Raw genomic sequence first — 69,868 nt, forward strand, 5'->3', positions numbered from 1 at the left:
TGGTGTTCTTGGGGTCATAGGCAGCATTCCTCCTCCTCCAAACACGGCGAGTTGAGTTGATGCCAAAGAGCTGGATTTTGGTCTCCTCTGACCACAACACTTCCCACCAGTCCTCCTCGGCCTCATTCAGATGTTCAGTGGCAGACTTCAGACGGGCTGGACATGGGCTTTCTTGAGCAGAGGGACCGTGCGGGCACTGCAGGATTTCAGTCCTTGTCGGCGTAGTGTGTTACCAATTGTTTTCTTGGTGACTGTGGTCCCAGCTGCCTGGAGATCATTGACAAGATCCTCACGTGTAGTTCTGGGATGATTCCTCACTGTTCTCATGATCATTGACACTCCACGAGGTGAGATCTTGCATGGTGCACCAGACCTAGGGAGACTGACACTTGTTTTGTGTTTCTTCCATTTGTGAATGATTGCACCAACTGTTGTCACCTTCTCACCAAGCTGCTTGGCCATAGTTTGGTAGCCCAGTCCAGCCTTGTGTAGGTCTACCATCTTGTCCCTGACATCCTTGGACAGCTCTTTGGTCTTTGCCATGGTGGAGAGTTTGGAATCTGATTGTTTGATGGCTCCTGTGGACAGGTGTCTGTTATACAGGTAACACAATGAGATTAGCAGCACTCCCTTTAAGAGACTGCTTCTAATCTCAGCTTGTTACCTGTATGAGAGACACCTGGGAGCCAGAAATCCTGCTGAATGATAGGGGATCAAATCCTTCTTTCCCTCATGAACATGCAGATCCGTCATCATTTGTTAGACGCATTTCTGCTGAATTTGTTGTTGTATTCTGTCTCTCAGTGTTACACCGAACATTCCATTGTTAGACCGATCATTTCTGTGTGAGGGGCGAACATTCCATTGTTAGACCGATCATTTCTGTGTGAGGGGCGAACATTCCATTGTTAGACCGATCATTTCTGTGTGAGGGGCGAACATTCCATTGTTAGACCGATCGTTTCTGTGTGAGGGGCGAACATTCCATTGTTAGACCGATCGTTTCTGTGTGAGGGGCGAACATTCCATTGTTAGACCGATCATTTCTGTGTGAGGGGCGAACATTCCATTGTTAGACCGATCGTTTCTGTGTGAGGGGCGAACATTCCATTGTTAGACCGATCGTTTCTGTGTGAGGGGCGAACATTCCATTGTTAGACCGATCATTTCTGTGTGAGGGGCGAACATTCCATTGTTAGACCGATCATTTCTGTGTGAGGGGCGAACATTCCATTGTTAGACCGATCATTTCTGTGTGAGGGGCGAACATTCCATTGTTAGACCGATCATTTCTGTGTGAGGGGCGAACATTCCATTGTTAGACCGATCATTTCTGTGTGAGGGGCGAACATTCCATTGTTAGACCGATCATTTCTGTGTGAGGGGCGAACATTCCATTGTTAGACCGATCATTTCTGTGTGAGGGGCGAACATTCCATTGTTAGACCGATCATTTCTGTGTGAGGGGCGAACATTCCATTGTTAGACCGATCGTTTCTGTGTGAGGGGCGAACATTCCATTGTTAGACCGATCGTTTCTGTGTGAGGGGCGAACATTCCATTGTTAGACCGATCGTTTCTGTGTGAGGGGCGAACATTCCATTGTTAGACCGATCGTTTCTGTGTGAGGGGCAAACATTCCATTGTTAGACCAATCATTTCTGTGTGAGGGGCGAACATTCCATTGTTAGACCGATCATTTCTGTGTGAGGGGCGAACATTCCATTGTTAGACCAATCATTTCTGTGTGAGGGACGAACATGCCATTGTTAGACCGATCGTTTCTGTGTGGGGGGGGGGAACATTCCATTGTTAGACCGATCATTTCTGTGTGAGGGGCGAACATTCCATTGTTAGACCGATTGTTTCTGTGTGAGGGGCGAACATTCCATTGTTAGACCGATCATTTCTGTGTGAGGGGAAAACGTTCCATTGTTAGACCGATCATTTCTGTGTGAGGGGCGAACGTTCCATTGTTAGACCGATCATTTCTGTGTGAGGGGCGAACATTCCATTGTTAGACCGATCGTTTCCGTGTGAGGGGCGAACATTCCATTGTTAGACCAATCGTTTCTGTGTGAGGGGCGAACATTCCATTGTTAGACCGATCGTTTCTGTGTGAGGGGCGAACATTCCATTGTTAGACCGATCGTTTCTGTGTGAGGGGCGAACATTCTATTGTTAGACCGATCGTTTCTGTGTGAGGGGCGAACATTCCATTGTTAGACCGATCATTTCTGTGTGAGGGGCGAACATTCCATTGTTAGACCGATCGTTTCTGTGTGAGGGGCGAACATTCCATTGTTAGACCGATCGTTTCTGTGTGAGGGGCGAACATTCTATTGTTAGACCGATCGTTTCTGTGTGAGGGGCAAACATTCCATTGTTAGACCAATCATTTCTGTGTGAGGGGCGAACATTCCATTGTTAGACCGATCGTTTCTGTGTGAGGGGCGAACATTCTATTGTTAGACCGATCTTTTCTGTGTGAGGGGCGAACATTCTATTGTTAGACCGATCGTTTCTGTGTGAGGGGCGAACATTCCATTGTTAGACCGATCATTTCTGTGTGAGGGGCAAACATTCCATTGTTAGACCGATCATTTCTGTGTGAGGGGCGAACATTCCATTGTTAGACCAATCATTTCTGTGTGAGGGACGAACATGCCATTGTTAGACCGATCGTTTCTGTGTGGGGGGGAACATTCCATTGTTAGACCGATCATTTCTGTGTGAGGGGCGAACATTCCATTGTTAGACCGATTGTTTCTGTGTGAGGGGCGAACATTCCATTGTTAGACCGATCATTTCTGTGTGAGGGGAAAACGTTCCATTGTTAGACCGATCATTTCTGTGTGAGGGGCGAACGTTCCATTGTTAGACCGATCATTTATGTGTGAGGGGCGAACATTCCATTGTTAGACCGATCGTTTCCGTGTGAGGGGCGAACATTCCATTGTTAGACCAATCGTTTCTGTGTGAGGGGCGAACATTCCATTGTTAGACCGATCATTTCTGTGTGAGGGGCGAACATTCCATTGTTAGACCGATCGTTTCTGTGTGAGGGGCGAACATTCTATTGTTAGACCGATCGTTTCTGTGTGAGGGGCGAACATTCCATTGTTAGACCGATCATTTCTGTGTGAGGGGCGAACATTCCATTGTTAGACCGATCGTTTCTGTGTGAGGGGCGAACATTCTATTGTTAGACCGATCTTTTCTGTGTGAGGGGCGAACATTCTATTGTTAGACCGATCGTTTCTGTGTGAGGGGCGAACATTCCATTGTTAGACCGATCATTTCTGTGTGAGGGGCGAACATTCCATTGTTAGACCGATCGTTTCTGTGTGAGGGGCGAACATTCTATTGTTAGACCGATCGTTTCTGTGTGAGGGGCGAACATTCTATTGTTAGACCGATCGTTTCTGTGTGAGGGGCAAACATTCCATTGTTAGACCGATCATTTCTGTGTGAGGGGCGAACATTCCATTGTTAGACCAATCATTTCTGTGTGAGGGACGAACATTCTATTGTTAGACCGATCGTTTCTGTGTGAGGGGCGAACATTCTATTGTTAGACCGATCGTTTCTGTGTGAGGGGCAAACATTCCATTGTTAGACCGATCATTTCTGTGTGAGGGGCGAACATTCCATTGTTAGACCAATCATTTCTGTGTGAGGGACGAACATGCCATTGTTAGACCGATCGTTTCTGTGTGGGGGGGAACATTCCATTGTTAGACCGATCATTTCTGTGTGAGGGGCGAACATTCCATTGTTAGACCGATTGTTTCTGTGTGAGGGGCGAACATTCCATTGTTAGACCGATCATTTCTGTGTGAGGGGAAAACGTTCCATTGTTAGACCGATCATTTCTGTGTGAGGGGCGAACGTTCCATTGTTAGACCGATCATTTCTGTGTGAGGGGCGAACATTCCATTGTTAGACCGATCGTTTCCGTGTGAGGGGCGAACATTCCATTGTTAGACCAATCGTTTCTGTGTGAGGGGCGAACATTCCATTGTTAGACCGATCATTTCTGTGTGAGGGGCGAACATTCCATTGTTAGACCGATCGTTTCTGTGTGAGGGGCGAACATTCTATTGTTAGACCGATCGTTTCTGTGTGAGGGGCGAACATTCCATTGTTAGACCGATCATTTCTGTGTGAGGGGCGAACATTCCATTGTTAGACCGATCGTTTCTGTGTGAGGGGCGAACATTCTATTGTTAGACCGATCTTTTCTGTGTGAGGGGCGAACATTCTATTGTTAGACCGATCGTTTCTGTGTGAGGGGCGAACATTCCATTGTTAGACCGATCATTTCTGTGTGAGGGGCGAACATTCCATTGTTAGACCGATCGTTTCTGTGTGAGGGGCGAACATTCTATTGTTAGACCGATCGTTTCTGTGTGAGGGGCGAACATTCTATTGTTAGACCGATCGTTTCTGTGTGAGGGGCAAACATTCCATTGTTAGACCGATCATTTCTGTGTGAGGGGCGAACATTCCATTGTTAGACCAATCATTTCTGTGTGAGGGACGAACATGCCATTGTTAGACCGATCGTTTCTGTGTGGGGGGGGAACATTCCATTGTTAGACCGATCATTTCTGTGTGAGGGGCGAACATTCCATTGTTAGACCGATTGTTTCTGTGTGAGGGGCGAACATTCCATTGTTAGACCGATCATTTCTGTGTGAGGGGAAAACGTTCCATTGTTAGACCGATCATTTCTGTGTGAGGGGCGAACGTTCCATTGTTAGACCGATCATTTCTGTGTGAGGGGCGAACATTCCATTGTTAGACCGATCGTTTCCGTGTGAGGGGCGAACATTCCATTGTTAGACCAATCGTTTCTGTGTGAGGGGCGAACATTCCATTGTTAGACCGATCATTTCTGTGTGAGGGGCGAACATTCCATTGTTAGACCGATCGTTTCTGTGTGAGGGGGGGGGAACATTCCATTGTTAGACCGATCTTTTCTGTGTGAGGGGCGAACATTCTATTGTTAGACCGATCGTTTCTGTGTGAGGGGCGAACATTCCATTGTTAGACCGATCATTTCTGTGTGAGGGGCGAACATTCCATTGTTAGACCGATCGTTTCTGTGTGAGGGGCGAACATTCTATTGTTAGACCGATCTTTTCTGTGTGAGGGGCGAACATTCTATTGTTAGACCGATCGTTTCTGTGTGAGGGGCGAACATTCCATTGTTAGACCGATCATTTCTGTGTGAGGGGCGAACATTCCATTGTTAGACCGATCGTTTCTGTGTGAGGGGCGAACATTCTATTGTTAGACCGATCGTTTCTGTGTGAGGGGCAAACATTCCATTGTTAGACCGATCATTTCTGTGTGAGGGGCGAACATTCCATTGTTAGACCAATCATTTCTGTGTGAGGGACGAACATGCCATTGTTAGACCGATCGTTTCTGTGTGGGGGGGGAACATTCCATTGTTAGACCGATCATTTCTGTGTGAGGGGCGAACATTCCATTGTTAGACCGATTGTTTCTGTGTGAGGGGCGAACATTCCATTGTTAGACCGATCATTTCTGTGTGAGGGGAAAACGTTCCATTGTTAGACCGATCATTTCTGTGTGAGGGGCGAACGTTCCATTGTTAGACCGATCATTTCTGTGTGAGGGGCGAACATTCCATTGTTAGACCGATCGTTTCCGTGTGAGGGGCGAACATTCCATTGTTAGACCAATCGTTTCTGTGTGAGGGGCGAACATTCCATTGTTAGACCGATCATTTCTGTGTGAGGGGCGAACATTCCATTGTTAGACCGATCATTTCTGTGTGAGGGGCGAACATTCCATTGTTAGACCGATCATTTCTGTGTGAGGGGCGAACATTCCATTGTTAGACCGATCATTTCTGTGTGAGGGGCGAACATTCCATTGTTAGACCGATCGTTTCTGTGTGAGGGGCGAACATTCTATTGTTAGACCGATCGTTTCTGTGTGAGGGGCGAACATTCTATTGTTAGACCGATCGTTTCTGTGTGAGGGGCAAACATTCCATTGTTAGACCGATCATTTCTGTGTGAGGGGCGAACATTCCATTGTTAGACCAATCATTTCTGTGTGAGGGACGAACATGCCATTGTTAGACCGATCGTTTCTGTGTGGGGGGGGAACATTCCATTGTTAGACCGATCATTTCTGTGTGAGGGGCGAACATTCCATTGTTAGACCGATTGTTTCTGTGTGAGGGGCGAACATTCCATTGTTAGACCGATCATTTCTGTGTGAGGGGAAAACGTTCCATTGTTAGACCGATCATTTCTGTGTGAGGGGCGAACGTTCCATTGTTAGACCGATCATTTCTGTGTGAGGGGCGAACATTCCATTGTTAGACCGATCGTTTCCGTGTGAGGGGCGAACATTCCATTGTTAGACCAATCGTTTCTGTGTGAGGGGCGAACATTCCATTGTTAGACCGATCATTTCTGTGTGAGGGGCGAACATTCCATTGTTAGACCGATCGTTTCTGTGTGAGGGGGGGGGAACATTCCATTGTTAGACCGATCTTTTCTGTGTGAGGGGCGAACATTCTATTGTTAGACCGATCGTTTCTGTGTGAGGGGCGAACATTCCATTGTTAGACCGATCATTTCTGTGTGAGGGGCGAACATTCCATTGTTAGACCGATCGTTTCTGTGTGAGGGGCGAACATTCTATTGTTAGACCGATCTTTTCTGTGTGAGGGGCGAACATTCTATTGTTAGACCGATCGTTTCTGTGTGAGGGGCGAACATTCCATTGTTAGACCGATCATTTCTGTGTGAGGGGCGAACATTCCATTGTTAGACCGATCGTTTCTGTGTGAGGGGCGAACATTCTATTGTTAGACCGATCGTTTCTGTGTGAGGGGCAAACATTCCATTGTTAGACCGATCATTTCTGTGTGAGGGGCGAACATTCCATTGTTAGACCAATCATTTCTGTGTGAGGGACGAACATGCCATTGTTAGACCGATCGTTTCTGTGTGGGGGGGGAACATTCCATTGTTAGACCGATCATTTCTGTGTGAGGGGCGAACATTCCATTGTTAGACCGATTGTTTCTGTGTGAGGGGCGAACATTCCATTGTTAGACCGATCATTTCTGTGTGAGGGGAAAACGTTCCATTGTTAGACCGATCATTTCTGTGTGAGGGGCGAACGTTCCATTGTTAGACCGATCATTTCTGTGTGAGGGGCGAACATTCCATTGTTAGACCGATCGTTTCCGTGTGAGGGGCGAACATTCCATTGTTAGACCAATCGTTTCTGTGTGAGGGGCGAACATTCCATTGTTAGACCGATCATTTCTGTGTGAGGGGCGAACATTCCATTGTTAGACCGATCGTTTCTGTGTGAGGGGCGAACATTCTATTGTTAGACCGATCGTTTCTGTGTGAGGGGCGAACATTCCATTGTTAGACCGATCATTTCTGTGTGAGGGGCGAACATTCCATTGTTAGACCGATCGTTTCTGTGTGAGGGGCGAACATTCTATTGTTAGACCGATCTTTTCTGTGTGAGGGGCGAACATTCTATTGTTAGACCGATCGTTTCTGTGTGAGGGGCGAACATTCACCATCAGAGGGGAGCAATGAGACGACCCCCAAAACAGGAATGGTTACAGGTGGAGGTCACTGACATTTCTCTCTCCTCATCTTCCCTGACTGTCTCTCACTGGTTCTGCATTTGGCTCGGGTCGGTGTCACTACTGGTACCATGAGGCCATACCTGGACCCTACAGAGGTCACACAGGCAGTCCAACTCCTCCAGGATGGTCCATCAATACCTGCCATTGCCAGAAGGTGTGCTGTGTCTCCCAGCACAGTCTCAAGAGCATGGAGGAGGTTCCAGGAGACGAGAGCGCGGAGAAGATTGCGGGAGACGAGAACACGGAGGAGATTCCGGGAGACGAGAACACGGAGGAGATTCCGGGAGACGAGAACACGGAGGAGATTCCGGGAGACGAGAGCGCGGAGGAGATTCCAGGAGACAAGAGCATGGAGGAGATTCCAGGAGAGGAGAGCACGGAGGAGATTGCGGGAGACGAGAGCACGGAGGAGATTCCAGGAGACGAGAACATGGAGGAGATTCCAGGAGAGGAGAGCACGGAGGAGATTGCGGGAGACGAGAACATGGAGGAGATTCCAGGAGAGGAGAGCACAGAGGAGATTGCGGGAGACGAGAGCATGGAGGAGATTCCAGGAGACGAGAGGACGGAGGAGATTCCAGGAGACGAGAGCACGGAGGAGATTCCAGGAGACGAGAACACGGAGGAGATTCCGGGAGACGAGAACACGGAGGAGATTCCGGGAGACGAGAACACGGAGGAGATTCCGGGAGACGAGAGCGCGGAGGAGATTCCAGGAGACAAGAGCATGGAGGAGATTCCAGGAGAGGAGAGCACGGAGGAGATTGCGGGAGACGAGAGCACGGAGGAGATTCCAGGAGACGAGAACATGGAGGAGATTCCAGGAGAGGAGAGCACGGAGGAGATTGCGGGAGACGAGAGCACGGAGGAGATTGCGGGAGACGAGAGCGCGGAGGAGATTCCAGGAGACAAGAGCATGGAGGAGATTCCAGGAGAGGAGAGCACGGAGGAGATTGCGGGAGACGAGAGCACGGAGGAGATTCCAGGAGACGAGAACATGGAGGAGATTCCAGGAGAGGAGAGCACGGAGGAGATTGCGGGAGACGAGAGCACGGAGGAGATTGCGGGAGACGAGAACACGGAGGAGATTCCAGGAGACGAGAGCACGGAGGAGATTCCAGGAGACGAGAGCACGGAGGAGATTCCAGGAGACGAGAGCACGGAGGAGATTGCGGGAGACGAGAGCACGGAGGAGATTGCGGGAGACGAGAGCACGGAGGAGATTGCGGGAGACGAGAGCACGGAGGAGATTCCAGGAGACGAGAGCACGGAGGAGATTCCAGGAGACGAGAGCACGGAGGAGATTGCGGGAGACGAGAGCACGGAGGAGATTGCGGGAGACGAGAGCACGGAGGAGATTGCGGGAGACGAGAGCACGGAGGAGATTCCAGGAGACGAGAACATGGAGGAGATTCCAGGAGAGGAGAGCACGGAGGAGATTGCGGGAGACGAGAGCACGGAGGAGATTCCAGGAGACGAGAGCACGGAGGAGATTCCAGGAGACGAGAGCACGGAGGAGATTGCGGGAGACGAGAGCACGGAGGAGATTGCGGGAGACGAGAGCACGGAGGAGATTGCGGGAGACGAGAGCACGGAGGAGATTCCAGGAGACGAGAACATGGAGGAGATTCCAGGAGAGGAGAGCACGGAGGAGATTGCGGGAGACGAGAGCACGGAGGAGATTCCAGGAGACGAGAGCATGGAGGAGATTCCAGGAGACGAGAGCACGGAGGAGATTGCGGGAGACGAGAGCACGAAGGAGATTCCAGGAGACGAGAGCACGGAGGAGATTCCAGGAGACGAGAGCACGAAGGAGATTCCAGGAGACGAGAGCACGAAGGAGATTCCAGGAGACGAGAGCACGGAGGAGATTGCGGGAGACGAGAGCACGAAGGAGATTCCAGGACACGAGAGCACGGAGGAGATTGCGGGAGACGAGAGCACGGAGGAGATTGCGGGAGACGAGAGCATGGAGGAGATTCCAGGAGACAAGAGCATGGAGGAGATTCCAGGAGACAAGAGCGCGGAGGAGATTCCAGGAGACAAGAACACGGAGGAGATTCCAGGAGACAAGAGCACGGAGAAGGTTCCAGGAGACGAGCATGGAGGAGATTCCAGGAGAGAAGAGCACGGAGGAGGTGGTTCCGGGAGACGGGAGCATGGAGGAGGTTCCAGGAGACAGGCAGTTCCTCTAGGAGGGCTGGACAGGACTGTAGAAGGTCCTTAACCCATCAGCAGGACTGGTATCTGCTCCTTTGTACAAGGAGGAACAGGAGGAGCCCCGTCAGAGCCCTACAAAATGACCTCCAGCAGGCCACTGGTGGGAATGTCTCTGACCAAACAATCAGAAACAGACTTCATGAGGGTGGCCTGAGGGCCCGACGTCCTCTAGTGGCCCCTGTGCTCACTGCCCGGCACCATAGAGCTGGATTGGCCTTGGCCATTGAACCCCAGAATTGGCAGGTCCACCACTGGCACCCTGTGCTTCTCACAGATGAGAGCAGGTTCCCCCTGAGCACATGTGACAGACGTGAAACTGACATGTGACTGCTGGGATATTGGAGGAGTTGGGTCTCCTGATGGACGGGTTGCACCGGTGGGGGCCAATCCCCTCATAGACAGCGTGTCCTGGGTTCTGCGTCTTCCCATGTCGGCTCTGAGGACTCTGGCTGTATTCTGGTTATGAAGGTGTGATGTCATCGCTGTGCCCCCTCCCATGGACTCACCTGTTGTCTCTGTCTGTTGGCTGGTCCTCCTGGAGGTTCCCACATGATGGGGTAAGTCAGTGTCAGTCGGAGTTGGTGTCAGTCTGTGTCAGTTGATGTCAGTCAGTGTCAGTTGGTGTCAGTATCAGTCGGTGTCAGTCGGCGTCAGTCAGTGTCAGTTGATGTCAGTGTCAGTCAGTGTTGGTGTCAGTCAGTGTTGGTGTCAGTCAGTTTCAGTTGATGTCAGTGTCAGTTGATGTCAGTCGGTGTCAGTGTCAGTTGATGTCAGTCGGTGTCGGTGTCAGTTGGTGTCAGTGCAGTTGATGTCAGTTGGTGTCCGTTGATGTCAGTTGGTGTCAGTGTCAGTTGGTGTCAGTTGGTGTCGGTGTCAGTCAGTGTCGGTATCAGTTGGTGTCAGTGTCAGTTGATGTCAGTTGGTGTCAGTCTGTGTCAGTTGATGTTAGTGTCAGTTGGTGTCAGTCAGTGTCGGTGTCAGTTGGTGTCAGTGTCAGTTGGTGTCAGTTGATATCAGTCGGTGTCAGTCAGTGTCAGTTGGTGTCAGTTGGTGTCTGTTAGTTGATGTCAGTTGGTGTCAGTGTCAGTTGGTGTCAGTTGGTGTCAGTGTCAGTTGGTGTCTGTGTCAGTTGATGTCAGTCGGTGTCAGTGTCAGTTGATGTCAGTCGGTGTCGGTGTCAGTTGGTGTCAGTGCAGTTGATGTCAGTTGGTGTCCGTTGATGTCAGTTGGTGTCAGTGTCAGTTGGTGTCAGTTGGTGTCGGTGTCAGTCAGTGTCGGTGTCAGTTGGTGTCAGTGTCAGTTGATGTCAGTTGGTGTCAGTCTGTGTCAGTTGATGTTAGTGTCAGTTGGTGTCAGTCAGTGTCGGTGTCAGTTGGTGTCAGTGTCAGTTGGTGTCAGTTGATATCAGTCGGTGTCAGTCAGTGTCAGTTGGTGTCAGTTGGTGTCTGTTAGTTGATGTCAGTTGGTGTCAGTGTCAGTTGGTGTCAGTTGGTGTCAGTGTCAGTTGGTGTCTGTGTCAGTTGATGTCAGTTGGTGTCAGTGTCAGTTGATGTCAGTCGGTGTCAGTGTCAGTTGGTGTCAGTGTCAGTTGATGTCAGTCGTTGTCAGTGTCAGTTGGTGTCAGTTGGTGTCGGTGTCAGTTGGTGTCAGTGTCAGTTGGTGTCAGTTTATATCAGTCGGTGTCAGTGTCAGTTGGTGTCAGTGTCAGTTGATGTCAGTTGGTGTCTGTGTCAGTTGATGTCAGTCGGTGTCAGTGTCAGTTGATGTCAGTCGGTGTCGGTGTCAGTTGGTGTCAGTGTCAGTTGATGTTAGTTGGTGTCAGTTGATGTCAGTCGGTGTCGGTGTCAGTTGGTGTCAGTGTCAGTTGATGTTAGTTGGTGTCAGTTGATGTCAGTCGGTGTCGGTGTCAGTTGGTGTCAGTGTCAGTTGATGTTAGTTGGTGTCAGTTGATGTCAGTCGGTGTCAGTGTCAGTTGATGTCAGTCGGTGTTGGTGTCAGTGTCAGTTGATGTTAGTGTCAGTTGGTGTCAGTCAGTGTCGGTGTCAGTTGATATCAGTCGGTGTCAGTCAATGTCGGTGTCAGTGTCAGTTGATGTCAGTCAGTGTCAGTTGATGTCAGTGTCAGTTGATGTCAGTCAGTGTCAGTTGATGTCAGTGTCAGTTGATGTCAGTTGGTGTCAGTCAGTGTCGGTGTCAGTTGATATCAGTCAGTGTCAGTTGATATCAGTCAGTGTCAGTTGATGTCAGTCAGTGTCAGTTGGTGTCAGTTGGTGTCGGTGTGTTTATGTCGGATCCTGTCTGGGTACAGGTGACAGATATCGGTGGGACATGTCAGGAAATGTTGGGAATTTGTTGCCCCGATGAGGGCGATGAGCCCAGAAATGAGACGATTCGGTTTTCCTTCGGCCATGAAGAGTTAATGACAGAACTGTGTATAACAGGGCGGGGGAGGGGAGGAGGTAAGTAGTCTGTTATAGGGTGGAGTCCCCCCTCCCCCTCCTCTTCCTGGATTGCAGCTCAGACAGACGGACAGACAGGGCTACAGATTGTCATCAGGTACAAGGAGGTGACCCCACCGGGGACTTCTGGTAGAGGCGCACTGATGTGGTCACGTGGGGGGGAGGGGGTCCTGTCCTGGATATGAAGGGGGATGTTTCTGGTATTAGAGGAGGAAGGGCGGGTGGTATCCTGTGTTGCTGTTACTCATAGGTGGATAACTCCCATCATCCTCTATCCTGTACAACTTCTGCCATCCTTGGCTCACTACAACTCCCACAGTCCTCCACTCTTGCCTATGGTTCACTAGGACTCCCACCATTTATGGTTGACTACAACTCCCACCATTTCCATTCCCTCCTATGGCTCACTACAACTCCCACCATTTATGGTTGACTACAACTCCCACCATCCTCTCCCCTCACTACAACTCCCACCATTTATGGTTGACTACAACTCCCACCATCCTCTCCCCTCACTACAACCCCCGCCATCCTCTCCCCTGTCACTACAACCCCCGCCGTCCTCTCCTGTGTCACTACAACCCCCGCCATCCTCTCCTGTGTCACTACAACCCCCGCCATCCTCTCCCCTCACTACAACCCCCGCCATCCTCTCCCGCCATCCTCTCCCCTGTCACTACAACCCCCGCCGTCCTCTCCCCTGTCACTACAACCGCCGCTGTCCTCTCCCCTGTCACTACAACCGCCGCCGCCCTCTCCCCTGTCACTACAACCCCCGCCATCCTCCCCTGTCACTACAACCCCCACCATCCTCTCCTGTGTCACTACAACCCCCGCCATCCTCTCCCCTCACTACAACCCCCGCCATCCTCTCCCGCCATCCTCTCCCCTGTCACTACAACCGCCGCCGCCCTCTCCCCTGTCACTACAACCGCCGCCGCCCTCTCCCCTGTCACTACAACCCCCGCCGCCCTCTCCCCTGTCACTACAACCCCCGCCGCCCTCTCCCCTGTCACTACAACCCCCGCCGCCCTCTCCCCTGTCACTACAACCCCCGCCATCCTCATCCTGCATGGTACACACGGCCATCATCATTTCCCTTGCTGTCAGGATGGTGGCGCTATCCCCTCCCAGGTGATGACTGGCTGATCTGCCCCATTACCCAACAGCATTGTGTGGGAGGAGATGGTCCCCCCCGGGCGCCCCCCCCAGGATTTGCTGACTGGTCACTTTCCAGGAGGAGTTGTCACTGTTTAACCAGCAGACTCCCCGGAGAGATCCGATCCGTGTGCTGGGGGACCAGACTGACCACATTGTATCTGTGTGCGTCCGGACAGCCCCGGTGTGGTCAGAGGAATGTGGGGGATGGAGAGAGTGTCCATGGTGGACGGTCTGGCAGGTAGGTCGTGTCTCTTTGTGTGTAACATGTCCTCCTCTTGTCCCTCATGTCTGTCTGTCTCGGAGCAGTGGGCCGGAGACGTTTCTCGGAGAACATGGCGCAGCTGACCCAGGACCTCGGCACGGCCTTCTTCCAGAAGCAGCAACTCAACGCTTCCATGGCGGACACCTTCCTGGAGCACCTGTGCCTGCTGGACATCGACTCGGAACCCCTGACTGCCCGCAACACCAGCATCATCTGCACCATCGGTAACCACTCCCCCTCTTCCCAGAAGACCCTGTGAGCCCCTCCCTAGAGAAGACATAATGGGGAGACCCAACCACCGACCATCTCCCCGGGGAAGCCGGTAATAGGGGGGGGACCCACCACCTCCTTTAGGCAGCCAGCGATGGGGGGGGGGGGCCCCAACCACCTCCCCGGGGAAGCCAGTAATAGGGGGGGGGGCCCCAACCACCTCCCCGGGGAAGCCAGTAATGGGGGGGGACCCACCACCTCCCCGGGGAAGCCGGTAATGGGGGGGGGGCCCAACCACCTCCCCGGGGAAGCCAGTAATGGGGGGGGGGGACCCAACCACCTCCCCGGGGAAGCCAGTAATGGGGGGGGGGGACCCAACCACCTCCCCGGGGAAGCCAGTAATGGGGGGGGGGACCCAACCACCTCCCCGGGGAAGCCAGTAATAGGGGGGGGGGACCCAACCACCTCCCCAGGGAAGCCAATAATGGGGGGGGGGAACCAACCACCTCCCCGGGGAAGCCAGTAATGTGGGGGACCCAACCACTTCCCCGGTGAAGCCAGTAATTGGGGGGGGGGGACCCAACCACTTCCCTGGTGAAGCCAGTAATGGGGGGGGGACCCAACCACTTCCCTGGTGAAGCCAGTAATGGGGGGGGACCCAACCACTTCCCTGGTGAAGCCAGTAATGGGGGGGGGACCCAACCACTTCCCTGGTGAAGCCAGTAATGGGGGGGGGGACCCAACCACTTCCCTGGTGAAGCCAGTAATGGGGGGGGGGACCCAACCACTTCCCTGGTGAAGCCAGTAATGGGGGGGGGGGGGGACCCAACCACTTCCCTGGTGAAGCCAGTAATGGGGGGGGGGGACCCAACCACTTCCCTGGTGAAGCCAGTAATGGGGGGGGGGGACCCAACCACTTCCCTGGTGAAGCCAGTAATGGGGGGGGGGGGGGGAGAAACGCAACCACCTCCCTGGGGCACCCGGGATAGAGGGGGGTGACCCAGCATCTCTTGGGACACCTGGGATAGTGGGGGGAGACCCAAAACCTCCCTGGAACATCTGGGATAGGGGCGGGAGCCAACACCGCCCCGGAACACTCTGGATGGGGGGGGGGGAGACCGAACACCTCCCCAGAACCCCCCCCCCCGGGGGATGCAGCATGGAGGTCTTATGTGTCCTTGTGTCCCAGGCCCGGCGTCCCGCTCGGTGGAAATGTTAAAAGAGATGATAAAGGCTGGACTGAACATTGCTCGTCTGAACTTCTCTCATGGAACGCATGAGGTGAGCTGATGACAAGATGATACCAGACAGACAGTCCATGTGGCAGTTCCTCCACTAATCGGTCTCCATCTTCTAGTATCACGCAGGCTCCATCAAAAATGTCAGAGAAGCCACAGAAAGCTTTGCTACAAACCCCATGTTCTACAGACCGGTGGCCATCGCTCTAGACACAAAGGGACCCGAGATCCGAACTGGGGTCATCAAAACGGTGAGCAAGATGATGGAATTCACAATGTAGAGTTTGCATGGGATAGAAAGGGCCTTCACAATTAGGGGAAGACCTGGTTCCTCAAGTGTCTCTACAACTGGAGGAAGACCTGGTTCCTCAAGTGTCAATACAACTGGAGGAAGACCTGGTTCCTCAAGTGTCTCTACAACTGGAGGAAGACCTGGTTCCTCAAGTGTCTCTACAACTGGAGGAAGACCTGGTTCCTCAAGTGTCTCTACAACTGGAGGAAGACCTGGTTCCTCAAGTGTCTCTACAACTGGAGGAAGACCTGGTTCCTCAAGTGTCTCTACAACTGGAGGAAGACCTGGTTCCTCAAGTGTCTCTACAACTGGAGGAAGACCTGGTTCCTCAAGTGTCTCTACAACTGGAGGAAGACCTGGTTCCTCAAGTGTCTCTACAGCTAGGGGAGGATCTTGGTTCCTCATGCTCCTCTACAGCTAGGGGAGGATCTTGGTTCCTCATGCTCCTCTACAGCTAGGGGAGGACCTTGTTTCCTCATGTTTGGTTACTTGAGGTACTATTCATTATAGCTGTCAGGCTTTGGCAGGTGATGGTGGTAGCTGCTAAGTGGTCACACGTAATATGTGTCTGAAATGGCTGTAATGTCATGTTACAGACTCCATATTGGTCATTCTTGGACCTCTGTCATCTTGCAGGGTGAAAATGCTGAGGTGGAGCTGGTGAAAGGTACCGTCATTAAAGTGGTGACAGATGACGCTTTTCGGGAGAAGTGTGATGAGCAGATCCTCTGGGTAGACTATAAGAACATCTCCAAGGTGGTGAAGGTTGGAGGACGGATCTTTGTGGACGATGGACTCATCTCACTGCTGGTCAGAGAGATCGGTAAATGGGGGTGATCGGGGGAGGGGGGGGGGGTGGAGGTTTTTTGTATCTGAACATCTATCATACCCATCAGAATATCATTTCATTGGTTAGAGATTCTGTTGTACACAAAATGACTTCCCACAAGTATTGGCACGTGACCTCCTGGGGGTGGGGCTATGGGGTCTAAGCTGATGGAAAGGGCAAACCTTTTTTTAAAGCTGAACTGCAGAACAAATTCCTACATACATCTTCCAAAGGATTTGTATTGGTCCATCCAGTCCTGGGATATACACAGCTCTGTCTGGCAGGACAGGAGACCTGATTTTGTTTCTCTGCCGCAGTAAGTAACATCTACAGGTCTCCTCCCTCCCCCAGCCTCTGACTGGATGGGGGCCCTTGCTGGGATAAATGGTGACAGAGGTGTAATAGTGTGAAGAGCTGAGTGATGGATCCGACTGAGGGGGTGACTCCAATGTTCTGATCGCGGGGCAGGAGGTTATTTTTTTTGTTTTCTCCCTCTTTAAAGGTTCTGACTTTTGTCTGGCGGAGGTGGAGAACGGGGGCAATCTGTGCAGCAGAAAGGGGGTGAATCTGCCAGGGGCTGAGGTGGACCTCCCTGCGTTGTCTGAGCGGGATCGCCTGGACCTCCAGTTTGGGATTGAGCAGGGAGTTGATATGATATTCGCTTCATTCATCCGGAAGGCGCAGGACGTACATGCCATCCGCCAGGTGCTGGGCGAGAAGGGGAAGAACATTCGGATTATCAGCAAGATAGAGAATCACGAGGGGGTTCGGAGGTGAGGGCAGAAATCGTTCTGGAGCACTGACACCCCTGTAGAGGGTCTCCCTCATCTCCTCCTAGTCCATCTACATAGAGGGTCTCCTCCTAGGCCATCTACATAGAGGGTCTCCTCCTAGGCCATCTACATAGAGGGTCTCCTCCTCCTATGGCCATCTACATAGCGGGTCTCCTCCTCCTATGGCCATCTACATAGCGGGTCTCCTCCTCCTATGGCCATCTACATAGCGGGTCTCCTCCTCCTATGGCCATCTACATAGCGGGTCTCCTCCTCCTATGGCCATCTACATAGCGGGTCTCCTCCTCCTATGGCCATCTACATAGCGGGTCTCCTCCTCCTATGGCCATCTACATAGCGGGTCTCCTCCTCCTCCTATAGCCATCTACATAGCGGGTCTCCTTGGTTTGTTTCCCCTGTTCTGTTTATCTCTGTTCATGTTGACCTCTTTCTGTATAAGGTTTGATGAGATTCTTGAGGCCAGCGATGGTATCATGGTGGCCCGCGGAGATCTTGGCATTGAAATCCCAGCAGAGAAAGTGTTTCTGGCACAGAAGATGATGATTGGACGGTGTAACCGGGCTGGAAAACCAGTAATTTGTGCAACACAGGTAAGACGAGCGCCCCCACCCCCACCTTTATCCTTCCTGTACAAATGAAAAGCATTTCCAAAAAGTCAAAAAAATCTGATCTTGTCAGAGCCATGCTGGCAGTGTGGTGGCTAGGAGGTTGAAGGTCTACTCCTCTTCTTCTGCCTTAGCTGAGGTTGAAGGTCTACTCCTCTTCTTCTGCCTTAGCTGAGGTTGAAGGTCTCCTCCTCTTCTTCTGCCTTAGCTGAGGTTGAAGGTCTACTCCTCTTCTTCTGCCTTAGCTGAGGTTGAAGGTCTACTCCTCTTCTTCTGCCTTAGCTGAGGTTGAAGGTCTCCTCCTCTTCTTCTGCCTTAGCTGAGGTTGAAGGTCTCCTCCTCTTCTTCTGCCTTAGCTGAGGTTGAAGGTCTACTCCTCTTCTTCTGCCTTAGCTGAGGTTGAAGGTCTACTCCTCTTCTTCTGCCTTAGCTGAGGTTGAAGGTCTACTCCTCTTCTTCTGCCTTAGCTGAGGTTGAAGGTCTACTCCTCTTCTTCTGCCCTAGCTGAGGTTGAAGGTCTACTCCTCTTCTTCTGCCTTGGCTGAGGTTGAAGGTCTCCTCCTCCTTCTTCTGCCTTGGCTGAGGTTGAAGGTCTCCTCCTCTTCTTCTGCCTTGGCTGAGGTTGAAGGTCTCCTCCTCTTCTTCTGCCTTGGCTGAGGTTGAAGGTCTCCTCCTCTTCTTCTGCCTTGGCTGAGGTTGAAGGTCTCCTCCTCTTCTTCTGCCTTGGCTGAGGTTGAAGGTCTCCTCCTCTTCTTCTGCCTTGGCTGAGGTTGAAGGTCTCCTCCTCTTCTTCTGCCTTGGCTGAGGTTGAAGGTCTCCTCCTCTTCTTCTGCCTTGGCTGAGGTTGAAGGTCTCCTCCTCTTCTTCTGCCTTGGCTGAGGTTGAAGGTCTCCTCCTCTTCTTCTGCCTTGGCTGAGGTTGAAGGTCTCCTCCTCTTCTTCTGCCTTGGCTGAGGTTGAAGGTCTCCTCCTCTTCTTCTGCCTTGGCTGAGGTTGAAGGTCTCCTCCTCTTCTTCTGCCTTGGCTGAGGTTGAAGGTCTCCTCCTCTTCTTCCGCCTTGGCTGAGGTTGAAGGTCTCCTTCTTCTTCTTCCGCCTTGGCTGAGGTTGAAGGTCTCCCCTTCTTCTTCTTCCGCCTTGGCTGAGGTTGAAGGTCTCCCCTTCTTCTTCTTCCGCCTTGGCTGAGGTTGAAGGTCTCCCCTTCTTCTTCTTCCGCCTTGGCTGAGGTTGAAGGTCTCCCCTTCTTCTTCTTCCGCCTTGGCTGAGGTTGAAGGTCTCCCCTTCTTCTTCTTCCGCCTTGGCTGAGGTTGAAGGTCTCCCCTTCTTCTTCTTCCGCCTTGGCTGAGGCTGAAGGTCTCCCCTTCTTCTTCTTCCGCCTTGGCTGAGGCTGAAGGTCTCCCCTTCTTCTTCTTCCGCCTTGGCTGAGGCTGAAGGTCTCCCCTTCTTCTTCTTCCGCCTTGGCTGAGGCTGAAGGTCTCCCCTTCTTCTTCTTCCGCCTTGGCTGAGGCTGAAGGTCTCCCCTTCTTCTTCTTCCGCCTTGGCTGAGGCTGAAGGTCTCCCCTTCTTCTTCCGCCTTGGCTACCCTGGATCAGGTGCTCCTGCTCCTCTGATGTCCTTTGTTTCCGTGGCCTGATCTACACTTCTCTCTCCTGTAGATGCTGGAAAGCATGATCAAGAAGCCACGTCCCACCCGAGCCGAGAGCAGCGACGTGGCCAACGCCGTGCTGGACGGAGCCGACTGTATCATGTTGTCAGGGGAGACGGCCAAGGGTCTGTATCCAGTCGAGGCGGTTCAAATGCAGCACGCGGTGAGTCTCTTATCAAAGTGAGAACTCTGAGCTACAACCAGGCAGTCCATCACAGCAGATCTGCCAATGTGTGGCACGTCTTGGTGGAAAGACCAGTAGAGTAACACCTTAATTCCTCCCTCCGGCCTTCCTTCATTCTGTCTTGAACTGTTGTGCCGGCTCCTCTCCTGGACTGGAGCTTCTCACAGTGTGCATTAGAAGCTGCAGCAAGTCAGAGCTCATTTCCTGGCTGGAGGACGTCCAGTATCATCTAGGTCTTTCCTCCCCAGACTGACTGGACCCTTTTATTCATTGGAGGACGTCCAGCATCATCTAGAGCAAGGGATGGCAAAATCTAAGCAGATGAAACTGCAGCTGTAAGTCTGTAGGGTGTAGTTCCCGTATTGTGTCACAGCCGCACAGAGATGGCCGGGGGGTGGGGTGTGACTTCATGGGGGGAGGGGGGGGGTGACTCTGGAGCCGTCACAGGGATCTGGATTCAAAGTCCAGAGATCATATTTGTTACAGAATTTCCTGAGGTTGGGTTCCTTAACCTGTGCTGTGCGGGACTACAATGCACACCAGTCCACGTGTCTGAGGGCATATTGTCCATATCGGCCAATCCGCTGGTTGCCTCCGGCAGGAGGTTTCACTAAATGGGATTTCAGGAGGAAGGGAGAGCAGTCTTAAAGGGGAACCCAAGACATCTCCCTGCCCCCTCTCCGCTCCATTGGCCTCAGGGTGGGGTAGCTTGCTGAGATCTCATACACTCTGTTGTTACAGATCGCTCGGGAGGCCGAATCCGCCATCTACAACCAGCAGCTGTTTGAGGAGCTGCGCAGGCTGACCCCGCTGACCCAGGACCCCACAGAGGTCACCGCCATTGGAGCCGTGGAGGCCTCCTTCAAATGCTGCGCTGCGGCCATCATCGTCCTCACCATATCCGGCAGGTATGGCACGGACAGGTGCGGATTGACAACTCATGGGGCCCCCGGGCAATAGGGGATCATGGGGCCCCTGTGTCCTTGCCCAAACTCAAAAAAGCCTATGAAAAAGGAACCAGGGGCATCTCATGGGGCCCCCTATTGACCCCAGGCCCTTGGGCAGTGCCTGAGTTTCCAAATGGTAAGTCCGCCCCTGGGCACGGAAGGGACTTCTCCAGGACATATCAATCTGTTGGAGGGTTTGTTTGGTCCTTTAAGTCTGAGGGTCACATGCTGCCCTCTGGTGTTTGAAGTGTGGTCCTCAGGCCTCAGCGGTCAGCAGTGGGAGCAATGATTGTAAAGGGGCCCATTATAGCAGCTTCATGTCTCCAGTGTGATTGCATTCTACATCAGGAGGTCTTCAGTCTAGGAGGATGGTCTTCTGTGGCATTACACATGGTATTCTGTGTGGCCCTATGGAGACGTCCGTGGGAGCAGGAGGCCCCTTTACTCTGGAAGATGACAGCCACTGCTGTAAAGTGTCCATCCTTCCAGAGTGAAGTCATGAGGCCGGATGAGTCTTCCATCCTGCCTTCCGCCCAGCCAACCAACCCTCCACCCTGCAAGTCCATGAGTGAGGTCTGCCCAGACAGAACCACTTCAGCCACTGGAATTAGGATCCATCTGTACAGGAGGGGCCCATGACTGATTTCACCTATCACAAAATGAAGGTCCGCAATGGCTGCCTTCATATGTCTTCAGTACTGGCCCCGGGCCCCACAGAAGAGCCCAGAGGTTGAGAGGTGAAAATGTGTCTCCAAAGGTTCCTGAAACATTTTGGCCCCCTGATCACCGTGCAGATGACAGGTCCTCCTCTGGGTCTTGTGGTGGAAGGGATGTTGGGGTCTGGGCCTTCTATAGAGAGCTGCAGATACATGACTAAGGCCGAAGGTGCTTACACATAGATAATTTCCTGAGCCAAGAAGGGTCCCGGGGTCACCCCCAATGGATTCCATTGTAATTCCTGAGCCAGGAAGGGTCCCGGGTCACCCCTAATGGATTCCATTGTAATTCCTGAGCCGGGAAGGGTCCTGGGGGCACCCCTAATGGATTCCATTGTGATTCCTGAGCCGGAAAGGGTCCCGGGGTCACCCCCAATGGATTCCATTGTAATTCCTGAGCCGAGAAGGGTCCCGGGGTCAATGGATTCCATTTTGTTCCTCCAGCTGCTCTTCATTCTGATATATTGATTGGACTCCCCTCTCTCCCAGGAGTGCCCAGCTTCTGTCCCGTTACCGCCCGCGCGCTCCCATCATCGCTGTGACCAGGAATGAGCAGGTGGCTCGCCAGGCTCATCTGAACCGCGGGGTGTTCCCCGTACTGTACCGGGAGTCCCAGCTGGAGGTCTGGGCCGATGACGTGGATCGAAGGGTGCAGTTCGGCATTGAAGTTGGTAAGAGTGAAGCAGAGGGTTCTATAACTTACAATGTGTGATACGGCTCCGCCCCCCTTCACAGGAGGTATGGGGGAGGGGGATATGTATGTGTGTGGGGGTGCTCTGTATAGCAAAGACCCTCGTTTATTTTGGGGTGTTCTGTATGTGTATGGAAGGCTCCGTGTTTGTAGGGGCTCTGTGTTTATAGCAGGCCTTGTGCTTGGGGGGGGGGGGGGGGGCGGCATTGTGCCTGTATGTGTAAAAGGGGTACTCTTTGTGTTTGGGGGGGGGGGGGGTCCTGTATGTGTATAGAAGGCCCTGTGATTATAGGGGAGGACACGGTGTGTTTGGGGGGTGGTATTGTGCCTTTATGGGGGAGGGGGTCCTGTATGTGTAGGGGAGGCCATTGTGTGGGGGTGGAGGGGGGCTGCATGTGTAGAAGGGGTGCTCTTTGTGTATGAAGGGCCCTGAGTTTATTAAGGGGTGCGGTATATTGTATTTGGGGGTCTTGTATGTGTAATGGGGGGCATTGTGTGTGTGTGTGTGGTGTGACCTGTGCTTAGAAGGGGGTCTTTTGTCTGGGGGGGGGGTAGGTGTGTATGGGGCTGTCAGGCCAACCACGCTGTACCCCATTTTCTGTAAAGTCCGGCACACAGCTGCCATTTTTTTACTTTTGATCGCCTTTTCCATCGACTCGTTTTCCGGGTGATCGTTCGGTTTGGTTATAAATGTTTCCATTCTGATCTACAACTTCACATGAAAATATCCGAGTGAAATCGATGACTTGGGAACGCTAACCGCCCGACCCCAGAAAATCATCAGACGACGGGAAGTTCTGCATCCTTCATCTTCACATCCGGAGACGGGATACTATAATTATTCTCAGTAGTGGTGTTACAATGTATCGTGTATAGATGATGGATGATGAATTGATGGAGATGATGAATACATTGATGATGGATATGATGATGACGGATACATTTATGATGATGGATACATTTATGATGATGGATGAATACATATGAGGATGGATACATTGATGGTGAGGATGGATACATTGATGGTGAGGATGGATACATTGATGGTGAGGATGGATACATTGATGGTGAGGATGGATACATTTGATGATGGTGAGGATGGATACATTTGATGATGGTGAGGATGGATACATTTGATGATGGTGAGGATGGATACATTTGATGATGGTGAGGATGGATACATTTGATGATGGATACATTTGATGATGGATACATTGATGATGGATACATTTGATGATGGATACATTTGATGATGGATACATTTGATGATGGATACATTTGATGATGGATACATTTGATGATGGATACATTTGGTGATATTGATGATTATGGATACATTGAAGATGGATACATTTGATGATGATGGATACATTTGATGATGATGGTGGATGGATACATTGATGGTGGATGGATACTATGATGAATGGATACATTGGTGATGGATGGATACATTGGTGATGGTGATATTGATGATGGATACGATGATGGATGGATTGATGGATACATTTGATGATGATTGATGGATGAATACATTGATGGTGGATGGATACTATGATGAATGGATACACTGATGGATGGTGATGGATATATTGATGATGGTGATGGATACATTGATGATGGATACATTGATGGTGATATTGATGATGGATGGATACATTGATGATGGTGATGAATACATTGATGATGGTGATGGATACATTGATGATGGTGATGGATACATTGATGGTGATATTGATGATGAATACTTTGTATCTGACAGGGAAGGTCCGTGGCTTCCTGCACAAAGAGGACATCGTCATCATCCTGACGGGCTGGAGACCCGGATCCGGCTACACCAACATCATGCAGGTGGTCAGAACATCGTAATGCGATGACACCGGCAGACCCAGCTAACCCCCAGAGCTAGCACTCCACATGTATGTTTCCATGGTGACCCAATCATTAAACATTTCCACGGCTTTATCTGTTGTGTCTCTTCCTTGTCTGGTGACGTTGTACCCCCCCCCCCCCCCCCCTCCCCGGCCGTCGCGGCAGCTGGACAGAGAAGGGTTGATGATTGAGGATTTAGTGAACGGAATTATCCCGTAACAGATTATTGGCCAATAAGCCGCCTGTACGTCTCGCCACACAGAGGGGGCGGCAGCGAGCTTACGGAAAATGAGTTTAGTCGCCATCTGTCCGCAGCGCTCCTGAAATGGGTTTACGGGGTGATAACGCTGAGAGGGGGGCATTCGGCCTAATCCCATCCGGGGCTAATGACGGGGAAAGTCGTGTACCCGGGGGGGGGGGGGGCCTCATTCCTGACCTCCTGTAATCCCTTTATGTGCAGAGAGGGACAGTTGTGACCATGGCTCCCCCCCCCGGGGATGAGGGGTCATCAGAGCCCCCAGCATCTGCCCTCACGTAGTGTTCCTCTGTTCTGGGATTCCTAGAGTCAGAACCTGCTTCTTCTCTGAGTTCCGCATGACTACAAGTCCCAGCATGCCCCATCTAGAGATGATTGTAATCTGGAGTTCCCCCCAGCAGGAAGAATGGAGAATCTTGTAGAACTACAAGTCCCAGCATGCTTCATCTAGAGGTGATTGTAATCTGGAGTTCCCCCGTCAGGAGGAATGGAAAATCATCCTATAGAACTACAAGTCCCAGCATGCCCCCGGTATCCAGGACAGCCATGCCTGCCACCCTCCTCTGGTGACCATTCTTCTCATTTATAGGCCCCCCTCCTGCCGCACAGTCAGGACCTCGCTGCAGGAAAAGCTGTACAGTTTGCTCCGGGTTGGGATTGGACGGTGAATGAGCAGCGGCTTACAGATGAGGTTATCTCTGCGCTCTCTCCTCCAATCGGCAAGCTTCATTTTTCGGAGTTGCAGCAATAGGCGACTCATCGGTCACTCTGATCTCTACTCCTGTTAGCAATCTGCCTCCTCCAGTGCTGCCCTTCCCCCTCTCCCAGTCTGAGTGGTGCTGGCAGAGCCGGGTGGAGATAATCTTCTAATGGTGGGAATGTTCTTGTGGTGGAAATGTCGGTGAATTCCGGGAGGGACGTTCCATGACACCCCCCCCCCCACCCCACTGCATGTGGCGGAGGTTTCCTGCTAGAAATGCCGCATGCCTGGCCATTGCTGACAATACTGAGCCGGAAACAAGCATGCGGCAAGTGAGCGCTCGTCATCGGGACCCTTCTATGGATCCAAACGTAGTCAAGTCGCGGGACCAGCAGAACGGATGTTTGGTCACATTCTTCTTCTTTGGGACTCCGCGCTGGGGTCCCCCCTCTAGTGTGCGCCCATTGACACCTTACCTACCCCCCGTACCTCCCATCCTGTGTGCCCAGCGACCCCTAGTGCACTCCGGGACTTCCTGTGTGGCCCATGGCCCCTAGTGCACTCCGAGACTTCCTGTGTGGCCCCTAGTACGCTCCGTAACTTCCTGTGTGGCCCATGGCCCCTAGTGCACCCTGTGGCCCCACTTCAGAATTACCCATGCACCTGTGGTGCTCTCCAGGACTTCCTGTAGGACCCATGACTCCTAATGCACACCAGGACTGCCTGGGAAGTGCCCCGTGACCCCTAGTGCACTCCAGTACTTTCTGTGTGGCCCATGACCTGTAATTCACTCCAGGACTGCTTTTGGTTCTCGGTGACTTCATTGTGCTCTGTGGCCCCCAATGCACTTCAGAATTTCCTGTGCACCTGTGACCCCCCCCCCCCCCAGTGCTCTCCAGGACTTCCTGTAGGACCCTAGACTCCTATTACACTTGAGAGTTTCCTTTGGTACCCACTTCAGTGTGCCCTGTGACCCCAAATGTGCTTCAGAGCTTCCTGAGCCCGTGACCTCTAGTGCACGCCAGAACTTCCTGCGGCACCCAGTGTGTCCTGTGCACCCCAACGGCCCCCAGTGCGCCTCGTGTCCTCTAGTGACTCCGGTGCACCCCCATGTCTCCCAGAGATCCCCAGTGCGCCTCGTGTCCTCTAGTGACTCCGGTGTACCCCCACGTCTCCCAGATATTCCCAGTGCGCCTCGTGTCCTCTAGTGACTCTGGGGCACCCCCACGTCTCCCAGATATCCCCAGTGCGCCTCGTGTCCTCTAGTGATTCCGGTGCACCCCCATGTCTCCCAGAGATTCTTAGTGCGCCTCGTGTCCTCTAGTGACTCCGGTGCACCCCCATGTCTCCCAGAGATTCTTAGTGCGCCTCGTGTCCTCTAGTGACTCTGGTGCACCTCCACGTCTCTCAGAGATTCCCAGTGCGCCTCGTGTCCTCTAGTGACTCCGGGGCACCCCCACATCTCCCAGATATCCCCACTCCGCCTCGTGTCCTCTAGTGATTCCGGTGCACCCCCATGTCTCCCAGAGATTCTTAGTGCGCCTTGTATTCTCTAGTGACTCCGGTGCACCCCCATGTCTTCCAGAGATCCCCAGTGCGCCTTGTGTCCTCTAGTGACTCTGGTGCACCTCACAGTTGTCTGGCCTGCTACTCTCCACTCGCCGTTTGGGGATAAATCTGTGCTTCCCCCCCCATAGTGCTTGGTAAATCTGTTCCCCCCTATAGTGGTTGGTAAATCTCTGCAGAGATGGTCCCATCTGATTGTATGGGTGGCCCTTCCTGGAGAACGTTGACATCCTCCTGCTGACCAGAAGGTGACTGACCCCATCCAGCTGTCCATGTTCTGTATTAAACCAGCTGTGACCTGATTTCCAGCACGCAGAGGATTACAGGCGGTACTTTCACCTGCAGCTCTGCCCTCACCGGCCTCTCCGTGTCTCCCACATTCCAGGAAAACATTGACATAGACAACAGAATTACCACAAAGGCCGTTGTGTCATTTTATTGTAGAAAATGACCTTTATGGTTCTAATCTGCAAATGCTGTGAGCCGACACAACAAGACTCAGTCTGGTCAGGGTTTATCACCACCCACCCCTTCTGACCTTCTAGTTGGCCTTTCCTAGAAGCCAACACAGAGCTTGAGATCAAATTCCGACATCCCATTGCCTGAAATGTGCTATTCCCAGCAACGTCCTCATTCCTCATCTACAGTACGTGGAATACCTGCAAAGAGTGACATACGGCTACCGTATGTTGGGGGTGGAGGACTACTCTGAGGGTAAACCTGGCTATTCTCTGAGGAAGTGCCTTGGCATGGCCAATCCCAGTAGATACAGAACAGAAGCAGGTAGGGATTTCTTTGGAAGGTTATGAACCAAAGTCTTTGGGGACCTGGGAGGGGAAGACCACAAGTAAATACTCTTCTGTGGTTTTTACTGCTTTATTTACAGAACTTATTTCCATACAAGTTTTATATGTACAACACAAAATAGAAAAAAAAAAAAATCTGATGTTCCATACAGATGATCATCATGTAGACAAGTCAACTCCCCAACAATGTCCTAGTCTGATTCTCTGGCTGAGATGAGCTTGTGAGAGCTACGTGCGTGAAGAGTCTAACTGTTCCTCGTCCTTCCTGTATCCGACATGAGAAGATTCCTCATCCTCTACATTCATATACAATGTAATTGGGTGGCAAACATTCCAACCTGCAACTACATGATGTCCTGGTACATAGAAAACCTACCATGGGTCTTCTGAGGCCTACCCTACCATCGGGAGGTGTTTACATCCATGTACGTTTCTCTGGCCCTATAGTATCAATTGAAAATGAAATCCATGGAGAAGTAAGCCAGATGCCTAAGAAAGCCACACTGGTGTACAAACCGGATACGACTCAAGATCCCAGAGCTGCTCCAGATATACATTAAATGGCCAAAAATATGTGTACCCCTCACCATCACACCTATGTGACCTAGTAGGACATATCATTCTAAGACCCTGGCCATTATTATAAAGTCCCCCCTCCTTCCATGATCACTAATATGGAGTCCCCCTGGAACCCCCTGGGCAGTTGCCACTCTTCTCAACAGGCTTTCCACAAAATTTTGGGATGTTTCTATTGGAATGTGTGCTCATCAGTGAGGTCAGGTACTGATGTTGCAGGAGAAGACCTGTTGTACACATCGGACCTCACGTTGGGCACCAAAAAAATAAGACCTGGCTCGCAATTCATCCCAAAGGTGTTCAGTAGGTTGAGGTCAGGGCTCTGTGCAGGACACCCAAGTCCCTCCACACCAAACTGGTCAAACAATGTCTTTATGGAGCTAGATTACAATTGGGGTTCCAGTTCACCTCAAAGGTGTTCAGTAGGGTTGAGGTCAAGGCTCTGTGCAGGACACTAAAGTCCCTCCACACCAAACCGGTCAAACAATGTCTTTATGGAGCTAGATTACAATTGGGGTTCCAGTTCACCTCAAAGGTGTTCAGTAGGGTTGAGGTCAGGGCTCTGTGCAGGACACCCAAGTCCCTCCACACCAAACTGGTCAAACAATGTCTTTATGGAGCTAGATTACAATTGGGGTTCCAGTTCACCTCAAAGGTGTTCAGTAGGGTTAAGGTCAGGGCTCTGTGCAGGACACTAAAGTCCCTCCACACCAAACCGGTCAAACAATGTCTTTATGGAGCTAGATTACAATTGGGGTTCCAGTTCACCTCAAAGGTGTTCAGTAGGGTTAAGGTCAGGGCTCTGTGCAGGACACCCAAGTCCCTCCACACCAAACTGGTCAAACAATGTCTTTATGGAGCTAGATTACAATTGGGGTTCCAGTTCACCTCAAAGGTGTTCAGTAGGGTTAAGGTCAGGGCTCTGTGCAGGACACTAAAGTCCCTCCACACCAAACCGGTCAAACAATGTCTTTATGGAGCTAGATTACAATTGGGGTTCCAGTTCACCTCAAAGGTGTTCAGTAGGGTTGAGGTCAAGGCTCTGTGCAGGACACCCAAGTTCCTTCACCCAAAACTGGTCACACCATGTCCGTATGGAGCTGGCTTTGTACACCAGGGACATTCATGCTGGAACAGAAAAGGGTCTTCACCAAACTGTTGCTACAAGGCTGGAGGAGCACAATTGTCTTTGATGGAGTGTTACCAAGAGACACCTGAACTCCATCCTTGGAGGGGGTCCACATACTTTTGACCATATAGTGTAGGATGACCTTTCCATCTGACTCCCTGCACAATCTTGCTAATATTCAGTCCTATCACAGAAGCTACGTCTAGTTTATGTTGGAGTTGGACTATCTTCCCAACATTCCAGCTCTGTCTCTGTATTCAGATCACTAAGGATGAAACCTACTTCCATGTTTTAACATCTCTAGATCTATCCACCAGCGTGATGATGTGTTCTCAACCTCTACCTACCTGTAGGATCATTCACCAAATGTCTCCTCTCCTGGTACAGTTCCACCGTTTTCCATGGAGATGGATGAACAAAGTGCCCCAATCTATTTCTCCAACTCGAATGACAACTTTGTCTCATAGAAAAAAAAAATGTCCTTAACGACCACCGCTCAACAGTGATAGGATGGTTTTTACACACCATAGTGGTGACGTCGTCACTGACACGACATGATGTGTGCTGAAGGTCTAGGTGAAGGAGAGTAGACTTCATAGATTAATTAGCAGCCATGACAGACTTCATGTATTTTTTTTTTTTTTTTAGATAAAGTGCTAAACGATTACTTTCAGTGGAAATACACGACATATGTTCAACGTGATGCTAAATTCATTGACCGGCACTGAGTCTACGTTGTGTGACCTCATAAACCATACTGAAATACCTTAATGAATGAAACTGTCCAAAACTACACATGGAAAGCCGGATATGGAATATGAGGGACATCACAGGAACATGGAGGAGCACACCAACCAGCCATCGTCCGGTAGAAAGCTCTTTGAGTTTGTGGTGAAGTGTTTTCAGAGTTTGCCGGTGCCCGATGACTTGGTGGTTTTTTTCTACCTCATTGTATCTGTTCTCGGCCTGTGTGTTCAAAAGGGGGGCTGAGACCTTGTTGTCTTTCATGTCTTTGTAGGGCGATCCCATCTCCCTTCAGGAGTGTCTTGGTGAAGAAGGTGAGGGGTATGTTATGCCGGGAGGCAATGGCGTTACATCCCTTCAGAAAGACTCCGGTGTCAATGTATTATGATGGAACTATTCACTTCTCTTATGAGCTGGAGTAACCAGGCAGTGAGAGACCTGCAAGGGTAAATGGCTTGTTCAGAGCCAGCAAGTATTGATAAATACCAGGCAAGACGGACATTGGCTTTGACATGGACAGTTTTTAAACAGTTTGCAGACTGAAGAAATTCGTTTCCCAGCAAGGATAATGGGCAGAAAAGAAGAACATAGAAGGGATGGATGATCGGAACTGAGAATTGGGTTCTAGATATTGGTTAGAGCAGAAAGAGGGAGGCCACACACCTTGGGATAGACATCTTGTTATAGGAGAAGTCACCAAGGTTGAAACACGGGTTCTAACAAATGCAGGATGGCTTAAACAGGCGAGGAACTAGGTAGGTCTACAACACTGGGCATTGGTGGATAGCTTGGTCTGAGGGACAGCTGTGCAAAGACGGTCTGCAACATTGGGAATTGGTGGATAGCTTGTTGCAGGGGACAGCCATACAAGGTAGGTCTACAGCATTGAGCATTGGTGGATAGCTTGATCTGAGGGACAGCCATACAAGGTAGGTCTACAAGATTGGGCATTGGTGGATAGCTTGGTCTGGGGGACAGCCATACAAGGTAGGTCTACAACATTGAGCATTGGTGGATAGCTTGGTCTAAAGGACAGCCATGCAAGGACGGTCTACAACATTGAGCATTGGTGGATAGCTTGATCTGAGCAACAGCCATACAAGGTAGGTCTACAACATTGAGCATTGGTGGATAGCTTGGTCTTGGCGACAGCCATACAATGTAGGTCTACAACACTGGGCACTGGTGGATAGCATGGTCTGGGGGACAGCCATACAAGGTAGGTCTACAACACTGGGCACTGATGGATAGCATGGTCTGGGGGACAGCCATACAAGGTAGGTCTACAGCATTGGGCGTTGGTATATAGCTTGGTCTGGGGGACAACCATGGAAGGTAGATCTACAGCATTGGGTGTTGGTATATAGCTTGGTCTGGGGGACAGCTATGCAAGGTTGGGTTTACAACAGAGCTTCAGGTTTCTAGAAGAACATTAAAGGCCAAGAAGCAACATCTGTGGGAATTTAGGATAGACAAAAGTGTTGAAGTCTTCATACAACCGAAAGTTCCATTATTGAGGAACATACATTTTCCACTCTCTCAGAACACGAGAAGATCTCGCAGATTGCTACTGATAACAGAATGATTAGAATGGGAAGAGCATTAGTGGTGTTCGGCAACATCCTGCAAAGGCAGTTTATACAATTGGGTGAGCAAGGACTATACCGTATATCTGCAAGTTGGTGCTAAAAATCTGCAAATTATCAGTCATGAGATACCAAAAGATACTTTACAGAGCCTTAGCAAAGCAAAAGAGGACAATTTGGGGTTCTGATTTCTTGGGGAACAAGGATAGAAGTTAATGGGGGACAGCCATACAAGGTAGGCTGTCCCCCACAACAATCCAATCAGATGTACAGTACATTCAGTGTATGAGCCTGCTACCAACTGGGGTGGTCATGGAAATAAATGAGCAATACGTAAAGAGTTGGGGTTCATGAGATAGGGAACATAATCAGCTTAACAAAGGATCCCTTCTGCGCAATCCGTAGTGTTGTGGATATTCCCGGAAAGAAGCTAAAAGAATAGACAGTCCAGGGTAGACATTGGACACCTGGAGACCCAAGAAGAAACCTCATGGAATTTGTGACTCTTGAAGAAACACAGGAAAGATAATAACCTGGAAGAGGCCAGGGAAAAGGGGGGAGCCTGGGAGATCCAAGGGGGTGCTTAAGAATTTGGGACAGATACAGAAAAACTGAGATTTAGAAAGAGTGGAGTGAATGAGAAGATAGAGACATCAAGCACACAGAATGTGGGCAGGGGGCCTTGTGTCTACTGAACATGTACTCCGTCCACCTTGCATTGTTCCTTTGCCATCCATGTTGTACACCTCCTAACTGCAGCTGGACCGTTGAGCCTCTATTGGGGGTCATCAACTGGCGTGTGTGTGGAGAACCCAGTAGACACCTCACTATAAGATTCTTCTTGGAAGTGGTCCAATGTCCTGGCTCATTATCTAAGGGTTTGGAATGTCCTGCTCATTTGTTCAATGATAGTCCTGAAACTCCTATGAAAGGTTTTTCTTGTTGTTTTTTTCTGTTTTTGTGTATAAAGCTTTGCACGATGAGTAAGGCTTGGTTACCCTCTAAACAGTGACAACCTCATGTCTACATTTAAGGAAGATCACACTACGTGCCCAGGGGAAATGGACCAGTTGTTGAGCTTTTGCTTGCGACAGGTCATGTCCGGGAGAGACGATGGAACTCGAGAAAGGCAGTGTTGGCAGAAATAACCACATTAGACTACTACTGGTTCTTGGATTGTGCTGGCAAATGATGTGCATGGATCAGAAGGCGTTCATATTGTATTGTGGCCCTGGAAGGAGTTGTCCATTTCTCAGGCCATTCATTCATTACATGTTTGAGGGAAGCTTCGGCTTAGCAACGTCCATGTCAGGGCTGAAGACCACCGATCCCTTACGAGATGGCCCTGGAGGTCGTGCTGAAGAAACAGGAGACTGTGGAGTGACTGAGCCACTGATTGAAGATGCAGATAAAGTGAGGGACCCTGTAGGCACCTGCGTTGTGTGAGTTGGAGGTTTAACAAGCGTTACAGACACAGATGGAGAGGATTTATTACTAATGGATCCTGGAGAGTCCACGGCTTGTGGAGAGGCTGCAGTGTCCTGCTGCTGGGCTACTCTGTTGGGCAGTGAAGGCTGAGAAGCAGAAAGGAACCGGACATCCTGCGACAGTCTCCCAATGGGCAATCCTTGTATGCTCCTGTGTTTGACGAGCTGTTGGGGGGAACTGGCTGCTTGCTGCATTAGCAGAGAAATGTGAGAACCACTTGCTCTAGACAGACTGTAGTGCAGAGTCCTGCCAGAAAGAGGTCCTGCCACCACCTGAGAGCTCACAGGCCCCGCTGATTGCTGCAAAACAGAGGTGGATGCTGAAGTCCCACGTGACCGGGAAAGCTGCACTTGTGAATTCATAAGTGGTTTTGCCAGGGAAGCGGGCTCCACTCTCTGAATCTGGCAAAGCCGGGAGGGAGGAACAACAGCACCCTGTTTTTGGAGGCCACTTGGGGAAGAGGGGGAGATCCCAACTGGAGTTTGCAAATGGGACTGGGCACCAGATGGAGAACTTACAGAAGGCGGCCTGGACCCTCCAATATTGGGTTGAGACCTTCGGGCCTGGCGGCTGGCATACGCAGTCTCAGGTAAAGATGATGGGGGCAGGAAGACATGTGCCTGAAGGTTCTGATGGGTGAGAGCGATGGCCACATTAGTGGTGGCTGCAGCAGTCTGCAGAGGGGCATGAACCAGGGGCTCCCAGATGAGAGTCTTATTGTGTCCAGGATCCCGCATTGTTCCCAGTGTCTGCAGATCCTGGATGTTATGAGCCATGTCTTGATCATGTTTCACAATTTGCTGAATGATCTCATTATTCACCGAGCCTGTGCTGTTCTCTGCACGTTTACGGAGCAGGATGGAGTTCTTCTTACCTGGGGAGGAGATGGACACAAGGAAAGGAATGTGATGTCCGAGGGGAGGCCAGGGGCAAAGGACAAGGCAGCTAACAGAAGATACAGACAGGTTTGCTAAGAAGACCTAAAAGGTAGATGGAGGCTGATGGAGAAAGAGATGCCGAGAGCAGGAAGGAGCAAGAGGGAAGGAAAAAGGAGGCGGAAATGTGAAATAAAGAGGTCAAGTCTGGATGAGGGCAGATGGAGAACATGTAGACAGAGGACAGATAAATGAAGCAGAGCTAACCCGGGGGTCCGTCTACAAGACTGGGACACACACGGGCCTGGGGGTCCTATATGAGAATGGCTGAGGGAGCAATATAATATCATGGAGGAGATCAGGAGGACGTAGGAGGAGGGGAATACAGAGAACACCAAGGGAATGGACATTCAGCTGGTTCAGAGGGTGACAACAGGGTCAGGGGTCACAAAGTGGCGAGTGATTGAAAAAAGTGGATACAGGATGGGATGTATTGTGGGGGATGGGATGAATTATGGGGGGGGGGGTGCTGGATAGGATGATTTATGGGGGTTGGGAGATGGGACGAATTATCCGGGGGAGGGGATTGTGCTGGATAGGATGTATTATGGGGGATGGGGGTTAAGATGTATTATTGGGGGATTGAGGGGGGGGGGGGGTGCTGGATGGGATGTATTATGGAGGGACGGGTGGGATGCTTAATGGGATGTATTATGGGGGAATGGTGCTGGATAGGATGTATTATGGGGGTATGGGATGTATTATGGGGGGGATGCTAGATGGGATGTATTATGGAGGGATGGGGGGGATGCTAGGTGGGATGTATTATGGAGGGATCTGGGGGGGGATGGGATGTATTATGGAGGGACGGGGGGGGGATGCTGGATGGGATGTATTATGGGGGAATGGGGGGGGGGGGGGGCGGGACGCTGGATAGGATGTATTATGGGGGGGATGCTAGATGGGATGTATTATGGAGGGATGGGGGGGATGCTAGATGGGATGTATTATGGAGGGATGTGGGGGGGATGGGATGTATTATGGAGGGATGAGGGGGATGCATTATGGAGGGATGGGGGATTGGATGTATTATGGAGGGATGGGGGGGATGCTAGATGGGATGTATTATGGAGGGATGTGGGGGGGATGGGATGTATTATGGAGGGATGAGGGGGATGCATTATGGAGGGATGGGGGATTGGATGTATTATGGAGGGACGGGGGGGGATGCTGGATGGGATGTATTATGGAGAGATGGGGGGGATGGGATGTATTATGGAGGGATGGGGGGGATGGGATGTATTATGGAGGGATGGGGGGGATGGGATTTATTGTGGAGGGAGGGGGGGGATGCTAGATGGGATGTATTATGGAGGGATGGGGGATGGGATGTATTATGGAGGGATGGGGGATGGGATGTATTATGGAGGGATGGGGGGGGGGGTGGGATGTATTGTGGAGGGACGGGGGGGGGGGGGGATGCTAGATGGGATGTATTATGGAGGGATGGGGGGGGGGGATGGGATGTATTCTGGAGGGACGGGGGGGGGATGCTAGATGGGATGTATTATGGAGGGATGGGGGGGGGATGGGATATATTGTGGAGAGACGGGGGGGGATGCTAGATGGGATGTATTATGGAGGGATGGGGGGGGGGGGATGCTAGATGGGATGTATTATAGGTTGACTAAACTGTAAAACGCTGCAGAATGGGGCAATAAGTGGCCAAGGAGAAGCTCCAGGCAGCTATGTGAAGGTCCAGATCGGATTCTAGGACTTCTCAGGGGCCCCATTCTGCAGTGTGAAGGGTAAGTGGAATGTCTGAGGAATGAACACAATCAGAGAGCGGCTCTGTCCCTCTGGAGTCGGTATGTGGCATGGTCATTATGATGGATCATTGGCTGTGCCTTCATTATACACTTGCAATGCATTTCTCCAACTCCTGCACCCACCAATCCTGTCCAGTCGGTCCATGGCGACCGTCTCAAATGCCCGTCTCATCATTGGGTATTCTTCCAGGACCTCGTTGAAGTTGTCCACAGAGAGGGAGTAGAGGCGGCAGTAGGTGTCAGCGCGTACACTCGCCGTCCGGCGTCCACGGGTCAGCAGGCAAATCTCTACAAAAAGAGAAACTCCGATCAGCCAAGGCATTCCAACGGACTGACCCAACAATCTGTTGTTTCTATGGTGGACATCCCTTCAGTCTCCCGTGGGCCATGTGACTGAGAAGTAACCCTAAATGATGTCCACACCAACCAGCCAATTCTCCTGCATGGCACTGGAAGCACGAATGCAAGATCCTGATTGGCTGATGTGGTCACCATGAGGAGTTTTAGGATCTACAAACACCGTGACTCCCAAATAGTCCTTTCCTCACGGACACAGCCAAACCAGATGTGACTTACCGCCAAAGTAGGAGCCATCGGAAAGTTTGGTCTCCTTGCTGCCCCGGGTTAGGATGCTCACCACCCCATGCTGGATAAAATACATCTTCTTCCCCACTGTGCCCTCACGGATGATGTAATCTCCGGGCTGGAACACTTCAAAGCGGAGCTTGGTCAACATGGCGGTCACAAAGTTGGGGTCAGCGTTGGCGAAAAGAGGCATGTTGGCAACAAGGTTGCGGCAGTTGAAGTTAACAATCTCCTTCATGACAAAGAAAGATGAAGAGTTATGAGGAGGAAGCCCTGAAGATATGTGAAGTGTACGACTTGTTCTTCATAGACCACCTTACCTCTTTGAGAGGTTCGCTGAGTTCCCCGAGGATGTTCTCCTCATCGAACATCTTGCCCTGGTAGCGGTGCTCATAATACTCGTGAATTCTCTGGCGTGTGTCCGGGGGCAGTTTGTGGAAGGACATGTACTGCTCCACCTGTTTGTACTGTGAGGGACACAGAAGAGACATATGGAAAGTTACTTGGATGCGGCTTACCTTCTGTACTTCATTCACCGCTTCCCTGAACTTCTACCTACCTTCTCCTGGTATTGCCGGCGAGACGAGTCCAGAGACTGGATGAGGGCTGTAGCATGGCCGATAAACATAGCATAGCAGGTGGCCCCCACTATCATACTAAGCATGGTGAGCCAGACATCAGTCATCCCCTCCGGAGCCTGCTGGCCATAGCCGATGCAGAGCATGTGGCTCATTGCCTTAAAGAGGGCGTGGGAGTACTGCTTGCCCCAGGACTCGTTCTGGTGAAGGAGAGATATGACATCAGAGATATGACATCACAGGTATGACATCAGGCACAGGACACTCATGCCATGTCTGGGGATTAGTATTGTTTTCCGGAGTGTCACATCTGTGCTACCACAGGCCTTTCAAGGAAGTTGTTCATGGATGACCATATATGGTCAGAGAATGCCCATGCTCAAACATACATACATGTGTGGTGACACAGATAACATGCTAATTACAGGTGTCATCCAATCATGACCTCACCTCAGACAGGCCACGCCTCCAACAACCTGTGTATCTGAAATGGCTCCTGTCCAGGTAGATTTGGAAGCTGCCATTGCTGGTTGCAGGCACTGGGGTTGTCATCACTATCTAGAGATCATGCAGCCAGTGAAGTCCAAAAAGTCTGAACTCCTGTCCAGTAATCGCAGCTACTCAGAAAGGTTCACAATAACATACAACACTGATCATACTTAACCCGGACATACATGCACCGCTCCTTAATATGCAGCAAGCATGCACTGACTCCATGCAGATTCCATGCACAGTCACACACCGCATACATATGACATGCTTATCCTCATCTGTGACCTTCATCACCAACATGTTCCATGCAGTGGATGCAGGCAAGCAGCAGGCCCTATTGCCCTGCATGCGGCAGGCGCAAACCTGCACACACTCCATGCAGCCGGCGTGCTCTAGCACATGGGAGAGATGCAGAAAGGGAGGAGACCACCATACCTACAGTGACATGAAATGGGATAAACATCTGGACAGCTGTAAAACGCATCTGTTAATTGTCTGCATCTACATTACCTGTGCAAGCACTTATCACGTGTATATGGTGAGTTCTGCCACGTGTGTGAGAGCGTCAGAGCATAGAAAAGGGGGCATCCACCCATAGGACCATCATGTGTAGGAACAGGACTTTCAGCACCGTCAGTGTGACCCCAGTGACAGCAGTGTGGTCATGTGGTGACTGTACAACTACCTATGTCAGGCATTCTCACCCAGGGTTCCTCCAGAGGTGATCCGAGGTTCCTCTAGAGGTTGGCCAATGTTCTTCCAGAGGTTGTCCAGACGTCCTCCAGAGATTGGCCAGACGTCCTCCAGAGATTGGCCAAGGTTCTTCCAGAGGTTGTCCAGACGTCCTCCAGAGATTGGCCAGACGTCCTCCAGAGATTGGCCAAGGTTCTTCCAGAGGTTGTCCAGGCGTCCTCCAGAGATTGCTAGGGGTTTCTTGAGCTTCTGACCTCCTATCTTATGGGCCTTCATAGTTCCAGCCTTCCCACTGACCCCCAATGTAAGGGACATTCTTCCCACTGACCCCCAATGTAAGGGACATTCTTCCCACTGACCCCCAATGTAAGGGACATTCTTCCCACTGACCCCCAATGTAAGGGACATTCTTCCCACTGACCCCCCAATGTAAGGGACGTTCTTCTCACTGATCCCCAATGTAAGGGACGTTCTTCCCACTGACCCCCAATGTAAGGGACATTCTTCCCACTAATCCCCCCAATGTAAGGGACATTCTTCCCACTGACCCCCAATGTAAGGGACATTCTTCCCACTGACCACCAATGTAAGGGACATTCTTCCCACTGATCCCCAATGTAAGGGACATTCTTCCCTCTGACCACCAATGTAAGGGACATTCTTCCCACTGACCACCAATGTAAGGGACATTCTTCCCACTGATCCCCAATGTAAGGGACATTCTTCCCTCTGACCACCAATGTAAGGGACATTCTTCCCTCTGACCACCAATGTAAGGGACATTCTTCCCACCGATCACCAATGTAAGGGACATTCTTCCCACTGACCCCCAATGTAAGGGACATTCTTCCCCCTGACCCCCAATGTAAGGGACATTCTTCCCACTGATCACCAATGTAAGGGACATTCTTCCCACTGACCCCCAATGTAAGGGACATTCTTCCCACTGACCCCCAATGTAAGGGACATTCTTCCCACCGACCCTCAATGTAAGGGACATTCTTCCCACCGACCCTCAATGTAAGGGACATTCTTCCCACTGATTTCTAATGTAAGGGACATTCTTCCCACTGACCTCCAATGTAAGGGGCATTCTTCCCACTAATCCCCCCAATGTAAGGGACATTCTTCCCACTGACCCCCCAATGTAAGGGACATTCTCCATACTGACCCCCAATGTAAGGGACATTCTTCCCACTGACCCCCAATGTAAGGGACATTCTCCATACTGACCCCCAATGTAAGGGACATTCTCCCCCCTGCCCCCAATGTAAGGGACATTCTTCCCACTGACCCCCAATGTAAGGGACATTCTTCCCACTGACCCCCAATGTAAGGGACATTCTTCTCACTGATCACCAATGTAAGGGACATTCTTCCCACTGACCTCCAATGTAAGGGACATTCTTCCCACTGACCCCCAATGTAAGGGACATTCTTCCCACTGACCCCCAATGTAAGGGACATTCTTCCCACTGACCCCCAATGTAAGGGACATTCTTCCCACTGACCTCCAATGTAAGGGACATTCATCCCACTGACCCCCAATGTAAGGGACATTCTTCCCACTGACCCCCAATGTAAGGGACATTCTTCCCACTGACCCCCCAATGTAAGGAAGGTTCTTCCCACTGACCCCCCAATGTAAGGGACATTCTTCCCACTGACCCCCAATGTAAGGGACATTCTTCCCACTGACCCCCCAATGTAAGGGACGTTCTTCTCACTGATCCCCAATGTAAGGGACGTTCTTCTCACTGATCCCCAATGTAAGGGACATTCTTCCCACTGACCCCCAATGTAAGGGACATTCTTCCCACTAATCCCCCCAATGTAAGGGACATTCTTCCCACTGATCACCAATGTAAGGGACATTCTTCCCACTAATCCCCCCAATGTAAGGGACATTCTTCCCACTGACCCCCAATGTAAGGGACATTCTTCCCACTGACCCCCAATGTAAGGGACATTCTTCCCACTGACCCCAATGTAAGGGACATTCTTCCCACTGATCCCCAATGTAAGGGACATTCTTCCCACTGACCCCAATGTAAGGGACATTCTTCCCACTGACCCCCAATGTAAGGGACATTCTTCCCACTGATCACCAATGTAAGGGACATTCTTCCCAATGACCACCAATGTAAGGGACATTCTTCCCACTGACCACCAATGTAAGGGACATTCTTCTCACTGACCCCCAATGTAAGGGACATTCTTCCCACTGACCCCCAATGTAAGGAAGGTTCTTCCCACTGACCCCCCAATGTAAGGGACATTCTTCCCACTGACCCCCAATGTAAGGGACATTCTTCCCACTGACCCCCAATGTAAGGGACATTCTTCTCACTGACCCCCAATGTAAGGAAGGTTCTTCCCACTGATCTCCAATGTCAGGGATCATTTCTCCTATAACTGTCACTGAATTAATTTTAGCAGTGGTTCCCTGAGGCCTGCAAGTTATTCCAAGGGCTTCTCTGGGGTATAAATGTTGGGAAAGGCTCTGGGTGGTCACATGACTGTGGCACTACTAGCATGGTGTGTGAAAGCTGCATTTTATACAGAGAGATGGAGCCTTGTGTGGGATGGTTGGACGATCAGCACAAGGGATGACATTTGTATAGTATTAGCACTGGGAGAAGGTAAGGTCGGGTGCAGAGCTGAACTTTCCCTGGAAAGCACCCATGTTCTAAAAATAATCCACGTAGTGACTGGTTACCTGCGACTTAATCTCCATGTAACCTGCAGATGACTGACATTCACTAATGAGCCTCAGCTGTCATCTAATAATGAGGTGACACAAAGTTCCCTCTCTGGAGATGACGGGTTACATGATGATCCCGCACTGACAGCTGCTGCCTCCTCGTACACCAAGTACACCTCAGAGTGGCAGCACAGGAGCCCAACAAGGCATGATCCTACAAGATGGTACTGTACTTCCCTGATACCTGGAGGACACCTGAGAGTGGCACCACAGGAGCCCAACAGGGAGGCCAAGGCATGGTCCTACAAGATGGTACTGTACTTTCCTGATACCTGGAGGACACCTGAGAGTGGCACCACAGGAGCCCAACAGGGAGGCCAAGGCATGGTCCTACAAGATGGTACTGTACTTTCCTGATACCTGGAGGACACCTGAGAGTGGCACCACAGGAGCCCAACAGGGAGGCCAAGGCATGGTCCTACAAGATGGTACTGTACTTCCCTGATACCTGGAGGACACCTGAGAGTGGCAGCACAGGAGCCCAACAGGGAGGCCAAGGCATGGTCCTACAAGATGGTACTGTACTTCCCTGGAACCTGGAGGACACCTGAGAGTGGCACCACAGGAGCCCAACAGGGAGTCCAAGGCACACTCCTACAAGCTGGTACTGTACTTCCCTGATACCTGGAGGACACCTGAGAGTGGCAGCACAGGAGCCCAACAGAGAGGCCAAGGCACGCTCCTACAAGCTGGTACTGTACTTTCTTGATACCTGGAGGACACCTGAGAGTGGCAGCACAGGAGTCCAACAGGGAGTCCAAGGCACGCTCCTACAAGATGGTACTGTACTTTCCTGATACCTGGAGGACACCTGTGAGTGGCAGCACAGGAGCTCAACAGGGAGGCCAAGGCACGCTCCTACAAGATGGTACTGTACTTTCCTGATACCTGGAGGACACCTGAGAGTGGCAGCACAGGAGCCCAACAGGGAGGCCAAGGCACACTCCTACAACCTGCTACTGTACTTCCCTGATACCTGGAGGACACCTGAGAGTGGCAGCACAGGAGCCCAACAGAGAGGCCAAGGTATGGTCCTACAACCTGCTACTGTACTTCCCCGGTACCTGGGGGACACCTGAGAGTGGCAGCACAGGAGCCCAACAACTGAATGTACAAGGGGAGTACAGGGAGGCCAAGACACAGTCCTACAACCTGGTACTGTAGTCCTCCATTACCTGGAAGACACCTGGCTGGTTAGATTATCCCCCAAGATAATGACGTTTTTCAGACCCTCCTAAACACAGGAGCTGCAGATGTCCCATGTCCAGGGTCCCCTTCATGCTTGTATTGGGGGGTCCTTCAGTGACAGTCACAAGGCAGAGATAGAGAGCATCAGGAACACTGTGTGATGAAACAGCTCGGCGAACGCTGAGCCAGGAACGTCAAGAGGAGACATCTGGCCAATTCTAATCACCAACAAGTATGTTGGAGCCGAGCTATGCGCCGGGGAGAGCGCCAAATCATTGTTTTTTATGGTTCGTTCTCTTGGCTGGGGGGGGGGATTTAACCCCTTATTGTGAGAAGCGATGACATGGATGAGATAAGAGGATCAGAACTTACCACCATCTTGTTGATGTAGACCCAGCAATCCTCCGGGAAGTCCTGGAGCATCGGAACCAGAAACTGAAGGCAGCCGTCCCAGTGACACAACAGTAACATCATCCCGATCAGGTTAAAGATTCGAACCACCGCGCTGGCCAGGTCATAGGTCATGTGGAAGATCTGACCAACACCAAACAAAGAGCAGTTGACTGTTTAGAAACTCTCCTGCTGCCCAATATTAAAGTGTACCTCTAGGCAAAACCTTTTTTTTTTTTTTTTTTAGTTGTGTTTAGAGTGGGGAAGGGTTGGACTCTCTGTCAAGCGCGTGTTGCTGCCTGTATCCCATTGGGGAGATGCACCCCTCTATTTGTACCGGTGACCATTATCACCGAGAAAGAACAGGAGGGGAAAACCAAAATTGTAGAGTTGTCTTCATATCAAGAGGAGAGAAGAAATTGTTCAATGGGGACAACTGCCCAAGAGGGGAAATCCCCTCACTTTGGGAGATTTCCTCCAACTTCCTGTGTCTTTGGGACAGGAAGTGATGGGATGTTTCCTCGACGGTACACACTAAAAAGAAACTTTTCACCCTTCCATACATGTATTTCTCCCTGGTCAAAACTTCTCACGCCACCCCTTCCACCAAATCCCCCTCATCGTGCCGTAAGACATTCATCAAACCCATCCAGTGCTAGAGGTGCCTACTGTTCCCATTCTGGACGTAGAACCAGTTCTGGGACATTAGGAGCCCGAAGTAGCAGGGAGGAGTCATTGGTTGTTAAGAGGCCGGCACCCACCTAACAACCAGTGACTTATCCTGCTGTCAGGGGGCTTTCAGATTCTGAGAAGCTACCCACAACCACTGGGCCAATGTTGTGAAGAAGATGCCCTTGTCATCTTCCATCAACAGTGGGATAAGGGGTGACCCCAACCTCTCTGGAAAAGTGCCCCCACCCCCCCTGTTGAGGGCCTGTGGCCTGGTATGGTTCGCTCGGGGGTGGGGGCACTTGCTCATCCCCCCTTTCCTGGCCTGACGGACTGCAAGCTCTGAAAAGAGCGTGGTATGGATTTTTTGGTATGGGGCTCCCTTCAAAATCCATACCAGACCAAAAGGCCTGGTATGGAGTTTGGAGGGGACCCCAGGAATTGTTTTTTCTTTTTGGCATGGTATCCCCTTCAAAATCCATACCAGACCCGAAGGGCCTGGTATGGATTGAGGGGAGGGCACTGTTTTTGTTTGTTTGGCTCTTTTGTTTATATTCTGCTGTCAGTGAGGATGACTCATTGTTAGGAAGCTGGCGGGTGCTGGCTCCTTAACAACCACTGACAGCAGGGATGAGTCACTGGTTGTTAGGATGCAAGCGGGTGCCAGCACCTGACAACCAAAGCCCAGGAAACTTTGGTTAAAAAAAAAACAAAAAAACAAGGAAATATCATCACTGTTTTGCTCACTGTTCTCCTTGCTGGAGAGGAAGCTGTCTCTGAAGACCTGCAGTGCAAAGATTCCTCTGCTTCATCTATTTTCTAGATGTTTTTCTTCCACCTCTCTCATTACCCCACCGGTCATCACATCACCAGTCTTTGGGGGGGCAACTCTGCCATGAGGAGGTAAGGCCCTACTCGTTTACAAAGATGGCCACCTCCACACAAAGACACAGTGTAGACCAAGGCATGGATAGTCAGTAATGGGGAAAGATCAGTTGAAGAGATCCTTCAGGCACAACTGGTGCCTTTGTCCTCTGCCTGCCTTATTTGGGCACGGCTTCAACAGTACAGGTCCTCTTTAATAGACAGTACCTGAGATGTTGGGGTCCTGTAGACAAGTACAGGTAAACATTAAGCAGAATATTTATATAGAAAGAACCTTCTGTTTGTCTGCAGTTCCCCAAGACAACAACCAACAGCCACTGGGCACTGGACATTACAAAAACCATGAAGGAGCAACCTATTGCCATCAGGTCGATATACTGCATGCATACATCCTCTGAAGTCTCACCTCTTCCCATTGGTGGATATATCGGATGAGCCGGGAGAGTCGAAGGAGTCGGAGGAGACTAAGAATCTTTGTAAACCTGACGATTCGTAAGGCCCTGGCTGTCTTGTACACTTCAGAGTCTACTTGGGTCTCCAGGTCCACGATGAGGAAAATGTAGTCCACAGGGATGGAAGAGACAAAGTCCACCAGAAACCAGCTCTTCAGATACTTCATCTTGATGGTGTGTGGATCCAGAATAATCTCCGTGTTGTCCTCCACCACAATCCCCGTCCGGAAATTTAGAACTAGGTCAGCCAAGAAAAAAGTGTCGGAAAGGACATTGAAGACGATCCAGGGTGGGGTGTTCTCATCCTTGAAGAAGGTGATTCCCACCGGCAGAATAATAAGATTCCCAACCATAAGGAGCAGCATGATGAGATCCCAATAAAACCTGGACAGAGGTGACAAGGCAAAGGCGGAACATGGACAATGACAGGGTGATGGATGAAGGAGAAATATGGACAACGGGGAGACAGATAGGAGGGATAGATAGTGAAGGTGAGACGTTCACACAGGATATGGACAGAACCAAGAGGGATATACCGGGGATTGGGGAGATCAACCATTGAAGAGATGAACAGATGAAACCAGACACAATATATACACCGAGGTCACAATCAACACATGGGAATGGGGCAAAGTTGAGGACATGAGGAGCAGCAGGGGACAGCAAGAAGAAAAAGAAAATACTTTTTAATTCTGTTCAGACGATTTATAAATCTTTCACAGTCAACGTGGTTAAAGTATACGTAACAAAAACCCAACATCTTTACCACAAGTATACACAATATGAGCAAAAGTATGTGAACCCTCTCCAAGTGATGGAGTTCAGATGACTCCAGTGAAAGGTCATGTTAATACTCCATCATACAACATGTAGACAAATGTGTTCCTCAAGCCTTGTGATAACTGTTTGGTGAAGGTCTTTTCCTGTTCCACCATGACTATCCCTGTGTACAAAGCCAGCTCCATGATTTGACCAGTTTGGTGTGGAGGAACTGGAGTGTCCTGCACAGAGCCCTGACCTCACCTGTACACCTTTGGGATGAATTGGTGGGCCAGGGCTTCTCATCCAACATCAGTACCTGACCTCACAAATTGGCACAAATCCCCATAGACACCATCCAATATCTTGTGGAAAGTCTGCCCAGAGGAGTGCAGGATGTTAGGCCCATAAATATAGCAACTCCATATTAATGGCCATGGGTGGAAAGAGGAGGCCAACTTTATATTAATGGCCATGGAGGAAGACAACAACTCCATGGAGGAAGGAGGAGGACAACTTCATATTACTGGCCATGGAGGAAGGAGGACTACTTCATATTAAGGGCCATAGTTTAGGATTGGGATGTCCTACTAGGCCATATAGATGTATTGGTCAGAGGTATGCAGATTGGCCATATAGTATATTTTTGGGGGGCAGCTCTGGGATCTTAGGTGGTGTCGTGTTTGTAGGCCAATGTGGCTATCTTATGTAGCTGGCTGTATCAAATATTATATGTACATGGATGCAAACAGATCCCGATGTTGGGGTAGACCTCAGAGGATATGTAGTAAGTTCTACACGTATCAGAGCATCATGTAGTAACAAGTTTGAATGTTTGCCCCCAATTACAATTACACTGTATATGAAGGAAGAGGATGAGGGATCCTTTCATGCCTGATACAGGTGGGATGGGAATAGCTAGAGTCTTCATGGATGTAGCTCTCACAAGCTCATCTCAGCCATGGTAGGGTAGACCTCAGAGGATGCATAGTTGGTCCTACAGTTTCCATGTATTAAAACATTGTGCACACCGACTGTGAGTCAGGTCTTGACCAGTTTGGTGAGGAGGAATTCAAGTGTCCTGCACAGAGCCCTGACTCAACCCTACTCAGTATCTTTGGGATGAATTGGAACGCCGAAGGTGAGCTGGGTCTTCTCATCTAGCATCAGTACCTGACCTCACAAATGGGCACAGACACCCTCCAAAGTCTTGTGGAAAGTCTTCCCAGAAGGGTGGAGGATGGTATAACCACAAGAGGGACAGCTCTATATTAATGGCCATGGTCGAGCGTGACTCCATATTAATGGCCATGGTCGGGTGTGATTCCACATTAATGGCCATGGTTGAGGTAAATCCATATTAATGGCCATGGTTGAGGGTGACTCCATATTAATGGCCATGGTTGAGGGTGACTCCATATTAATGGCCATGGTTGAGGGTGACTCCATATTAATGGCCACGGTTGAGGGTGACTCCATATTAATGGCCACGGTTGAGGTAACTCCACATTAATGGCCACGGTTGAGGGTGACTCCACATTAATGGCCATGGTTGAGGGTGACTCCATAGTAATGGCCATGGTTGAAGGTGACTCCATATTAATGGCCATGGTTGAGGGTGACTCCACATTAATGGCCATGGTTGAGGTAACTCCATATTAATGGCCATGGTCGAGGGTGACTCCATATTAATGGCCATGGTCGAGGGTGACTCCATATTAATGGCCATGGTTGAGGTAACTTCATATTAATGGCCACGGTTGAGGGTGACTCCATATTAATGGCCACGGTCGAGGTTGACTCCATATTAATGGCCATGGTCGAGGGTGACTCCATATTAATGGCCATGGTCGAGGGTGACTCCATATTAATGGCCATGGTCGAGGGTGACTCCATATTAATGGCCATGGTTGAGGGTGACTCCATATTAATGGCCATGGTTGAGGTAACTTCATATTAATGGTCATGGTTGAGTCCATATTAATAGCCATGGTTGAGGGTGACTCCATATTAATGGCCATGGTTGAGGGTGACTCCATATTAATGGCCATGGTTGAGGTAACTCCATATTAATGGCCATGGTTGAGGGTGACTCCACATTAATGGCCATGGTTGAGGGTGACTCCACATTAATGGCCATGGTTGAGGGTGACTCCACATTAATGGCCATGGTTGAGGGTGACTCCATATTAATGGCCATGGTTTTGGAATGAAAAGCTCATGGAGGTGTGAAGGTCAGGGGTCCATCTGGTGTACGTTGGTGTTTCCATAAGAACATTGGCTATCATTGATGATGCAGAAGGGGTACATCCAGTCCTGTGTATTTACAGTAAATTCACCGATATCGCCTTTCCATAGATACCGAAATGTCATGTTTGATGGCCCCCGCCACGATGATCCTGCAGGAGGATAGAACGTCTGAACCATTACGGTCACCACCTCGGTATTTCCCATAATCCCACCAGACTTTCCATAGATACCGAAATGTCATGTTTGATGGCCGCCGCCACGATGATCCTGCAGGAGGATAGAACGTCTGAACCATTACGGTCACCACCTCGGTATTTCCCATAATCCCACCAGACTTTCCATAGATACCGAAATGTCATGTTTGATGGCCGCCGCCACGATGATCCTGCAGGAGGATAGAACGTCTGAACCATTACGGTCACCACCTCGGTATTTCCCATAATCCCACCAGACTTTCCATAGATACCGAAATGTCATGTTTGATGGCCGCCGCCACGATGATCCTGCAGGAGGATAGAACGTCTGAACCATTACGGTCACCACCTCGGTATTTCCCATAATCCCACCAGACTTTCCATAGATACCGAAATGTTATGTTTGATGGCCCCCGCCATGATGATCCTGCAGGAGGATAGAACGTCTGAACCATTACGGTCACCACCTCGGTATTTCCCATAATCCCACCAGACTTTCCATAGATACCGAAATGTCATGTTTGATGGCCCCCGCCATGATGATCCTGCAGGATAGAACGTCTGAACCATTACGGTCACCACCTCGGTATTTCCCATAATCCCACCAGACTTTCCATAGATACCGAAATGTCATGTTTGATGGCCCCCGCCACGATGATCCTGCAGGATAGAACGTCTGAACCATTACGGTCACTACCTCGGTATTTCCCATAATCCCACCAGACGATCCTGAAGGAGCATGAACAATGCAAAGGAAAGGAACCACCATGGCTGCCGCCTCTGCGTTCCTTCCCACAATCCCGAGCCATTGGTACCATTCAAATCTGACTATCCTGGAGAATAATATTCGAATAATCTCACCGTGAAAATCTGATCAATAAATTCCCTTTAATAAACGCAAAAATATTCCACCTCATGTGACACAACAGGACGTTCACGGAGACGAGACATCTCACCACACTCACAGGACAATCTGACCGTGAGGACTTCAGATCTCCAGCAATGAAGTCGTGCCGTGGCCTGGTGATTGGACAATTTAGGTGGGTCCTCAGGAGATTGTAGAGTCAGATTGTAATGTGTATGCTGTCCCTATCAGCAGGATCAGGCCTGTACGCCTGGAGGTCTCAGACATTATTGTATCCTAGATTTCTCCAGGGCTCCAGTGATATGAGCCCCCGGCGGGGCCCCGGGGTATCTTCAGGTCATCTGGGATGAGTAACAGGAGATTCTGGCTTTAGTTAAACCCTCCAGTCGTAATGAAGAGAAGATTAGCCGGCAGCGTCTTGCGGAGAAACGATGACTTTCAATCTCCACACACGCAGATTACAGCGGCTCATTGATGGAGCTGATTAGAGGGTGCCAGGGACAGCGGCGAAGGAGCCAGGGACAGCGGCAAGGGAGCCAGGGACAGCGGCGAGGGTGCAGGGACAGCAGCGAAGGAGCCAGGGACAGCGGCGAGGGAGCCAGGGACAGCTGTGAGGGCGCCAGAGACAGCGGTGAGGGAGCCAGAGACAGCGACGAGGGCGCAGGGACAGCGACGAGGGAGCCAGGGACAGCGGCGAGGGTGCCAGGGACAGCGACGAGGGAGCCAGGGACAGCGACGAGGGAGCCAGGGACAGCGACGAGGGAGCCAGGGACAGCGACGAGGGAGCCAGGGACAGCGACGAGGGAGCCAGGGACAGCGGCGAGGGCGCCAGGGACAGCGGCGAGGGAGCCAGGGACAGCGGCGAGGAACAGCGGCGAGGGAGCCAGGGACAGCGGCGAGGACCTTGTTAGCAGGCAGGGAAGGTGGAAACGTGGAAGAGGAGGTTCAGGATGACAATGGCGAATGAAGAAGACATATCGCTCACCTGAGTCTGCCCGTGAGGCGGGTCTTTATCTGCTCACCCGCTGTGCCGTGACCTCTGCCTGTCCTCCTCACTCTCTACACCGTCTGTATGGAACCGCCGAGGAGAAGACAACGCCAACATGCCTCGAAAAAACCGATAACGGGTTGTCTATAGAACCCAGGTGCCCAACCTGCAGCCTGAGGGCCACATTCAGTATATGATGTGTGGCCCTCAGACCTCAGCAGTCTGTAGTGAGAACATCGATTGGGGTAGACATGTGCGGGGCCAAAATTTTCATTTCATTCGATAATTGAAGAATTGTTCCCTATCTTCGCCGTTCGTTTCGTACCTTCGCCGTTCGTTTCCTACCTTCGCCGTTCCTTTCATACCTTCGCCGTTCGTTTCCTACCTTCGCCATTCGTTTCGGGTCTTCGCCGTTCCTTTCGTACCTTCGCCGTTCGTTTCGGGTCTTCGCCGTTCGTTTCCTATCTTCGCCGTTCGTTTCGTACCTTCGCCATTCATTTCGGGTCTTTGCCGTTCGTTTCCAATCTTCGCCGTTCGTTTCCAATCTTCGCCGTTCGTTTCGTACCTTCGCCGTTCCTTTCGTACCTTCGCCGTTCCTTTCCTACCTTCGCCGTTCCTTTCCTACCTTCGCCGTTCCTTTCCTACCTTCGCCGTTCCTTTCCTACCTTCGCCGTTCCTTTCCTACCTTCGCCGTTCATTTCGGGTCTTCGCCGTTCCTTTCGTACCTTCGCCGTTCGTTTCCTATCTTCGCCGTTCGTTTCCAATCTTCGCCGTTCGTTTCCAATCTTCGCCGTTCGTTTCCAATCTTCGCCGTTCGTTTCCAATCTTCACCGTTCGTTTCCAATCTTCGCCGTTCGTTTCGTACCTTCGCCGTTCGTTTCGTACCTTCGCCGTTCGTTTCGTACCTTCGCCATTCATTTCGGGTCTTTGCCGTTCGTTTCCTATCTTCGCCGTTCGTTTCCAATCTTCGCCGTTCGTTTCGTACCTTCGCCGTTCGTTTCGTACCTTCGCCGTTCGTTTCGTACCTTCGCCGTTCGTTTCGTACCTTCGCCGTTCGTTTTGGATCTTCCACTGCCCAGGGTTGTGGGAAAAAGGCCCATCTAACCCCAGCCCCTGCAAAATCTCTGAAAATGAAACTTTTGTTTGAAAAATCGGATGAATCGTGGGAACAATCGAGAACGTTCTGATAGGTCATTGTCCTTCACCTCCCTGAGGACGATCCAGAACGGTGTGATAGGTGATTGTCCTTCACCTCCCTGGGAATGATCCAGAACATTCTGATAGGTCATTGTCCTTCACCTCCTTGGCATTGATCCAGAACGTTGTGATAGGTCATTGTCCTTCACCTCCCTGAGGACGATCCAGAATGTTGTGATAGTTCATTGTCCTTCACCTCCCAGGGAACGGTCCAGAGCAGTGTGATAGGTGATTGTCCTTCACCTCCCTGGGAACGATCCAGAACGGTGTGATAGGTGATTGATTGTCCTTCACCTCCCCGGGAACGATCCAGAGCGGTGTGATAGGTCATTGTCCTTCACCTCCCTGGGAACGGTCCAGAGCAGTGTGATAGGTCATTGTCCTTCACCTCCCTGGGAATGATCCAGAACGGTGTGATAGGTGATTGATTGTCCTTCACCTCCCTGGGAACGATCCAGAGCGGTGTGATAGGTCATTGTCCTTCACCTCCCTGGGAACGATCCAGAGCGGTGTGATAGGTCATTGTCCTTCACCTCCCTGGGAATGATCCAGAACGGTGTGATAGGTGATTGATTGTCCTTCACCTCCCTGGGAACGATCCAGAGCGGTGTGATAGGTCATTGTCCTTCACCTCCCTGGGAACGATCCAGAACGGTGTGATAGGTGATTGATTGTCCTTCACCTCCCTGGGAACGATCCAGAGCAGTGTGATAGGTCATTGTCCTTCACCTCCCTGGGAACGATCCAGAGCGGTGTGATAGGTCATTGTCCTTCACCTCCCAGGGAACGGTCCAGAGCAGTGTGATAGGTGATTGTCCTTCACCTCCTTGGGAACGATCCAGAACGGTGTGATAGGTCATTGTCCTTCACCTCCCTGAGGACGATCCAGAATGTTGTGATAGTTCATTGTCCTTCACCTCCCTGGGAACGATCCAGAGCGGTGTGATAGGTGATTGTCCTTCACCTCCCTGGGAACGATCCAGAACGTTCTGATAGGTCATTGTCCTTCACCTCCTTGGCATTGATCCAGAACGTTGTGATAGGTCATTGTCCTTCACCTCCCTGGGAACGATCCAGAACGTTGATAGGTCATTGTCCTTCACCTCCCTGGGAACGATCCAGAACGTTGTGATAGGTCATTGTCCTTCACCTCCCTAGGAACGATCCAGAACATTCGGATAGGTCATTGTCCTTCACCTCCCTGGGAACGATCCAGAATGTTCTGATAGGTCATTGTCCTTCACCTCCCTGGGAACGATCGAGAACGTTGTGATAGGTCATTGTCCTTCACCTCCCTGAGGACGATCCAGAACGTTGTGATAGGTCATTGTCCTTCACCTCCCTGGGAATGATCCAGAACAAGGTGATAGGTGATTGGCCTTCACCTCCCAGGGAACGATCCAGAACGTTCTGATAGGTGATTGTCCTTCACCTCCCTGGGAACGATCCAGAACGATGTGATAGGCGATTGTCCTTCACCTCCCAGGGAACGATCCAGAACGTTGTGATAGGTCATTGTCCTTCACCTCCCTGGGAATGATCCAGAACGGTGTGATAGGTGATTGTCCTTCACCTCCCAGGGAACGATCCAGAACATTCTGATAGGTGATTTTCCTTCACCTCCCAGGGAACGATCCAGAACATTCTAATAGGTGATTGTCCTTCACCTCCCTGGGAACGATCCAGAACATTCTGATAGGTGATTGTCCTTCACCTCCCTGGGAACGATGTAGAACGTTGTGATAGGTCATTGTCCTTCACCTCCCTGGGAACGATCCAGAACGTTCTGATAGGTCATTGTCCTTCACCTCCCTGGGAACGATCCAGAACGTTGTGATAGGTCATTGTCCTTCACCTCCCTGGGAACGATCCAGAACGTTGTGATAGGTCATTGTCCTTCACCTCCCTAGGAACGATCCAGAACATTCGGATAGGTCATTGTCCTTCACCTCCCTGGGAACGATCCAGAATGTTCTGATAGGTCATTGTCCTTCACCTCCCTGGGAACGATCCAGAACATTCTGATAGGTCATTGTCCTTCGCCTCCCTGGGAACGATCGAGAACGTTGTGATAGGTCATTGTCCTTCACCTCCCTGAGGACGATCCAGAACGTTGTGATAGGTCATTGTCCTTCACCTCCCTGGGAATGATCCAGAACAAGGTGATAGGTGATTGGCCTTCACCTCCCAGGGAACGATCCAGAACGTTCTGATAGGTGATTGTCCTTCACCTCCCTGGGAACGATCCAGAACGATGTGATAGGTGATTGTCCTTCACCTCCCAGGGAACGATCCAGAACGTTGTGATAGGTCATTGTCCTTCACCTCCCTGGGAATGATCCAGAACGGTGTGATAGGTGATTGTCCTTCACCTCCCAGGGAATGATCCAGAACATTCTGATAGGTGATTGTCCTTCACCTCCCTGGGAACGATCCAGAACATTCTGATAGGTGATTGTCCTTCACCTCCCTGGGAACGATCCAGAACATTCTGATAGGTGATTGTCCTTCACCTCCCTGGGAACGATGTAGAACGTTGTGATAGGTCATTGTCCTTCACCTCCCTGGGAACGATCCAGAACGTTCTGATAGGTCATTGTCCTTCACCTCCTTGGGAACGATCCAGAACGTTCTGATAGGTCATTGTCCTTCACCTCCCTGGCATTGATCCAGAACGTTGTGATAGGTCATTGTCCTTCACCTCCCTGGGAACGATCCAGAACATTGTGATAGTTCATTGTCCTTCACCTCCCTGGGAACGATCCAGAACGTTGTGATAGGTCATTGTCCTTCACCTCCCTGGGAACAATCCAGAACATTCTGATAGGTCATTGTCCTTCACCTCCCTGGGAATGATCCAGAACGTTGTGATAGGTCATTGTCCTTCACCTCCCTGGGAATGATCCAGAACGTTGTGATAGGTCATTGTCCTTCACCTCCCTGGGAACGATCCAGAACATTCTGATAGGTCATTGTCCTTCACCTCCCTGGGAATGATCCAGAACGTTGTGATAGGTCATTGTCCTTCACCTCTCTGGGAACAATCCAGAACATTCTGATTGGGGATTGTTCTTCACCTCTCTAGGAGCGATCTGGGTATGAGTGATCATTGTCAATGAAAATATCCAACGACAAAACACACACAGTATTGCTCCGCCCTTTGTGATCAAAATGTCATGAAAATATGATCGTTCCGTTACCCGAGGTTCACGATTACGCGGATTTCAGGGCATCTTCCAGTTTGCAGAAATGCACTACAGTCCACTCAACATGAATTCCTATGGATCTAGTTCACATCTGTGCATTTTGAGCCGCTGACTTTTCAGAAAGGGTCACGGGCTTTTTTCCCGTTTTGTGTGTAATAGACCCCAATGGACCCCACCAATACAGCAAGTTCTGCGTGTAATAGACCCCAATGGACCCCACCAATACAGCAAGTTCTGCGTGTAATAGACCCCAATGGACCCCACCAATACAGCAAGTTCTGCGTGTAATAGACCTCAATGGACCCCACTAATAGAGCAAGTTCTGCGTGTAATAGACCCCAATGGACCCCACCAATACAGCAAGTTCTGCGTGTAATAGACCCCAATGGACCCCACCAATACAGCAAGTTCTGCGTGTAATAGACCCCAATGGACCCCACCAATACAGCAAGTTCTGCGTGTAATAGACCCCAATGGACCCCACCAATACAGCAAGTTCTGCGTGTAATAGACCCCAATGGACCCCACCAATAGAGCAAGTTCTGCGTGTAATAGACCCCAATGGACCCCACCAATACAGCAAGTTCTGCGTGTAATAGACCCCAATGGACTCCACCAATACAGCAAGTTCTGCGTGTCATAGACCCCAATGGACCCCACCAATACAGCAAGTTCTGCGTGTAATAGACCCCAATGGACCCCACCAATAGAACAAGTTCTGCGTGTAATTAACTCCAATGGACCAAGTCCTGCGTGTAATAGACCCCAATGGACCAAGTTCTGCGTGTAATAGACCCCAATGGACCAAGTTCTGCGTGTCATAGACCCCAATGGACCAAGTTCTGCGTGTCATAGACCCCAATGGACCAAGTTCTGCGTGTCATAGACCCCAATACAGCAAGTTCTGCGTGTAATAGACCCCAATGGACCAAGTTCTGCGTGTAATAGACCCCAATGCACCAAGTTCTGCGTGTAATTAACTCCAATGGACCAAGTTCTGCGTGTAATAGACCCCAATGGACCAAGTTTTGCGTGTCATAGACCCCAATGGACCAAGTTCTGCGTGTCATAGACCCCAATGGACCAAGTTTTGCGTGTCATAGACCCCAATGGACCAAGTTCTGCGTGTCATAGACCCCAATGGACCAAGTCCTGCGTGTCATAGACCCCAATGGACCAAGTCCTGCGTGTCATAGACCCCAATGGACCAAGTTCTGCGTGTCATAGACCCCAATGGAACAAGTTCTGCGTGTAATTAACTCCAATGGACCAAGTCCTGCGTGTCATAGACCCCAATGGACCAAGTTCTGCGTGTAATTAACTCCAATGGACCAAGTCCTGCATGTCATAGACCCCAATGGACCAAGTTTTGCGTGTCATAGACCCCAATGGACCAAGTTTTGCGTGTCATAGACCCCAATGGACCAAGTCCTGCGTGTCATAGACCCCAATGGACCAAGTTCTGCGTGTAATTAACTCCAATGGACCAAGTCCTGCGTGTCATAGACCCCAATGGACCAAGTCCTGCGTGTCATAGACCCCAATGGACCAAGTTCTGCGTGTCATAGACCCCAATGGACCAAGTTCTGCGTGTCATAGACCCCAATGGACCAAGTTCTGCGTGTCATAGACTCCAATGGACCAAGTTCTGCGTGTAATAGACCCCAATGGACCAAGTTCTGCGTGTAATTAACTCCAATGGACCAAGTTCTGCGTGTAATAGACCCCAATGGACCAAGTTCTGCGTGTCATAGACCCCAATAGAACAAGTTCTGTGTTTTTGCTGTGTTTTGGGTTTCTTTTTTCTGACAGTTGGGTCCATGAAGTGCGATTTCGATGCGACTTTCCACTCTCTGGCACTCAAGCAGGAATTCAGAGTAGTGCAGGAACCTCCGTGTGATGTCATGTGATGTCAGGGTTAAATCCTATCCTGAGGCCACCATGATGTCTCGTTCAGGATCACAGCACCACATCACCTAACGTGTTAGAGAATTTCCCATCACCCTATGAAGAGCGATCTGTGACACCTCCGACTGAGAAAACTCGGAGACACATTGTTTGATCAGGGGGGGGGGGGGGGGGGTGTTCCGTCATAGTGGTGAAGCAGCTCATGTACCCAACATGGAGACCTCCTCAAGAAAGTCATCTGCTCCTTCTCCAACCACCTCCAGGACCGGTCCATACCAGAGAGGAGCAATCTCCTGAGAGTGTGACAAGGGAAGGGGGACTCAGGCTCCTCACCAGGCCCAGCAGATGGAAACCACCGGAGGTGACGGGCATGGCTCCAGTATACACAGCAATGGAGGAGGACGAGGGCAGCCATGGCCAGCAGACTGGGGAAGAGAAGGAAGAGGAGGGAGACTCCACAGAACCAGAGAGAAGCCCGGACAGGAGCAGGAAACAGACGGAGCGTATTACTCAGCAGAAAACAGCAACAGATCGTGTCTCATCACCCAGACTGCCATCTACCCACCATCCCTGTGCCCATCATGAGGGGTTCCCACCATCCCTGTGCCCATCATGAGGGGTTCCCACCGTCCCTGGGCCCATCATGGGGGGTTCCCACCATCCCTGGGCCCATCATAAGGGGTTCCCACCGTCCCTGGGCCCATCATGAGGGGTTCCCACCGTCCCTGGGCCCATCATGAGGGGTTCCCACCGTCCCTGGGCCCATCATGAGGGGTTCCCACCGTCCCTGGGCCCATCATTAGGAGTTCCCACAGTCCCTGTGCATATAATGAGGGGTTCCCACCATCCCTGGGCCCATCATGGGGGGTTCCCACCATCCCTGGGCCCATCATAAGGGGTTACCACCATCCCTGGGCCCATCATGGGGGGTTCCCACCATCCCTGTGCCCATCATGAGGGGTTCCCACCATCCCTGGGCCCATCATGAGGGGTTCCCACCATCCCTGGGCCCATCATGAGGGGTTCCCACCGTCCCTGGGCCCATCATTAGGAGTTCCCACCATCCCTTGGCTCATCATGGGGGGTTCCCACCATCTCTGTGCCCATCATGAGAGGTTCCCACCATCCCTGGGCCCATCATGAGGGGTTCCCACCGTCCCTGGGCCCATCATGAGGGGTTCCCACCATCCCTGGGCTCATCATGGGGGGTTCCCACCATCCCTGTGTTCATTATGAGGGGTTCCCACCATCCCTGTGTCCATTATGAGGGGTTCCCACCATCCCTGTGTCCATTATGAGGGGTTCCCACCATCCCTGTGCTCTTTATGAGGGGTTCCCACCATTCACTGGGACAGAGACTTTCTCCGACTGACCCCTCCACCCACAACTGATCTATGGATGGAGTCCCACCACCTGACAACATCACACCTCTATAGGAAAGATTCCTGTGCTGTGCCCATCATGAGGAGTTCCCACCATCCCTGTGCCCATCATGAGGAGTTCCCACCATCCCTGTGCCCATCGTGAGGAGTTCCCACCATCCCTGTGCCCATCATGAGGAGTTCCCACCATCCCTGGGCCCATCATGAGGGGTTCCCACCATCCCTGTGCCCATCATGAGGAGTTCCCACCATCCCTGTGCATATTATGAGGGGTTCCCACCGTCCCTGTGCCCATCATGAGGAGTTCCCACCATCCCTGTGCATATTATTAGGGGTTCCCACCGTCCCTGTGCATATTATGAGGGGTTCCCACCATCCCTGTGCATATTATGAGGGGTTCCCACCGTCCCTGTGCCCATCATGAGGGGTTCCCACCATCCCTGTGCTGAGTTCCCGGGTCTGTACACCCGCTGTGCCCATTATGAGGGGTTCCCACCATCCCTGTGCCCATTATGAGGGGTTCCCACCATCCCTGTGCTGAGTTTCCAGGTCTGTACCCCCTCTGTGCCCATTATGAGGGGTTCCCACCATCCCTGTGCCGTGTTCCCGGGTCTGTACAGGTCATATAACACATATGACACATACATGATGACATACATGAACTCACTATCCTGGTACAGGGAAGACATATGAGGTACAGTGATGGTGTCTGAGTTGGGGCCCTAGGACAGGGGCCCCATGTAACACATATATATCACACACGGTATGTCTATAGAAGTTCTCTCTGTAAATCTCAATGTTGAGAAGGGGACATTAGGTAGTGCAAACCTTGAAACCTTCGGGCCCCCAGGATGTAAGCCTGGAGGGGCCACTCACCTGAAGTCACTGTAGGGATGGATGATCCAGGAGCCGGCAGATTTCACCCTTTGCTGTTCAATCTCCACCGCCTTGTGACTCCCAAACATCCGCAGAGAGAATTTGTTGACGGCTGGCTGCAGGAGGGCCCCAAACTGGCGCTGCATGAAGGTCCCCGGCTCCTCCGACTCGATCTGCTCTGGGGCCTCACACTTGGGGACCAGGTTGCTCACTCCAGGGGTCGATGATTGGCTGAGGCCTGAACTTGGAGTTTGGCTTTCGGCAAGGCCTGGAGTTTGGTAGAGTCCTGAAGATGTCTGGCTGAGGCCTGTGACTGAAGGCTGGCTGGGCCCAGAAGCTGGAATTTGGTTGGACCCCGGAACGTTGGGCTGGCAGGGGCCCGGTTGCTGACCATTTCCTGAGGTCTGAGTTTGGTTAGGTCCCGTAACCGGAGGTTGGCTGGGTGAGGCAGCAGCTGTCTGACTGGGAGAAGGGGAAGCAGATTGGTTGGATCCAGAAAGGGAAGGTTGGTTTGGTGAAGGGGCAGAGGTTTGGTTAGGGGAAGGGGACACAGTTTGGCTTGATCCTTTACCAAAACTTTGACTGGATCCATGGACAGAGGTTTGGTTGAGTACGATAGAACCTCCTGGAGCAGGAGATGGGTTAGGTGAATGGGCAGAAGTCTGGTTTGGTCCCGTAAAAGTAGGCTGGTTGGATGCCAGGGCAGAAGTTTGGTTGGTCCCTGTAGATGGAAGTTGGCTTTGTGTAGATATAGAAGGCTGATTAGAAGCAGGAGTCGGGGTAGGAGACTGGCAAGGACCTGTACTTAAGGACTGGTTAGGTCCTGCTGAGATGGCCATTGTGGTAGGTACAGGAGGCTGACCAGGTCCAAAGTTCGGATGTTGAGCTTCTCCTGGGACAGGAGGTTGACCAGGTCCAAAGCTCGAATGTTGAGCTGCTCCTGGGACAGGAGGTTGACCAAGTCCAAAGTTGGGATGCTGAGCTGCTCCTGGGACAGGAGGCTGACCAAGTCCAAAGTTGGGATGCTGAGCTGCTCCTGGGACAGGAGGCTGACTGGGTCCAAAGTTGGGATGCTGAGCTGCTCCTGGGACAGGAGGTTGACTGGGTCCAAAGTTCAGATGTTGAGCTGCTCCAGGGACAGGAGGCTGAGTGGGTCTTAATGGAGGCGGTTGCTGTAGTCCTAAAACAGGCTTGTTGAAGGCCGATGTATGGTTGGGTCTAGGAATTACCGTCTGTTTCGGAATCGGTATGGTTGCTCCACCAGGATTCTGTGACTGCTCAGTGGCACCAATTGGAGGCTGTGCAGGATTAGAGGGCAGAGGCTGAAAGGAACCTTGTGCAGGAGGCTGTGTGGGTCCAAAGGCTGAAGGCTGAAGAGAAGGCCCTGAAGCTATTGTAGGTATGTGTCCCAGAGAAGCAGTCTGTGTAGACCCTGCAGGCTGCACAGGTCCAGTGACCAATGGCTGTATGGGTCTAGGGGCATTTGTCTGTACATGTCCTGGGGTGAAGGGTGGCACTGGTTCCAGGGTTGAAGGCTGTGTGGGTCTTGTAGCAGATCCCGGGACAGAAGGCTGTAAGAGTGGTCTGGCCGAGGGTTGCAATGGGGGACGAGGCTGCACAGGTGTGGTGGAAGGAAGCAGGGTAGCTGTAGGAACCGGAGACATATTCGGTGTGACAGATGGAGTCTTACCATACAATGGGGCACCAGCCTGCTGATTGGGTTCAGGAAAAGGAGTCTGGCTTGTTCCCGGGACAGAAGTTTGGTTTGTTCTGGAGGACACATGGCTATCGGAGGGAGTTAGGCCAGGTGCGGGGGCAGTTGTAGCCTGTCCTGACACTGGAAAGTGCTGGGGAGCTGCAGGAGAAGGGGTGGTAGGTTCTGTAAGTGGAGGCCCGGAGACAGGTATCTTCTGGCCATGTCCGGCGGTGAAAGGACCCTGACTGAAAGTCGGAGGGTACTGACTGACTCCAGGATTGGGAATCTTCTGCTGGCCAGGTCCTGGGCTCTGGATGCTGGGCACCGCTGATACCTCTTCTCTGGCCATGCTAGCTTCTCCATCCACCATCATATGGCTGGCCTGGGAGTGGTGCCCATTCCTAGGTTCCATGGTGTTCAGTCAGAAGTCCTCCTTGGGGTCCCCATATTGTGATCAGTGCGAGGGCTCCGGCCTGCCTCCCTGCACAGCCCGGCTCTGCCCTCCACATTGAAGAACACCAAACAGGCTCATTATCTCCATGACATCCTGAACCCGGAGAGCTGATGGAGCCTCAGCACACACCCAGGTGAGCTGACTGGAGGGAGGAGAGTCGGAGACTGAGGCTAGGTAGGCAGCAGAAAGAGGTCTCCTGAAAGGAAGGAGGGAGGGTGCAGGGAGGCGAGTGATGACAGGAGAGGGAGGAGAGAGGAAGGAGCAAAGATAACGGAGGTAGAGATGCTACGAGACACACACAGGAGGATGCTGGAGCTGGGAGGATGGGGAACCACAATGCCAAGGGATGGGAGAGACAGGGAAGAGCGGGATAATGGAGAGGAGAGGAGTAGGATATAGGGATAGGAGAGACAGAAGAAGAGCGGGATAACGGGGAAGAGCGGGATAATGGAGAGGAGAGGAGTAGGATATAGGGATGGGAGAGACAGAAGAAGAGCGGGATAACGGGGAAGAGCGGGATAATGGAGAGGAGAGGAGTAGGATATAGGGAGGAGAGAGGAATAGCGGGATAATGGAGAGGAGAGGAGTAGGATATAGGGATGGGAGAGATGGGGGAAGAGTGGGATAATGGAGAGGAGAGGAGTAGGATATAGGGATGGGAGAGACAGAAGAAAAGCGGGATAACGGGGAAGAGCGGGATAATGGAGAGGAGAGGAGTAGGATATAGGGATGGGAGAGATGGGGGAAGAGTGGGATAATGGAGAGGAGTAGGATATAGGGATGCGAGAGATGGGGGAAGAGTGGGATAATGGAGAGGAGAGGAGTAGGATATAGGGATGCGAGAGATGGGGGAAGAGTGGGATAATGGAGAGGAGTAGGATATAGGGATGCGAGAGATGGGGGAAGAGTGGGATAATGGAGAGGAGTAGGATATAGGGAGGGGAAGAGCGGGATAATGATGGACGAAGTGCAGGCTCAGGGTGACATGCAGAAAGCAGAACAGGGAAAGAGGATATCAGACATGGACCGTAGGGCAGGAGAAGATGGGATCAGACATGGACCGTAGGACAGGAGAAGATGGGATCAGACATGAACCGTAGGGCAGGAGAAGATGGGATCAGACATGGACCGTAGGACAGGAGAAGATGGGATCAGACATGGACCGTAGGACAGGAGAAGATGGGATCAGACATGGACCATAGGGCAGGAGAAAATGGGATCAGACATGGACCATAGGGCAGGAGAAGATGGGATCAGACATGGACCATAGGGCAGGAGAAGATGGGATCAGACATGGACCATAGGGCAGGAGAAGATGGGATCAGACATGGACCATAGGGCAGGAGAAGATGGGATCAGACATGGACCATAGGGCAGGAGAAGATGGGATCAGACATGGACCATAGGGCAGGAGAAGATGGGATCAGACATGGACCATAGGGCAGGAGAAGATGGGATCAGACATGGACCATAGGGCAGGAGAAGATGGGATCAGACATGGACCATAGGGCAGGAGAAGATGGGATCAGACATGGACCATAGGGCAGGAGAAGATGGGATCAGACATGGACCATAGGGCAGGAGAAGATGGGATCAGACATGGACCATAGGGCAGGAGAAGATGGGATCAGACATGGACCATAGGGCAGGAGAAGATGGGATCAGACATGGACCATAGGGCAGGAGAAGATGGGATCAGACATGGACCATAGGGCAGGAGAAGATGGGATCAGACATGGACCATAGGGCAGGAGAAGATGGGATCAGACATGGACCATAGGGCAGGAGAAGATGGGATCAGACATGGACCATAGGGCAGGAGAAGATGGGATCAGACATGGACCATAGGGCAGGAGAAGATGGGATCAGACATGGACCATAGGGCAGGAGAAGATGGGATCAGACATGGACCATAGGGCAGGAGAAGATGGGATCAGACATGGACCATAGGGCAGGAGAAGATGGGATCAGACATGGACCATAGGGCAGGAGAAGATGGGATCAGACATGGACCACAGGGCAGGAGAAGACCGGATCAGACATGAAACATAGGATGGGAGAAGACCGGATCAGACATGAAACATAGGATGGGAGAAGACCGGATCAGACATGGGCCATAGGAGCACATTTCAGTATACAGGGGTGTTCGAGTGACTCCAGTGAAGTAATATCGAGGTACAGAGGAGTCAGGTGACCCCAGGGAGATAACATTGGGGTACAGAGGAATCAGGTGACCCCAATGAGACAATATTGGGGTACAAAGGAGTTGGGTGACCCCAGTGAGGTAGTATCAAGGTATAGAAGAGTCAAATGGCCCCAGTGAGATAATATTGGGGTACAAAGTAGTCAGGTGAACATAGTAAGATAATATTGGGCTACAGAGGAGTTGGGTGACCACGGTAAGATAGTACTGGGGTACAGATAAGTCAGGTGACCCCCAGTGAGATATTGGGGTACAGAGGAATTAGGTGACCCCAGTAATATTGGGGTATAGAGAAGTCAGGTGATCCTAGTGAGGTAATATTGGGGTTCAGAGGAGATAGATGATCCCAGTAAGATATTAGAGTACAAAGAAGTCTGGTCACCCCATTGAGAAAATATTGGGGTACAAAAGTCAGATTACACCAGTGAGGTAATATCAAGGTACAGAGAAGTCAGTGACCCTAGTGAGGCAATATTGGGGCACAGAGAAGTCTGGTGAGCCCAGTGAGGTAATATCAAGGCACAGAAAAGTCAGTGACCCTAGTGAGGCAATATTGGGGCACAGAGAAGTCTGGTGAGCCCAGTGAGGTAATATTGGGGCACAGAGAAGTCAGGTGACCCCCCAGTGAGGTAATATTGGGGTACAGAGGAGTCACGTGGTACCCAGTGAGGTAATATAGGGGTACAGAGGAGTCAGGTGGCCTCCAGTGAGGTAATATAGGGGTACAGAGGAGTCAGGTGGTCCCCAGTGAGGTAATATAGGGGTACAGAGGAGTCAGGTGGCCTCCAGTGAGGTAATATAGGGGTACAGAGGGGTCAGGTGGTCCCCAGTGAGGTAATATAGGGGTACAGAGGGGTCAGGTGGTCCCCAGTGAGGTAATATAGGGGTACAGAGGGGTCAGGTGGTCCCCAGTGAGGTAATATAGGGGTACAGAGGAGTCAGGTGGTCCCCAGTGAGGTAATATAGGGGTACAGAGGAGTCAGGTGGTCCCCAGTGAGGTAATATAGGGGTACAGAGGAGTCAGGTGGTCCCCAGTGAGGTAATATAGGGGTACAGAGGGGTCAGGTGGTCCCCAGTGAGGTAATATAGGGGTACAGAGGAGTCAGGTGGTCCCCAGTGAGGTAATATAGGGGTACAGAGGAGTCAGGTGGTCCCCAGTGAGGTAATATAGGGGTACAGAGGAGTCAGGTGGTCCCCAGTGAGGTAATATAGGGGTACAGAGGAGTCAGGTGGTCCCCAGTGAGGTAATATAGGGGTACAGAGGAGTCAGGTGGTCCCCAGTGAGGTAATATAGGGGTACAGAGGAGTCAGGTGGTCCCCAGTGAGGTAACATTAAAAGTACAGGGAAGGCAGTTGACCCCAATTAGGCAAAATCAAGGTAGAAAGGAGTTGGTTGACCCTAGTAAGATATTGGGGTTCAAAGTAGTCAGGTGACCCCAGTAAGGTAATATTGGGGTACAGAGCAGTCAGGTGACTCCAGGCAGGTAATATCAGGGTACAGGGCAGTCAGGTGACCCCAGTGAGGTAATACCGGGGTACAGAGGAGTCAGGTGACCCCAGTGAGGTAATACAGGGGTACAGAGGAGTCAGGTGACCACAGTGAGGTAATACCGGGGTACAGAGCAGTCAGGTGACCCCAGTGAGGTAATACCGGGGTACAGAGCAGTCAGGTGACCCCAGTGAGGTAATACCGGGGTACAGAGCAGTCAGGTGACCCCAGTGAGGTAATACCGGGGTACAGAGCAGTCAGGTGACCCCAGTGAGGTAATACCGGGGTACAGAGCCATAAGGTTGTGGGTTTGGCAGCAGTGGTCCTTGCTTGACGCAAACATGACTGCAAGCCAGCGCAACCACGCTTCATGACAGCTGGCTGGGGAGGACCCAAGAGCACTGACCCCCTTACTCCCGGAGGACATCTCACCTGCCCAGGAGCCACACTTCATAACAGCTGGCTGGGGTGGACCCAAGAGCACTGACCCCCTTACTCCCGGAGGACATCTCACCTGCCCAGGAGCCACACTTCATGACAGCTGGCTGGGGTGGACCCAAGAGCACTGACCCCCTTACTCCCGGAGGACATCTCACCTGCCCAGGAGCCACACTTCATGACAGCTGGCTGGGGAGGACCCAAGAGCACTGACCCCCTTACTCCCGGAGGACATCTCACCTGCCCAGGAGCCACACTTCATGACAGCTGGCTGGGGAGGACCCAAGAGCACTGACCCCCTTACTCCCGGAGGACACCTCACCTGCCCAGGAGCCACACTTCATGACAGCTGGCTGGGGAGGACCCAAGAGCACTGACCCCCTTACTCCCGGAGGACACCTCACCTGCCCAGGAGCCACACTTCATAACAGCTGGCTGGGGAGGACCCAAGAGCACTGACCCCCTTACTCCCGGAGGACACCTCACCTGCCCAGGAGCCACACTTCATGACAGCTGGCTGGGGAGGACCCAAGAGCACTGACCCCCTTACTCCCGGAGGACATCTCACCTGCCCAGGAGCCACACTTCATGACAGCCGGCTATTCACTGTGCACCAGTCCTTTGGTTACCCGTGGCCACTGTTTGCTTCTTCCCACATGACGAGTTAACCTCTTGTGACTGACTTGCTTCATACCCTGTAGGTCCTCAACTGACCCTAGGTGACTTAGCTGCCACTTACCTGTCATGCACCCCTTTAGTAATAGGCCAGGCTCATAGAACCGTCTAACAACTTTACTGAAAGTCCTTGCAACACAATCACATAAACTGAGGTTACAATATGCTTGTGTGCACGTCTCTCACAAATACATACAATGAACACGTCTCACACACAGATCCATACAAATCACACTGAATACATTGAAATGCCATCTAGCCATGTGTGTGACTTCAACAAACACAATGGAAGAACCTCCAGGTGTATGTGTATCCAAGGGAGAATGGAGGCCTTCACTGGTGTCCTTCTGGAAGCTGAACTGGGACTGCAGTGGGAGAAGGGAGAATGGAGGCCTTCACTGGTGTTCTTTTGGAAGCTGAACTGGGACTGCAGTGGGAGAAGGGAGAATGGAGGCCTTCACTGGTGTTCTTCTGGAAGCTGCTCTGGAACTGCAGTGGGAGAAGGGAGAATGGAGGCCTTCACTGGTGTTCTTCTGGAAATTGCAGTGGGAGAAGGGGGAATGGAGGCCTTCACTGGTGTCCTTCTGGAAGCTGAACTGGGACTGCAGTGGGAGAAGGGAGAATGGAGGCCTTCACTGGTTTCCTTCTGGAAGCTGAACTGGGACTGCAGTGGGAGAATGGAGGCCTTCACTGGTGTTCTTCTGGAAGCTGAACTGAGACTGCAGTGGGAGAACGTATAATGGAGGCCTTCACTGGTGTTCTTCTGGAAGCTGAACTGAGACTGCTGTGGGAGAACGTAGAAGGAGGCCTTCACTGGTGTTCTTTTGGAAGCTGAACTGGGACTGCAGTGGGAGAAGGGAGAATGGAGGCCTTCACTGGTGTTCTTCTGGAAGCTGCTCTGGAACTGCAGTGGGAGAAGGGAGAATGGAGGCCTTCACTGGTGTTCTTCTGGAAATTGCAGTGGGAGAAGGGGGAATGGAGGCCTTCACTGGTGTTCTTCTGAAAGCTGAACTAGGAATGCAGTGGATAAGGGAGAATGGAGGCCTTCATTGATGTCCTTCTGGAAAATGAACTGGGACTGCAGTGGGAGAATGGAGGATGGAGGCCTTCACTGGTGTTCTTCTGGAAGCTGAACTGGGACTGCAGTGGGAGACGGGAAAATGGAGGCCTTCACTGGTGTTCTTCTGGAAGCTGAACTGGGACTGCAGTGGGAGAACGTAGAATGGAGGCCTTCACTGGTGTTCTTCTGGAAGTTGAACTGGGACTGCAGTGGAGACGGGAGAATGGAGGACTTCACTGATGTCCTTCTGGAAAATGAACTGGGACTGCAGTGGGAGAAGGGAGAATGGAGGCCTTCACTGGTGTTCTTCTGGAAAATGAACTGGGAATGCAATGGGAGAAGGGAGAATGGAGGCCTTCACTGGTGTTCTTCTGGAAACTGCAGTGGGAGAAGGGAGCATGGAGGCCCTCACTGGTGTTCTTCTGGAAACTGCAGTGGGAGAAGGGGGAATGAAGGCGCTCACTGGTGTTCTTCTGGAAACTGCAGTGGGAGAAGGGAGAATGGAGGCCTTCACTGGTGTTCTTCTTGAAGCTGAACTGGGACTGCAGTGGGAGAAGGGGGAATGGAGGCCTTCACTGGTGTTCTTCTGGAAGCTGAACTGGGACTGCAGTGGGAGAACATAGAATGGAGGCCTTCACTGGTGTTCTTTGGAAATTGCAGTGGGTGAAGGGGGAATGGAGGCCTTCACTGGTGTTCTTCTTGAAGCTGAACTGGGACTGCAGTGGGAGAAGGGGGAATGGAGGCCTTCACTGGTGTTCTTCTGGAAGCTGAACTGGGACTGCAGTGGGAGAACATAGAATGGAGGCCTTCACTGGTGTTCTTTGGAAATTGCAGTGGGTGAAGGGGGAATGGAGGCCTTCACTGGTGTTCTTCAGGAAGCTGAACTGGGACTGCAGTGGAGAAAAGAGAATGGAGGCCTTCACTGGTGTTCTTCTGGAAGCTGAACTGGGACTGCAGTGGGAGAAGGGGGAATGGAGTCCTTCACTGGTGTTCTTCTGGAAGCTGAACTGGGACTGCAGTGGAGAAGGGAGAATGGAGTCCTTCACTGGTGTTCTTCTGGAAGCTGAACTGGGACTGCAGTGGAGAAGGGAGAATGGAGGACTTCACTGATGTTCTTCTGGAAAATGAACTGGGAATGCAGGGGGAGAAGGGAGAATGGAGGCCTTCACTGGTGTTCTTCTGGAAACTGCAGTGGGAGAAGGGGGAATGGAGGCCTTCACTGGTGTTCTTTGCAGTGGGAGAAGGGAGAATTGAGGCCCTCACTGGTGTTCTTTGCAGTGGGAGAAGGGGGAATGGAGGCCTTCACTGGTGTTCTTCTGGAAGCTGAACTGGGACTGCAGTGGGAGAAGGGGGAATGGAGTCCTTCACTGGTGTTCTTCTGGAAGTTGAACTGGGACTGCAGTGGAGAAGGGAGAATGGAGGACTTCACTGATGTTCTTCTGGAAAATGAACTGGGACTGCAGTGGGAGAAGGGAGAATGGAGGACTTCACTGGTGTTCTTCTGGAAAATGAACTGGGAATGCAGGGGGAGAAGGGAGAATGGCGGCCTTCACTGGTGTTCTTCTGGAAAATGAACTGGGAATGCAGGGGGAGAAGGGAGAATGGCGGCCTTCACTGGTGTTCTTCTGGAAAATGAACTGGGAATGCAGGGGGAGAAGAGGGAATGGAGGCCTTCACTGGTGTTCTTTGCAGTGGGAGAATGGAGGCCCTCACTGGTGTTCTTTGCAGTGGGAGAAGGGGGAATGGAGGCCTTCACTGGTGTTCTTTGCAGTGGGAGAAGGGAGAATGGAGGCCCTCACTGGTGTTCATCTGGAAACTGTAGTGGGAAAAGGGAGAATGGGGCCCTCACTGGTGTTCTTTGCAGTGGGAGATGGGAAATCTGTATAACAGACACTTCCTGTTTTTGTTGTAGGGAATAATAAAACCAGGAGCAGTTGCAGGGAACAGCCAATAGACGGCTCCCTACTCAGCACACTGATGATATACAATATACAGAACAGCAGATCTCCGGTGACTTCGGTGGACTACAGGGCCCAGGAGTCCCCCTCTGCAGGGCGGAGTTACGGCATTCCTAGCCTCAGGTCAATGACAAGGCAAAAGGCTTCCGCCTCCTGATACCCGGCCTTCCCTCTATATTGGCAGCACAGGGCGGGTGGGCGAGGTCCAAAGTGCCCGGGAAATGTTTAACCCCTTACCTGGGTCAGCCACTACTCGCTACCTAATGTAGGCAACAAGGTGACCCCACTGAGATAATACTGGGGTACAGAGGAGTCCGGTGACACCACTGAGATAATACTGGGGTACAGAGAAGTCCGGAGACACCACTGAGATAATACTGGGATATAGAAGAGACCGGAGACACCACTGAGATAATACTGGGGTACAGAGGAGACCGGAGACACCACTGAGATAATACTGGGGTATAGAAGAGTCCGGTGACACCACTGAGATAATACTGGGGTACAGAGGAGTCCGGTGACACCACTGAGATAATACTGGGGTACAGAGGAGTCCGGTGACACCACTGAGATAATACTGGGGTACAGAGGAGTCCGGTGACACCACTGAGATAATACTGGGGTACAGAGGAGTCCGGTGACACCACTGAGATAATACTGGGGTATAGAAGAGTCCGGTGACACCGCTGAGATAATACTGGGGTACAGAGGAGTCTGGTGATCTCAGTGAGATAATATTGGGGTACAGAGGAGTCTGGTGACACCACTGAGATAATACTGGGGTACAGAGGAGACCGGTGACACCACTGAGATAATACTGGGGTACAGAGGAGTCCGGTGACACCACTGAGATAATACTGGGGTACAGAGGAGTCTGGTGATCTCAGTGAGATAATACTGGGGTACAGAGGAGACCGGTGACACCACTGAGATAATACTGGGGTACAGAGGAGACCGGTGACACCACTGAGATAATACTGGGGTACAGAGGAGTCTGGTGACACCACTGAGATAATACTGGGGTACAGAGGAGTCTGGTGATCTCAGTGAGATAATACTGGGGTACAGAGGAGACCAGTGATACCACTGAGATAATACTGGGGTACAGAGGAGTCTGGTGACACCACTGAGACAATACTGGGGTACAGAGGAGACCGGTGACACCACTGAGATAATACTGGGGTACAGAGGAGACCGGTGACACCACTGAGATAATACTGGGGTACAGAGGAGTCCGGTGACACCACTGAGATAATACTGGGGTACAGAGGAGACCGGTGACACCACTGAGATAATACTGGGGTATAGAAGAGTCCGGTGACACCACTGAGATAATACTGGGGTACAGTGGAGTCCGGTGACACCACTGAGATAATACTGGGGTACAGAGGAGACCGGTGACACCACTGAGATAATACTGGGGTATAGAAGAGTGCGGTGACACCACTGAGATAATACTGGGGTACAGAGGAGTCCGGTGAAACCACTGAGATAATACTGGGGTATAGAAGAGTCCGGTGACACCACTGAGATAATACTGGGGTACAGAGGAGACCGGTGACACCACTGAGATAATACTGGGGTATAGAAGAGTCCGGTGACACCACTGAGATAATACTGGGGTACAGAGGAGTCCGGTGACACCACTGAGATAATACTGGGGTACAGAGGAGTCCAGTGACACCACTGAGATAATACTGGGGTACAGAGGAGTCCGGTGACACCACTGAGATAATACTGGGGTACAGAGGAGTCCAGTGACACCACTGAGATAATACTGGGGTACAGAGGAGTCCGGTGACACCACTGAGATAATACTGGGGTACAGAGGAGTCCGGTGTCAGGGGGACGCTGGTGAGGTAATAACGGGGTACAGGGGTCTCGGGGGGGGGACACTGGTGAGGTAATATCGGGGTGCAGAGGTGTCAGGGGGACACTGGTGAGGAAATATCGGGGTGCAGAGGTGTCAGGGAGACACTGGTGAGGTATTATCAGGGTGCAGAGGTCTCAGGAGGACACTGGTGAGGTAATATCAGGGTGCAGAGGTCTCAGGGGGATACTGGTGAGGTAATATCGGGGTGCAGAGGTCTCAGGGGGACACTGGTGAGGTAATATTGGGGTGCAGAGGTCTCAGGAGCACTCTGGTGAGGTAATATCGGGGTGTCAGGGGGACACTGGTGAGGTAATATCGGGGTGCAGAGGTGTCAGGGGGACACTGGTGAGGTAATATCGGGG

At 51.4% G+C, this 69,868-nt stretch overlaps 2 protein-coding genes and 1 pseudogene across 3 annotated transcripts; 1 reads left to right on the forward strand and 2 right to left on the reverse strand.

The window, feature by feature from the left end:
* Nucleotides 1-12,310: 12,310 nt before the first annotated feature.
* Nucleotides 12,311-23,877, forward strand: LOC149431398 (pyruvate kinase PKM-like). 2 transcript variants are annotated; one of them, XM_089665636.1, is made up of 11 exons: nucleotides 12,311-12,441; nucleotides 13,812-13,991; nucleotides 15,167-15,258; nucleotides 15,335-15,466; nucleotides 16,144-16,330; nucleotides 16,839-17,109; nucleotides 17,570-17,720; nucleotides 19,388-19,540; nucleotides 20,303-20,469; nucleotides 21,714-21,895; nucleotides 23,675-23,877. In XM_089665636.1, exons 2-11 carry the CDS (start codon nucleotides 13,838-13,840, stop codon nucleotides 23,779-23,781), a joined length of 1,596 nt encoding a protein of 531 aa, XP_089521762.1. In that variant the 5' UTR covers nucleotides 12,311-12,441; nucleotides 13,812-13,837; the 3' UTR covers nucleotides 23,782-23,877. The 2 variants fall into 2 exon arrangements, with proteins under 2 accessions (XP_089521762.1, XP_089521761.1); XM_089665635.1 differs by lacking the exon at nucleotides 12,311-12,441 and adding an exon at nucleotides 13,620-13,743.
* A 3,286-nt stretch (nucleotides 23,878-27,163) lies between these two features.
* Nucleotides 27,164-60,319, reverse strand: LOC149431399 (uncharacterized). Its single transcript, XM_089665634.1, has 8 exons — nucleotides 57,661-60,319; nucleotides 43,990-44,419; nucleotides 42,012-42,173; nucleotides 36,484-36,702; nucleotides 36,245-36,391; nucleotides 35,916-36,156; nucleotides 35,463-35,627; nucleotides 27,164-33,509 (listed from the first exon to the last, which is right to left on the reverse strand). The coding sequence occupies exons 1-8, from the start codon at nucleotides 59,766-59,768 to the stop codon at nucleotides 32,416-32,418; spliced, it is 4,566 nt and encodes a 1,521-aa protein (XP_089521760.1). The 5' UTR covers nucleotides 59,769-60,319; the 3' UTR covers nucleotides 27,164-32,415.
* Nucleotides 45,520-49,589, reverse strand: LOC149431400 (uncharacterized; annotated as a pseudogene).
* Nucleotides 60,320-69,868: the final 9,549 nt, after the last annotated feature.

The sequence above is a fragment of the Staurois parvus genome, unplaced genomic scaffold, assembly GCF_062004578.1.
Source record: "Staurois parvus isolate SC_StPar_1 unplaced genomic scaffold, SC_StPar_1.0 ptg002280l, whole genome shotgun sequence".
In the NCBI taxonomy this organism is placed as follows: Eukaryota; Metazoa; Chordata; class Amphibia; order Anura; family Ranidae; genus Staurois; species Staurois parvus.

What these genes read in the sequence shown, in the direction of transcription:
- LOC149431398 (XM_089665635.1), top strand. Translation starts at nt 13,701, where the DNA reads ATGTGGGGGATGGAGAGAGTGTCCATGGTGGACGGTCTGGCAG. An exon ending in CAGCATCATCTGCACCATCG is followed by an intron (nt 13,992 to 15,166) that starts GTAACCACTCCC and finishes CTTGTGTCCCAG; the next exon opens with GCCCGGCGTCCCGCTCGGTG. An exon ending in GCAGTTCGGCATTGAAGTTG is followed by an intron (nt 21,896 to 23,674) that starts GTAAGAGTGAAG and finishes TGTATCTGACAG; the next exon opens with GGAAGGTCCGTGGCTTCCTG.
- LOC149431399 (XM_089665634.1), bottom strand. Translation starts at nt 59,768, where the DNA reads ATGGAACCTAGGAATGGGCACCACTCCCAGGCCAGCCATATGATGGTG. An exon ending in CATCCCTACAGTGACTTCAG is followed by an intron (nt 44,420 to 57,660) that starts GTGAGTGGCCCC and finishes ACCTCTGTCCAG; the next exon opens with GTTTTATTGGGATCTCATCA. An exon ending in TCAGCGAACCTCTCAAAGAG is followed by an intron (nt 36,157 to 36,244) that starts GTAAGGTGGTCT and finishes TTTGTCATGAAG; the next exon opens with GAGATTGTTAACTTCAACTG.